Source organism: Petaurus breviceps, unplaced genomic scaffold, assembly GCF_028583685.1.
Source record: "Petaurus breviceps papuanus isolate PSGF00001 unplaced genomic scaffold, PetGlider_PUasm1.0 90919, whole genome shotgun sequence".
In the NCBI taxonomy this organism is placed as follows: domain Eukaryota; kingdom Metazoa; phylum Chordata; class Mammalia; order Diprotodontia; family Petauridae; genus Petaurus; species Petaurus breviceps.
Genome location: NW_027187378.1, coordinates 599,931 through 659,295, shown reverse-complemented (window position 1 = coordinate 659,295; position 59,365 = coordinate 599,931). Strand labels below are relative to the sequence as shown.

Here is a 59,365-nt window from a genome sequence, read left to right as displayed (position 1 = left end):
GAAGGAAGGAAGGAAGGAAGGAAGGAAGGAAGGAAGGAAGGAAGGAAGGAATATTAAGCTTCATTTTTAATGTAGATTTCATCAATTCTTTCACTGGAGGCAGATAACATTTTTCATCTTAAGTTATTTGAGATTGTCTTAGATTTTTGTAGTGCTGAGAATAGCTAAATAATTCACAGTTGTTTATCATATAGTATTGCTGTTACTGTGTACATTGCTCTTTAGGTTCTGCTCACTTCAATCTATATCAGTTCATGTCAGTCTTCCCAGGTTTTTCTGACATTATCCAGCTTGTCATTTCTTATACCACAATAATATTCTATTACAATCATATGCCACAGCCTCTTCAGCCATTCCTCAATTGATTGCCATCCTCTCAGTTTCCATTTCTTAGCCACCACAAAAAGAGCTGCTATAAATATTTTTTTCTTATAAATAGCTTCTTTCCCTCTCCCTTCCCCTGCCCCTTTTTAAAATCTCTTTGAGATACAGACCTAGTAGTGCTATTGCTGCATCAAAGGGTATGCACGATTTGATAGCCCTTTGGGCATAATTGCTAATTGCTCTCCCGAATGGTTGGATCAGTTCACAACTCCACCAGCAGTGTACTAGTGTCCCAGTTTTCCCACATCCCTCCAACATTTATTATTTTCCTTTGCTGTCATATTAGCCAATATGATAAGTGTGAGGTGGTACCTCAGAGTTGTTTTAATTTATACTTATCTAATCAATAGTAATTTAGAGCATTTTTTATATTCTCATAGACATCTTAAACTCAACATGCCCAAAATTGAATTCATCTTCCCCTTCACCTTGAATTCTCCCCTCTTCCTAACTTCTCAATTACTATGATTGGTATCTCCATTCTCTCAGCCACCAAAGCTCAAGCTGGTTTTATCCTCAACTCTACCTCCTTCTCAATGCTGATAGCCAGTTTGTTGCCAATCCTGCTGTTTCTAGCTTCATAACACCTCTAGAATATGCCTCCTTCTCTTTTCTGACATTACTACCAGCCTGGTTCAGGTCCTTATAACCTCATGCATAGTATATTGTAATACTCTGCTGGTGGATCTCCCTGACTCAAGTTTCTTCCAGTTCCAGCCCACCCTTCACTTAAATGTAAAATTGGTCTACCTAAAAGGGTAACTCTGATCCTATCACCCTCACCCCTCATTCAACAAACTCCAGTAACTCCTGTTATTTCTAGAATCAAATATAAAGCCCTCTGTTTGTCTTTTAACATCTTCTATAACCTGGCCCTTTCCTACTTTTCCAGTCTTCTTACTCTATAGACTTCCACCTCCATCCCTATCCCTCCTCCCCCAATACACACATGCTTTGTAATCCAGTGACATACTGGTGACCTTGATGTTCTTCAAATAAGACACTCCATTTCCCAATTACAGGCATTTTCCGTGGCTGTATTCCATAACTGTAATTCTCTCCCTCTTTTGTCTGACTCCTGACTCTCCTAGCTTCCTTCAAGTCTCAACTAAAATCTTCTACAAGTAGCCTTTGTGGATCCCTTTAAATGCTAGTGACTTCCCTCTGTTGCCTATCTCCAATTCATCCTGTCTATATCTTTGTTGTACATAGTTGTTTGCATGTTTTTCTCCTCATTAAACTGTCAGTTTATAGAGAATAAGGACTGGGTTTTGCCTTTACTTGTATCCTCAGTATTTAGTATAGTCCTGGCACATAGTAAATGCTTAATACATGCTTGTTGACTGATTTAGATGTCTATATAGCTATATATGCCTGTATATTTATACGTGTGTGTGTGTGTGTGTGTACCTAGAGAAGACAGACAGATTGATGGTCATGGAAAGGAAGAGCTTCCTGAATGTATCACCCTACATCAGAGTTGTTTTAATGTGCATTTCTCTAATTATTAGAAATTTAGGTAATTTTTTCATATAGCTTATTGAGAACTTGCATTTCTTTTGCTAAAAACTACCCATTTGACCATTTATTATTTGGGGAATGGCTCTGAATCTTATAAAATTGAACATTTCCTATTATCTTATAAATAAAAGTTTTATTAGAGAAACTTGTTGCAATTTTTCTGAGTTGCAGCTAATGTTAGCTGCATTGATTTTGCTTGTGCAAAAACTATTTAATTTTACATAACCAAAATTGTGGGTAGCTAGGTGGCACAGTGAAAAGTGTGACAGGCCTGGAGTCAGAAAGACCTGAGTTCAAATATTGATTCACATACTTACTAGATTTGTGACCCTGGACAAGCCACTTCATCCTCTGTGCCTCAGTATCCTCATCTGCAATATGAACTGGAGAAGGAAATGGCAAACCACTCTATTGTCTTTGCCAAGAAACCCCCAAATGGGGCCACAAAGGGTTGGGCACAACTGAAATGACTGAACAACAACAAATCAAAATCATAAATTTTACCTCCTTTGCAAATCTCAGTATCTCCTGTTTGGTCATGATATTTTCCCTTATCTATATATCTGGCAGGTAATTTGTTTATGTAATTCCTAATCTGAAATCAACCTTTATGTCTAAATCATGTACCCATTTGAGTTTATCTTCCTATACTGTGAGACATGTTGGTATATGTCTAATTTCCGCTAGACTTCTTTCTAGTTTTTCTGGTTTTGCATAATAATGAGTTCTTGCACAGGCAGCTGGGATCTTTGGATTTATCAAATACTAGGTTACAACACTTGCTTATATTTTTGACCTTTTGTTCCTCTAGATGAATTTTATTATTATTTTTTCTAGCTCTATAAAATAATTCTCTAATAGTTTGATTGGTGTATCATTTAATAAATAAGTTAGTTTAGGTAGTTTTGTCATTTTTAATATATTGCTCAGCCTACCCATGAGTATTTCCATTTCTCCGATTATGTACATTTGCCTTTATTTGTGCAAAGAATGCTTTGAAATTCTGTTTATATGCTTCCTATGTGTGCTTTGACAAATAGATTCCCAGCTACTTTACATTGTCTGTAGTTATTTTAAATTGAATTTCTTTTTCCATCAATCCCTGTTGGGTTTTATAGCTTATATATAGACACGCTGATGATTTGTATGGGCTTATTTTACATGCTGCCACTTGGCTGAAATGGTCATTGTTTCAATTAATTATTTAGCAGAGTTTTCTAAGTGAGCCATCAGATCATCTGCAGAAATGTGATAGATCTGTTTCCTCTTTGGCTATATGTATTCTTTCAATTTTCTTTTTTATTGCTACAGCTAGCATTCTAGCATAACATTGAATAGTAACGGTTATAATGGACATTTTTTTAAACCGCTGATCTAATTGGTAAGACTTCTAGTTTATTCCATTTACAGATATGTTTTTCTCAGCTCTTCAGGGCAGCTTCATAAAAAATTTGACCATGTATTAGGACATAAAACCTCACAAACTGTGGGGAGCCAAAGAGGCCTGGTTCAGGACTCAGATATTAAATCCTAATAGTGGACTTTAAAACAAGAGCTCTTTGAGACACAACTTCTTTGTTAAGTTAGCTCCTGAGTTCTTTATTATGGGTTAAACTTATAAGGATGTTACTTGAGTTCTGAGACCAATAGGCTATACCACAAGATTTTAGTTATTAAGAGCTAAAATATTTGATTCAGCACTCAGGTATCTTTGGGTAGTCAGCTCTAAACATGATTTCTTTTGAGGATTGCAGTATTGTCTTTGAAGTTTGCTCTCAACTGTATCCATTTTTCACTGCTGCTGCATTAGCAGATACCTGAGGAATAGATCAAAGGTTTTACCCTAAGACTTGTAGTCACCTAGATAACAAATCCTTATCAAATTGTGTATTCTGTGCTACTTCCAGGATACAACAGACTAAGGTAATGACAAGAAAACTCAAATCCTATTCCTTTGTTTCATTTGCTCTAGAAAAACCTTGTACTAAGAATCAATAAATGGAGTTCATCATTCTTCCTTGAATTACCCACATGGCCTGGTCATTTCTTATTCACATCTCTGGTCATGTTTAAGCGCTGGACACTGAGCAGCCCACAGCAACAAACAAATGCAGAAAAACAGAAATATCAAGCGCATAGTTTACCGACCATAATGCAATAAAATCACATTCAAAAAAGGGCCTTTAAGCAAAGATTAAAATTAATTGGAAACTAAATAAAGTAATTCTAAAGAATGATAGAAGCAATAATTTCAGTAATGAGAGTAACATCAAAGAGACAATGCACCAAAATTTGAGGGATGCAACCAAAAGAAGAACTTAGTAGAACATTTATTTCTCTAAATACTTTCATCAGTAAAAAAAAAAAAAAAAAGTAGATTAATGAATTGGGCATACAATTTTGAAAAAAATAGAAAACCAATAAATTAAAATTTTCCAATTAAGCACAAAAAATAGAAATCCTGAAAGTCAAAAAAGAAAATTGAAATAAAAAAAAAAAACACTGGGTTAATAAATAAAAGTAGGAGCTGTTTTTTATTTATTTTGAAATAGAATAGGATTATGAACTATTTCATTTCTTACCTGATTGTTTCTGGTCTTATGACTACAGCTCAGCAATGGTGATAATTAAAACATTTAATTGAACCATCTCCAGAAATCATAATGGGAAGACCTATGCACTAAAGTAATCCTTAAGCCCCCTCACAAACCAATCAACAACAATTCCCCTCTCCCTTCAGTGACAAATAAAGGAACACAGTTTAAGAGAGAAGAAAATCATGCTCTGAAGATGCAGGAGGGAACATAGTTCTCCCAATAGTTCTTTGCTTCCAGTACTGTCATTTGCTAGCAGTCTGCCTTTGTGCCTTTAAATTAAAGGTAGTTCTTGTTAACTGTCCATTTCTTTAGTTCTAACTCATTGAAATTCCCCAGTCATCTCTCCATTCAAGGCCGTCTCCACTCCATACCTCTGAAGCTGAAAATTACATTTTTTTTTTTTTGCTGGTGAAACTTTGTTCCTATTCCATGTAAGGGCTCTTTTAGGTTCAACTTCCTAGGATGAATCAATAGGGGCATCTGTTTAATAGGCTTTCAGCATTAGCCATTTCAGAGACCCTATGCCTGTTAAGTTTTCATCGCATGTTTTAGTCTGTATTTTTCACCTACTTCTCAGCTCTACCAGGCTAGGATTCTAATGGCCGCCTTGGCAATGCCACTCTTCTTTATAGAGACTTCCAACCTTGATCCCTATTTCAGTTTTCTCCTATATATTCTTTTAAAAATATTTTATTGATAGCTTTTGTTTTTATATCACGTAGGTTTCCCCAGGTATGCCTCCCCATTGCAGCTCCCAGAGAGCTATCCCTTTTAGCACATAACTTTTAATAAAATGGGAAAGAAGAGAAAAAATAATCACAACTCATTAGCACATTTTAAAAAATGCTATATATGATGTCTAACACCAGTAGACCCTGAGTTCTGCAAAGGGACAGGGAGAGATAGCTTCTCATATCTTTTCTTGGGGATCCAACTTGCTTTTTATAATTTCCCAATGTTCAGTTTTGATTGATTTGTAGATGTTCTCCATTTATTTATACTGTTGAGATCTCTGTGTACATTACACAATGCTTGTTTCACATTGTACCAGTTCACATAAGTCTGTCCATGCTTCTTTGAACAAATGTTTTTCATTTCTTACAACACAGTAATATTCTATTCTTCTTCATCTTTTCTGCCTCAGGGGCCAGCAGTGAACCTCCCTATATCATATAAGTTGCCCACTGCATTTTCTTTTTTGTCTTTTTGGAGGGAGGAAGGCAAGGCAATTGGGGTTAAGTGACTTGCCCAAGGTTACATATCTAGTAAGTGTGTCAAGTGCCTGAGGCCGGATTTGAACTCAAGTCCTCCTGGCTCCTGGGCTGGTGCTCTTTTCACTGTGACACCTAGCTGCCCCTACCCATTGCATTTTCATGAGGCTGTAGATAAACTTCTACATTCCTCATTTTCCAACCTTTTAATTTCCATGCATGCTAAAGGTTGGATAAGTCTCAAGGAAGTGCCAAAATATTCATGGAAGTAGGGGTACAAGCAGTGATTCTTCCACTGAAATTTCTGCTCTGTAAGCAAAACCCTTGATCCCACCTCATAGATAGATCCAGGTTTATTTAATTACCTTTCAGAATCACACCAGAGGAACTTGTCTTACAGGAATTGACCAACAACTCAAATATTCTGGGATCGGAGTGGAGGTGTCTGGCACCATCTAGAGGTTGTATATAGGAATATCAGGAACTCAATGCTGTTGGGTCCTAAGCCCTTTGTAAGGGATGCACACGGGAAAGCCGATGAATTTATATTCAATTGATCTATGGGTCAAAGATTAATATGCTTAATTCATAGCTATAAATTCATATATTTATAGCATATGAGATTTTCTTAATGTAAAATTATAGGTTGGCTAGTTTAATCAGATACCCATTAAAACAAAAATGCATTCATTGTAATGACAATGTGACTAAACCATGGTTAATGGTATATTGTTGTTAGTTATTACACATAAATTTCCAAATATCTTAAGTCTATTGAATACCAGTACATTTAGATGCTCCTCCAAAAGCTCAGTTATGGAAATTACACTAGCTACATAGTACAATAGTAGTAAGTCAATCAGTCAATAAATATGTATTAAGTTCCTACTATGTGACAGGCACTGCGCTAAGTGCTAGGTATACAAAAAAGATAGGAGCTCCCGGCCTAATGGGGGAAAAAACAAAATTTATTCAGGATAAACTGGAAGTAATCAAGAAAAGGAGGATATTAGCATTAAACATCAAGAAAGACTTTCTGTAAAAGGTGAAATTTTGACTGACACTTGAAGGTAGCCAGGGAAGGCAAGAGGTAGAGATGGGGAAGGAGAGAATTCCAAGCATGGAAGACAACCAGGGGAAATTCCCATAGTTGAGAGATAGAATGTTTTGTTTGAAGGACAGTAAGGAGGCCAGCATCACCAGAGGGCTGAGTACCTGGGCAGGAGTGTAAGATATAAGAAGACTGGAAAGATACAGAGGGGGAAGTGTGAGAACAGGGTATGAAGGAATTTAAACAGAAGAGGATAATATTTATTACTGTGAAATTTCACCACAACAATTACATTTATATAGTTGGTTGTAATGGGACTTGAGCTTTCTGTATAGGACCTATGATGATGCTAACAGCTGACATTTATATATACTGTTTTAATTTTTTTTAATTGATTGTTTATTTACTTTTAGTTTACAGCATTCAGTTCTACAGTCCCTTGAGTTTCTAATTTTCTCCCTTTCCCTCTCCTCATCCCCATCATGGCAGCATGCAATCAAGTATAGGATCTACAAATATCTTCACATTAATCATTAGTCAGGTTGTAAAGAAGAAATAACCTATGGAATGATTAGTGGGAAAGAGGAAACAAAACAAAACAAGAAAAAGAAACAGCAAGTAGTTTGTTTCGATCTCCATTCAGACTCCGCATCTCTTTCTCAGGATGTGGATATCTCTTTCAATCATGAGTCTTCTGGAGTGGTCTTATAACCTTACATTGCTGAGAGGAGCCCAGTCTATCAAAGTCAGTCGTCATACACACATTGTGTCTGTAATTGTGTACAGATTTCTCCTGGTTCTGCTTTTCTCGCCCAGCCCCAGCATCAGTTTATATAAGTCTCTCCAGGTTATTATGAAGTCTATCTTCTCCTCATTTCTTATAGCACAATAGTATTCCATTACATTCATATACCACACCTTGTTCAGCCATTCTCCAATTGATGGGCATCCTCTTGATTTCCAGTTCTTTGCTACCACAGAAAGCATTGCTATAAATATTTTTTTTCATATGGGTCTTCCTCCCACTTCTCTGATCTCTTTGGGATACAACCCTAGAAGTGGTATTGCTGGGTCAAAGGGTATGCACTTATTTATAGCTCTTTGGGCATAGTTCCATATTGCTCTCCACAATTTCTGGATCAGTTCGCAACTCTACCAACAATGTATTAGTGTTCCAATTTTTCCACATCCTCTCCAGCATTTATCATTTCCTGTTTTGTCATTTTAGCCAATCTGACCAGTGAGATGTAGTACCTCAGAGTTGTTTTGATTTGCATTTCTCTAATCACTAGTGATTTAGAGTATTTTTTCATACGCTTATAGATATCTTTAATTTCATCTTCTGAGAACTGCCTATTCATATCCTTTGACCATTTATCAACTGGGGAGTGGCTTATAGATTTGACTCAATTCTTTGTCTATTTTAAAAATGAGGCCTTTATCAGAGACATTAGTTGTAAAAATTCTTTCCCAATTTTCCACTTCCCTCTTGATCTTGGTAAAATTGACTTTATTTTTACAATTTTTACTATTGTTTCATCATGAAGTCTTCCCCTCTCCATAGATATGACAGATAAACTATCCCTTACTCTCCCAGATTGCTTAGAGTATCAGCCTTTATACCTAGATCATGCACCCATTTCGACTTGATTTTGGTGTATGGTGTTAGATATTGGTCTATGGACAATTTCTGCCATACTATGTTCCAGTTTTCCCAGCCGTTTTTGTCAAATAGTGCATTCTTATCCCCAAAACTGGGGTCTTTGGGTTTATCAAACAGTAGATTACTATAGTCATTGGCTGCTGAGTCTCGTGTACCCAATCTATTCCACTCATCCACTCACTACTCTATTCCTCAGCTAGTACCAAGTAGTTTTGATGACTGCTGCTTTATAATACAGATTAAAATTTGGAATGGCTAAGCCACCTTCCCTAGCATTTCTTTTCATTAGTTGCCTTGATATTCTGGACCTTTTGTTCTTCCAAATGAATTTTCTACTATTTTTTCTAGCTCTACAAAGTAGTGTTTTTTTGGTAGATTGATTGGTATGGCATTAAATATGTAATTTAATTTAGGTAAAATTGTCATTTTTATTATATTAGCTCCACCCAGCCATGAGAAATTGATGTTTTTCCAATTAGTTAGATCTGACTTTATTTGTGTGAAAAGTGTTTTGTAGTTGTGTTCATATGAGTTCTGGGTTTGTTTTGGCAGGTAGATTCCCAAGTATTTTATAATGTCTACAGTAACTTTAAATGGGATTTCTCTTTCTATCTCTTGCTGTTGGATTTCATTAGAAATATATAGAAATGCTGAGGATTTATGTGGGTTTATTTTATATCCTGCAAATTTGCCAAATTTATTTATTGTCTCGAGTAGTTTTTTACTTGATTATCTAGGTATATCATCACATCATCTACAAAGAGTAATAGCTTAGTCTCTTCTTTTCCTAATTTGATTCCTTTTAATTCTTTTTCTTCTCTAATTGTTACTGCTAACATTTCTAGTACCAGATTGAATAAGAGAAGTGATAGTGGACATCCTTGTTTTACACCTCATTTTATTGGACATACTTCTAGCTTATCCCCGTTACATGTAATACTTGCTGATGGTTTAAGAGAGATGCTACTTATTATTTTAAGAAAGACTCCATTTATTCCTGTCCTTTCTAGTGTTTTTAATAGGAATGGGTGTTGTATTTTGTCAAAAGTCTTTTCCAAGGGGCGGCCAGATGGCTCAGCGAGTAAGAGCACCAGCCCCAGTCTTGGGATGACCTGGGGATTGAATCCAGGCTCAGATACTTAGCACCACACCCAGAAATAACTGGCCATGTAACCTTGAGCAAGTTACTTAACCCCAATTGCTTAAAAAAAAAGTCTTTTCTGCGTTTATTGAGATAATCATATGGTTTCTGCTAGTTTTGTTGGTGGTGTGATCAATTATACTGATAATTTTCCTGATATTGAACCACCCTTCCATTCCTGGAATAAAGCCTACCTGATCAAAGTGTATTATTCTCATGATGAGTTGCTGTTGTCCTTTTGCTAATATTTTATTTAAAATTTTTGCATCTATATTCATGAAGGAAATTGGTCTGTGATTTCCTTTCTCTTTTTTGTCTCTTTCTGATTTAGGTATCAGCACCATATTTATGTTATAAAAAGAATTTGATAGGACTCATTCTTCTCCAATTTTCTTGAATAGTTTGTAAAGTATTGGAGTCAATTGTTCTTTAATGTTTGGTAGAATTAACTAGTAAAGCCATCTGGCCCTGGAGATTTTTTTCCTAGGGAGTTCATTGATGGCTTATTCAAGTTCCTTCTCTGAGATGGTGTTATTTACGTAGTTAACTTCCTCTTCAGTTAGGCTGGGCAACTTATATTTATCCATTTCACTAAGATCGTCAAATTTATGTGCATACAATTGGGCAAAATAGTTCCTAATTATTGCTTTAATTTCCTCTTCATTGGAGGTAGATTCACCCTTTTCATTCTTGATACTCATAATTTTGTTTTCTTTCTTTTTTTAATCATATTGACTAAGGGTCTATCAATTTTATTGTTTTTTTTTCATAATAACAGCTCTTAGTTTTATTTATTAATTCAATTGTTTTCTTAAATTCAATTTTATTAATGTCTCCTTTGGTTTTCATTATTTCTAATTTAGTATTTAATTTGGGATTTTCATTTTTTTCTTTTTTCTAGTTTTTTTCAGTTGCATAACCAATTTATTGACCTCCATTTTATTCATGTATGCATTCAGGGATATAAAACTTCCCCTAAGAACTGCTTTTGCTTCATTCCACAAGTTTGGGTATGTTGTCTCATCATTGTAATTCTCTTGAATGAAGTTCCTTATTATTTCTATAATTTCTTGTTTGAACCAATCATTCTTTAGGATTAAGTTAGTTTCCAATTAGTTTTTAGTCTATCCTTCCATGGCCCTTTATTACATATGATTTTTATTGCATTATCTGAGAAGGATGCAATTAATATTTCTGCCTTTTTACACTGAATTGTGAGGTTTTCATGCCCTAGTACATAGTCAATTTTTGTATATGTGCCATGTACTGCTGAGAAGAAGGTATATTCCTTTTTATCCTCATTCAATTTTCTCCAGAGGTCTACCATATCTATCTTCTCTAAGATTCTATTTACCTCCTTAACTTCTTTCTTGTTTATTTTGAGATTAGATTTATCAGGCTCAGAGAGGGGGAAATTGAAGTCCCCCACTAGTATAGTTTTGCTCTCTATTTCTTCCTCTAACATCCTTAACTTCTCTTTAAGGAATTTGTATGCTGTACCACTTGGTGCATAAATGTTTAGTAATGATATTTCTTCATTTTCGATGGTGCCTTTTTTTTTTTTTGCTTTAACATTTCCTTTTATTTAATTCAATTTAGTATACAATTAACATTTTCCACCAGCTTGGGGGTGCAGAAACTTTCACAGGCTTCACAATTTTTTTGCTTAGGTGCTGCCTTTGTAGGAGCCTTAGCAGCAGATGCAGCTGTCTTCTTAGTTGCTTGCTTAGCCTTTTTTGCTTCCTTGGTAGCCCTGATGGCTTGTTCTCATTGGGCCTTTCGAACTTCAGGTTTCTGGTTCCTCTTAGCCATTATATCAGCAAGAGAAGCCCCAGTGATGGCTCTTTGGAATTTAACAGCCTGGCGAGTTCTTTTCTTTTGAATCTCTTCTGACTGGCCCTTCTTGTGCTTTCTTCTATACAGGAAAGTCCAATTGATCTGCCTGAGGTTCCTCTTTGAAAGGAATGCAGAATAGCATTTTGCATTCAAAAACTGGAAAACCTTCCCGTCCATGTGGGCATAGCACCTCCCATGACCTGGGTAGATCTTGTACCCAGTGAAGCTGCACAGCTCGAACTTCATGGCTGCAAGCGTGAGGAAGATGGCAAAGAGAAAGTCGATGGTGCCTTTTAGCAGGATATAGTTTCTTCTCTATCTCTTTTAATTAGATCTATTTTTGCTTTTGCTTTGTCTGAGATAAGGATTGCTACCACTGCTTTTTTTTTTACTTTAGCTGAGGCATGATATATTTTACTCCAGCCTTTTACCTTTACTCTGTGTGTATCCCCCTGTTTCAGATGTGTTTCTTATAAACAGCATATTATAGGATTATGGTTTTTAATCCACTCTGATATCCACCTCCATTTTATGGGAGAGTTCATCCCATTCACATTCACAGTATTAGTTACAATTTGTATCTTTCTCTCCATCCTATTCCATCCCCTGTTTATGCTTTTATTTCCCCCTTCTTCCTTCCCTTCCTTAAGAATTTTCCTTTTGACAACTGCCTCCCTCAATATTCCCTCCTTATCAGCCCTCCTCCCTTTTCCTACCCTTCCCCCTTACTACTTCTTCCCTCCCTTCTAACCACCCCCCTTTCATAGCCCTTCCCCCCTCCTCCTGCTGAGAATAGATCTCATGCAATGCTCCTCTCCTTCCCTTCTTTCCCTCCATTATGATAAGTTTTATGTCTCTTCTTGATAAAGTCCTATACTTAACTGATTATGTTATTCTCTCCTTGCACCAGAATGAATGAGGGAAAAGCTCATATAATTCTCATTTCCCTCCCTTCTTTCCCTCTACTGTAATGTTTTTATGCCTCTTTGTGTGGCACAATTTACCCTTTTCTGCTTCATTCATTCCTCTTCTTCCATTGCAGTCCCTTTGTAGCCCTTAATAAGGTTTTTTTTTTATCATCATTTTGTGTAATTTATACCCACACCCTCTATTATCTATATCCCTTTTAGATGTCGCCATAGGTATATAATTCATGATATTAACAGGTATCAGCTTCCCATATAGGGATGTAAACAGTTTGCTCTTATTAAATATCAAGTTATGTGTGTGTGTGTGTGTGTGTGTGTGTGTGTGTGTGTGTGTGTGTTTCCCCTAGAGTCTTGTAATTGAGGTTGAATTTTCCACTGAGCTCTGGCTTTTTCATCAGGAAGGTCTGGAAGTCCATTACATCACTGAATGACCATCTCCTTGCCTGGAAGATTATGTTCAGTTTTGCTGGATAGGTGATCCTTGGTTGTAACCTGAGCTTTTTTGCCTTGTGAAAGATCATATTCCAGTCCCTCTAGTCTTTCAGTGTAGAAGTGGCCAGATCTTGTGAGATCCTCACTGTGGTTCCACAATATTTGAATTGTTTCTTTCTGGCTGTATTGTAGAATTTTCTCCTTTATCTGATATTTCTGGAATTTGGCCACAACATTTCATGGACTTTTCAATTTGGGATCTCTTTCAGGAGGTGTCCAGTGGATTCTCTCAATTTCCATTTTGCCTTCTGGTTCTAGGATCTCAGGGCAGTTTTCCTTGATGAGATCTTGAAAGACGTTATCCAGGCTCATTTTTTCATCCTGATTTTCTGGTAGGCAAATAATTTTCAGATTATCTCTCCTGGATATGTTTACCAGGTCAGTTATTTTTCCATTGAGATATTTTATCTCTTTTTCTAATTTTTCATTCTTGATGTTCTTTTTGACTGATTCTTGGTTCCTCATAGAGTCATTAGCTTTAATTTGATTGATTCTAATTTTTAGTGAATTATTTTCCTCAATTAGTTTTTTTAAAGCAATCAGGGTTAAGTAACTTGCTCAAGGCTACATGGCCATTTATTTCTGGGTGTTGTGCTAAGTATCTGAGCCCGGATTTGATCCCCAGGTCAGCCTGACACTGGAGCCGGTGCTCTTACTCGCTGTGCTACCTGGCTGCCCCTACTCAATTAGTTTTTGAAGCTCCTTTTCCATATGTTCAGATTTCATCTTTAGTTCACAAATTTTTCTTCTTAAGGAGCTCTTTTCTTCATTGTAATGTTTTTCTAATTTCACAATTTTGATTTTGACAGAATTATTGATTTTCTCCTCTTCTCTAATTTGGTTTTCAAAGTTCTTTTTGAGCTCATCAAGCACTTTCTGTGCTTGAGACCAGTTCATATTCCCTTTGAGTCTTCAGCTGTGGGTGTGGAGTCACTACTACCTCCTCCTGAATTTGGTTCCTCCCTCTCACAATAATAGGATTCTAGAGTCTTTGTCTTTGCAGTCTGTTTTTCACACATTTTGAGGCAGGGCCTTAGCTATGTCCTTTCTCCAGGGTTCCCAAGCCGTTACTGTTTAAATTTTTGCTCTGGGGCAATAATTATTTTGTTTTCAGGGTCAGAGGAGGGGATTGGAGCAGCTGGGGTTCACTCTGCCATCCTGGTCCCTGGAAGTTCAGATAGGGGTTTTTAAATTTCTAGGTTGTGTTGGTATTATCAGGAGTAGCTGCTGCCACTGCTGTGGGCCCTACATTTGTCTCTTACCCTGCTCCATCAGATACCAGCCCTGCAGCAATAGGCCTGGGAATGGCCCTTGTGGTTGGTGGATTAACTTGCCACCATGCTGACCAGGTGTCATCCGGGTCCCCGTGTGCTGCGTCATCTGGGCCTCTAGGTGTGCCGCCTATATACTGTTTTAAAGCTTGTAAAACACTTTACATATGTACCAACAAGAATTTATTAACCACCTTGATGTACCAAACAATTAGCTAGGTATTTGGCGTATAAAGACAACAATAAAACTACCGTTTACCTTAAGGAGCTTAAATTTCTTTGGGGGAGGGAGATACAATGTGAGCACAGCTAAATATAAAATCAATGTAAAGTAAACACAAACTAATGTCCCTGGGGGAGGACACTTGCAACTGGGGAAATCTTGTGTAGGAGGAAGCACTTGATCTGAATCTGGGAGGCAATGGTGAGTAGGGAATATATTCTTTTGCATGGAAGACAAAGTCATAGAGGCAGATTGAGTAATTAAGCAACTATTGGTAACTTTGGAGAGAGCAGCTTTAGTGATGAAATTAGAAGTCAGATTACAAGGCATTGAGAAGCAAGTAAAAGGAGAAGCAATGGATGATTGCCTAATCTTTATTTCTTCCAACCAGTATTAACATTTCCCCATAAATTATTTTTTGTATTCTTAACATCAAAATACTTTGTTATGTTTTTATATTTTAACTAGTAATAGTTTTGAGGGTTAATACTTTATAATATTCAATGAGAATAGCTGGAGTTATAATCCCCTAATTTCTAGATTTTTTTTTACTAAAAATGAATTTTATTATTTTGTCCAAATTATCACTTTGCATTTTGATCAGCATAAAATTGATATGCAAATCTGTTTAGAATGTATAATTAGTTAATTTTTTATTATATTTCTGTTGACTGCTCACAATAAATGAATATTTTTCCTTTTGTATAGATTTTCTACTATTACCGTAAAGATTATTTCTAGTTTGTGTAAGTCTTGAGTGTTTTGGTAAGTTAATAACCAGGTATTTTATGCATATTGTAGTTATTTAGAATGCAAGTTTCCCTTTTATAAATTATTGCTGTTTTTTGTAAGTATTGCATAGAAATGGTGATTTTGTACCATTCTATTTATTAAACCCATGTGTTTCAATTAGTTTGATTCTTTTTAGGGGATAGGGTTTCAAAGATGATCCTTTGTTGTCTGTAAAGGTTAATATTTTTTGTGTCTTCCAATGTTCAGATCTTTATTCCTCTCTTATATTGCTATAGCCAATGTTTCTAGAACTAAATCAAATGTTGGGAAAGAAGTATCCATGATTTAACCCTTAACTTATTGGAAGACCTTCTGGTGTTTTGTCATTGAAAATAATACTAGCTTTTATATTTCATTGTATTTGCTTTAAATATATTTATTCGATACCTTTTTATCTTTATATCACAGAAAATTCTGTAAGGAAATAATCCATGCCTATCCTTCCCCAAAGCTCCAGATTGAACCTTACTATGATAAGAAACAACACTTAAACTCAAAAATACCAGGGGAGGAACCAAGATGGTGGCATAGAAGGAGGAAAATTCCCTGACTTTCCCCCCCACCCATAACCACCTCAAATACCTATAAAAAATGACTCTGAACAAACTTTAGAGATATAGAACCCACAAAGCAACAGGAAAGGGTTAAAGGTTTCTGTCCACCTGCCAGTTAAAGGCAGCCTGGCAGGTGGACAGAAAGGGTCCATCGCAGCATGCTGAGAGCAGAGCCCAGTACCATGTGAGCCCTCAGTTTTAGCCTTGGGGTGGCCCCAGCCCTAGAGCATCCTTTGGGACAGTGGATCACCAGCATCTCTGGTGGTCTCCAGATTTATTAACCCATAAATGCCAAAGACAAAGGTCAGAGGACTTTGGGAACAGGGGGTCTGAAAGCATGGTCTGTCCTCTTCCCTGGAGGGAGAAGTGGCTGAGGCATAGCAGCCACCATGTGACTACTTCAGACCTCCTAGCCTGCAGATTATAGGGGGACCAAGCAACCAGTCTGAAGGATAATCACTCTTGCTTTAACCTGCTTGATCTAGATAGCTGTCTAGGGTAGAGGTCCTGGGGTGCATGACAAGGCACCACAGCCAGTGGAGGCTTCTGAGAGGACACACAACTAATAGCTCTAGCAACTGTGAAAACCCTAGCAATTTGGGACAAAGCTCTCTTCCTGGAAGCAGAGTTCTACTGTGGTCAAAAGCTCAAAAGTCAAGTAATTGAGTGGCAACATGAGTAAGCAAAGGATGCAAAGCAAACACAGTAGTCAAACCTTAGATTCTTTTTGTGGGAACAAAAAGGATCAAAGCATGGAATGGGAGAATGACCAGAACTCCTGTATCAAAAGCCTCCAAGGAAAATATGAACTGGTTACAGGCCATAGAGGATCTTAAGAAGGATTTTGAAAACCAAATAAGAGAAGTGGAGGAAACATTGGGAAGAGAAATGAGAATGATGCAAGAAAATCATGAAAAGAAAGTCAACAACCCGACTAAAGAAAATATCAACTTAAAAAATAGACTAACTCAAATGACAAAAGAGCCCCAAAAAGCCAATGAGGAGAAGAATGCCTTAAAAAGCGGAATTTGCCAGATGGAAAAAGAATCTCAAAAGCTCACTGAAGAAAATAATTCCTTCAGAATTAGATTGGAGCAAATGGAAGCTAGTGACTTTATGGGAAATCAAGATACTATTAAATAGATCCAAACAAATGAAAAAATAGAAGGCAATGTGAAATATCTTATTGGAAAAATCACTGACTTGGCAAATAGATCCAGGAGAGATAATTGAAAAATTATTGGACTACCTGAAAGGCATGATCAAAAAAAAAAGAACCTAGAAATCATCCTTCAAGAAATTCTCAAGGAAAATTGCCCTGATGTTTTAGAACCAGAAGGCAAAATAGAGGTTGAAAGAATCTACCAATCACCTCTTGAAAAAGATCCCAAAAAGAAAACTCCTACGAATGTTGTAGCCAGGTTCCAGAGTTCCCAGATCAAGGAGAAAATAGTACAAGCAGACAAAAAGAAACAATTTGAATATCGTGGAAACACAATCAGGATAACACAGGATCTGGCAGTTTCCTCATTGAGGTATCAAAGGGCTTGGAAGGTGATATTCTGGAGGTCAAAGGAGCTAGGATTAAAACCAAGAATCATCTACCCAGTTAAACTAAGTGTCATGTTTCAGGGGAAAATACAGTCATTCAGTGGAATAGAGGACTTTCAAGCATTCTTGATGAAAAAACCAGGGTTGAATAGAAAATCTGACATTCAGATACAAGAAGCAAGAGAAGCATGAGAAGGTAAACAGGGAAAAGAAATCATAAGAAATTTATCAAAGTTGAACTATTTACATTCCTGCATGGAAACATGATTATTGCAACTTATGAAACTTTTCTCAGTATGAGAATAATTGAAGGGAATATAAATATATACATGTTTATATGTATGTATGCATGCATATATATGTCTATATGGAAGGGTATATGTGTTTATGAATACATATGTGAGTGTGTGTATATATGTGTACAAGTATACATAGACAGAGAGCACAGGACCAATTAAATAGGAAGGGATTATACTTAAAAGGTGAAATTGAGTGGTGAGAGAGGAATATAATGACAGAAAATGGGGAGAGACAGAATGGGATAAACTATCTCATACAGAAGAGGCAAAGGAAAACTGTTACAATGAAGGGGAAGAACAGGAAAGCAAAAGGAATGGGTCAACCTTACTCTCATTGAATTTGGCTTAGGGAGGGAATGACATACACACCAAATAGGGTATATCACCCTACAGGAGAGTAGGGGAGAAGGGGAGGAGAGGGGGGATGATGGAGGGGAGGGCAGGTTGTGGGGGAGGGAAGTTGGAAGTGCACACTTTTGAAAAGTGACAAAGTCAAAGAAGAGAATAGAACAAGTGAGGGCAGGATAGGGTGGAGGGAAATATAATCAGTCTTTCACAATATATCTACTATGGAAATGTTTTGTGTAGCTAAACATGTACAACCTATATTGAACTTCCTATCTTGCCAGTAAAGATGGGTGACAAGGGAGGAAGGGAAAGAATATGGAATTCAAAATTTTAAAATCAAATGTTTAAAAAATATATTATTATTATTTCTTTTTTCATGCAACTGGGAAATGAGATATACAGGCACTGGGAAATGGAGATCCATTTGCCCTACTGGAGAGTCAGAGGGCGATGGGAGAGGATATACAAGAGGGCAGATTCGCATTGCTGTTTAGGGGTGATGGGTAGGGGAAAGATGGGGAGGAAATTTGTAACTCAAAATTTTGTGGAAATAAATGATGTAAATTAAAAATAAACATAAGATTTAATTAATTAAAAATACCACACAGTGAAAGATTTTTTTTTCTGCTTTTTGGAGGGCAATTAGGGTTAAGTGACTTCCCCAAAGTCACAAAGCTAGTGAGTGTGTCAAGTGTCTGAGGCCAGATTTGAGCTCAGGTCCTCCTGACTCCAAGACCAGTGCTCTATTCACTGCACCACCTAGCCACCCCAACACTGAAGGATTTTGATGCTGTATACATTTTCTTCTTGACATCTCCCTTTTTTCTACCATCATATAGTCTGTGAGGTCACCATTTACTTGTTTTTAGTTGCCTGGAGTTTCACTTCCTTTTAATAATCTTCTCATTTACATTGCTATGGTCACTGTATATTTTGTTCTTTTCATTTTTTAAATTTCATTGTATCAGTTCAAAGTATCTTTCCATGTTTCTCTGAATTCCTCATACTTATGATTTCTTGATTATATAATAATATTCTATTACCTTCTTAAACAATATTTTTTTGTTTTTAAAAAAATTATTCCAGATTGGATGGCATCCACTTTGTACTTAAGTACTTTAGTAGCACAGAGTGCTACTATAAATGTTTTTTATATGTTGGAATTTTGTTTCTGTCTTTGTTTTTTTCAGAATATAGGCCCAGTAGTTGGATTGCCAGTTCAAAGGGGATGGACAGTTTAGTCACTTTTCAGGTATAGCTCCAAATTGTAATCCAGAAGAGCAACTGGCCATTAACATATTATAACAACTATTTATTACTTTGCTTGTCTTCCAGTGATCTTTGTGCTATTTTCTTCTCAATTTTTATGTTCTTTGCCACTTTATAGGCATGTTTGCAGTTTGCAGAAATGAAGCATTTGAGTTGTTTTAATTTTCATTTCTGTTACTGTAAGTTATATGGAGCGTGTTTTCATAAGGACATTAGTAATTTGTAAATCTTTGAAAACTCTTTGTAAACATCTTTAGGCCACGTGAATATTGAGTAATGACTTATTGTTATATAGTTGATTCAATTCCCTATATAGCCTGAATATTAAAATAGCAAACTTTCTTTATTCTAATGGGTCTTTTTCTTGCAGTTCTCAAACAGGGAGTCTCCTTTGACATTTCCCCTAAATTTATTTTTTGTTTTATTATATATTTGACTATGTGTTAAAATTGCATTATATATCTATACACACATATGTATAATTTTATACATATATAAAATTAACAAGCATTAATTTCTCTTGCCCATCCCACCCAACAGGAGAGGGCAGGAAAATATTTGCTTCTTTTTCTTAGTTATGTGGTCTCTTCCATTGATTTCATTTTCAACCAATACTAAGTAGTTTTCACGATGGCTGCTTTATAATATAATTTTAGATGTGGTAATGCTATGTATGTCCCTTTCATTCATACTTTTCCTCATTACTCTCTGTGATATTCTAGAACTTTTGTTCCTTCAAATAAATTTTGTTATTGCTTTCTTTACCTCTATAAAATTATCCATTTCTTGGTTTAACACTGTATTTTTACATTGATCTAGTTAGCATGCTCATCTTAATAATATTGACATGGCCCAATGATGAGTAGCTTATCTTTCAACTTATATGTCTTTCTTTAAATAGTATTTTTTTAGTTGCATTTATACAAAACTTGTAGTTGTCCTGGTGGGTTAACTTAAGAATATTTTATGTGTTTTGCATTATTTTGAATGGAACTTATCTTTTTTCCTATTAATTTTGGTACTATATAGAAAATTTATTTTGTGAATTTATATTGTATCCTACTATTTACAGAAGCTATTAATAATCTTCATTTGTTTCTTCACAGAGTCTCTGCAGTTTTCTTAGCATATCCTCAGGTCATCTTCAAATAGTTTTTTGGTTTCATCTTTGTTTATATTTATATGTTTAATTTTGTTTTCTGGTCTTATTGATATAGCTGGTATGTATAGAACTACATAAAATAACAGTTGTAAGAGAAGGCTTGTCTTCTTATACTTTACATTTATTGGAAATGTTTCTAGTATTTTTCTATTGCATTAACTCTTGTTTATTTTTTTAAATGCTTTATTAACTTCCAGTTTACATCATTCATTTCCACCAGATTTTGAGTTACAAATTTTTTCCCCGATTTTCCCTTACCCACCACCCCAAAATGACTGTCCCACAAGGTATTCCCTCCTCCAATCTGTTTCCTCCCATATCTTCTTCCATACCCCCTTCGATTTTTCCAGTAGGGCATGATGGGTCTCTATGCCCCAAAGCCTGTATAACTAATTTCCCAATTACATATAAAATAGTATTAATAGTTGTATTTATATATTTTTAAACATTTTATTTTAAAACTTTAAATTCCAGATTCATTCACTTCCTCTCTTGTCACCCACCCTTATTGGGGAGATAAGCAATTCAGTATATGTTGTACATGTGTAGCTATACAAAACATTACCATAGTAGATATAGTGTAAAAGACTGACTATATTTTCCTCCCTCCTATCCCACCTCCCACTTGTTCTATTCCCTACTTTGATCCTTTCCATTTTCAAAAGTGGGTGCTTCCTATTTCCCTCCCCCCCCCAGCCTGCCCTCCCTTCCATCATTGCCCCTCTCATCCCCTTTCCCCCTACTCTCTTGTAGGGTGAGATAATCTATTTAGTGTGTATGTCATTCCATCTCTGAGCCAAATTCAATGAGAATAAGGTTTTGCCTTTTTGCCTTCCTGTTCTTCCCCTCCATTTTAACCATTTTCCCTTGCCTCTTCTATATGAGATAGTTTACCCCATTGTGTCTCTCCCCATCTCCTCTCATTATATTCCTCTCTCACCTCTTAATTTCACCTTTTAGGTATCATCCCTTCCTATTAAATTCATCCTGTGCCCTCTATCTATGTATACCTGTAAACATATATACACACATTCACGTATGTATTCATATGCCCATATACCCTCATATATATATATATTCCCTTCAACTATTTTCATACTGAGAAGAGTTTCATCAGTTACAATTATTGTTTTTCCATGTAGAAATGTAAATAGTTCAACTTAGATAAGTGGCTTCTGATTTCTTTTCCCTGTTTACCTTCTCAAGCTTCTCTTGCTTCTTGTATCTGAATGTCAAATTTTCTATTCAACTCTGGTTTTATCATCAAGAATGCTTGAAAGTCCTCTATTCCACTGAATGACCATATTTTCCCCTGAAACATGATACTCAGTTTTTCTGGGTAGGTGACTCTTGGTTTTAATCCCAGCTCCTTTGCCCTCTGGAATGTCATATCCCAAGCCCTTTGGTCCCTCATTGTAGAAGCTTCCAGATTCTGTGTTAGCCTGATTGTGTTTCCACAATATTCAAATTGTTTCTTCTTGGCTGCTTGTAATATTCTCTCCTTGAACTGGGAATGTCAGAACCTGGCTATAATATCTCTAGGAGTTTTCTTTTGGGGATCTTTTCCAGCAGGTGATCAGTGCATTCTTTCAACCTCTCTTTTTCCCTCTGGTTCTAAAACATAAGGGCAGTTTTCCTTGAGAATTTCTTGGAGGATGATTTCTAGGTTCTTTCTTTGATCATGCCTTTCAGGTAGTCCACTAATTTTTAAATTATCTCTCCTGGATCTATTTTCCAGGTCAGTGGTTTTTCCAATGAGATATTTCACATTGCCTTCTGTTCTTTCATTTGTTTGGATCTGTTTAACAGCATCTTGATTTCTCATAAAGTCACCAGCCTCAATTTGCTCCAATCTAATTCTGAAGGAATGATTCTCTTCAGTGAGCTTTTGAGATTCTTTTTCCATCTGGCAAATTCGGCTTTTTAAGGCATTCTTCTCCTTGTTGCCTTTTTGATCCTCTATTGCCATTTGAGTTAGTCTGTTTTTTTAGGTATTATTTTCCTCAGTCAGGCTGTTGACCTTCATCTCATAATTTTCTTGCATCATTCTCATTTTTCTTCCCAATTTTTCTTCTACTTCTCTTATTTGCTACTTAAAGTCCTCTATGGACCATAACCAGCTCGTATTTTTCTTGGAAGCTTTTGGTGCAGGAGTTCTGACTTCATTGTCTTCCTCCCATTCCATGCTTTGATCCTTTTTGTCCCCAAAATAGGAGTCTAATGTTGGATTCCTCTGTTTTCTTTGCTTCCCTCACTTACTCTTGTTGCTTCTCAATTACTTGACTTTTGGGCTTTTTGCCACAGTAGGATTCTGCTACCAGACAGGGGGGCTTCATACCAAACACTTGGGTTTTCTCAGCTGCCAGAGGTATTAACTGGGTGCCCTCTTTGAAGCCTCCACACACTCTGGCAAGCTGGTCACACACCCCAGGACCTCCACCCTAGACCACAATCCAGATCTAATCAGGTAAAAGCAAGAGTGATTACCCCTCAGACTGGTTGCTTGGTCCCCCTACACTCTGCAGGTCAGGAGCTGAAGCAGCCACGTGGCTGTGGCTGCACAGCTGCAGCTCCTCAGCGGCTTCTCACCACAGGGGAAGAGGCCGATGCACTCCCAACTACTGGATCCCAAAGTCCACACTGCACTGACCTCTCACTTTGTCCTTCGCATCTATGTGTTGATAATTCTGGAAACGGTCACAGCTGCTGGTGATTTGGAGTCCCTTCAGCCAGGGGTTGGTCAGGCCCACCCTGGTGCTAAAACCTCGGGCATGGGCTCGGCTCCCAGAGCACTGTGCTGGCCGATTCCTGCCAGCCTACCAGGCTGTCCTCCATGGGGGGTTAGCTTCTTTGTGTCATTTTGTAGGTTCTGTCAACTCTTGGTTTTAATGTATATGTTTTATCATATATCTTATGAGTTCTTCAATGTCTTTGCTCTTTAAGTTTTTTTCTTAAACATAAGCCAATCATATTTTGTCAAAGGCTTTCCTTCATCTGTTGAAATGATCATATGAATTTTGTTATTTTTTGTTTATATTATTATGCTAATCGTTTTCCTAATAGTAAACCATACTTTAATTCCTTGTACAAATCCAATTTGATCATCAGGAAGATACTATATTAAATTTTACATAGATATTCACTAGTGAGATTGGTCTATAATTATATTGTCAACACCTTATGTATCTTATAATATTACTTCTGTTTCTATTATGGATAATACTTTTTATGGCATAATTCTAATCCTTGGCTCAAAAGGCACATTGCATGGGACTCTCTTCTCATTGACAGGGATCAATGCCATGTGACTGCATGAGGTGAAGACAGAGTTGATTTGAGTAAGAGTGGAGAGAGATCCTTCTGGCTCTTCTGACTTCCAGCTTTGAAAATGAAGATAATGCACCATTCCAACCTTTCTTTAAGTTCACTGATGACAGACAGACTCTGGGAAAAAGAGGACATACAGAGAAGCTGAAAATATGTCCTTTCCTATCCCCAGCTAGTTATACTAGAGACATTTGGGAATTTATCCTTGAGTGAGATCTGGGACTCCTTCTCTCACTTGGTTCAGCTGTGTTACCTCATTTCCAAGGGGAGAGCTCATTCAATCTGTATAGTCTGGCATATATGCCATATATATATATTTTTTCCCTCTGATTTTTGTTTGATTATTGACTTGTGTTTTTATATGCTATTTTGATTATTTGTATTTGCTATGTGTGTTCATTGTGTAACTGGCATATGGCGAGAGGATATAAAACTCGAACCATTGCTTTCCCATTAGAAAAGTACAATCAGGAGTTTGGCTTGAACCTAAAATCTGCTTTTTCTCTACTAATAATATTTAAAGGAGTAAAGAGATGTAATTTTAACCCTCTCTCTGAGGAAAACAGGGGGTCCAGCCTCTAGCCCCTACCTCCTGCTTCCCCTCCTAGCAGGAATCAAAGTTCCCCCTGAAAAAGGACTGGAGTGGAGAGGCCAGGTGGCTCAGTGAGTAAGAGCACTGGCCCCAGTGTTGGGATGACCTGGGGATCGAATCTGGACTCAGATACTTAGCACCACACCCAGAAATAACTGGCCGTGTAACCTTGAGCAAGTTACTTAACCCCAATTGCTTAAAAAAAAAAAAAAAAGGACTGGGGGAGTTGATGCTAAAGATATCTATTTTTGCCTGCCTGTAAGCCACATCTAAACACTCCTCTGTAGACATATATAATCTATATGGGCCAAAACAATACCCTTCTACATGTGGGGGCTCAGTATTTTAATTACTTTTTAAATGCTTGATAGAATTCTCCTGTGAGTCCAATTGACTCAAGACATCCCCCCTTCCCCCGCCTTTGATAGTTTATTTATGACTTTCTTTTTCAGAGACTGAATTGTTTAAAATGTCTCATATTTTGTTAGTCTAATCTTATAGTTATAATTTTACTTTTAAATCTTAATTTTACTGCTATATACTTGCATTTAGTAGTTACTGATAATTTTCTTTATTTCCTTCCTGGTTTTTGTGAATTTACTGTCAGTTTTTTTCTCTTTCCTGTTCATTTTGTTAGTTTTTTTTTTAAGAAACAACTCAATGTTATCCATTCAAAAATCTTTTTTGCTTTTAATTTATATTATTTAACTTCTTACTCTTAAGATTATTTTTGTGCTTAGTTTGGTATTGCTAATTCGATTTATTTTAATCTTTTAAATTGAATGTTTAGTTTATTTTCTTTTTTCTATTTTGTCATTGTTTTCAGAAATGTCACTTTTCCTTCAAATACTGCTTTTTTTCCTTAAGTTTTGTCATTTTTATCTCATTATCATTATAGTTAATGTAATTTTTCATTGTTTAATATGATTTGTGCTTTGGCTAATTTTCATTCCTTAATTTCCTTCTAAATCTCTCTAATTATATTGAATAAAAGGTAAAAGGAATGATGAAGTTGCTATAGCTGAAGAGTTAAAATTACAAGAAAAAAGACAGATCTTTGAATAGCAAGTTACTTGCATACAAAGATAGGTCTCAGTTCTTCCTAAACCTCCCAAGATACTTAGAAAACTTTATTTTATCTTCAGAAATACCCAGCCTCATTTTTGTAACCACTTTATCTCAAGAAATACAAAATGATAAAGAAATGGTAGAATCTCAGTGGAATTCATTGGACATCAATCCGAGAAAGAGGTTATATCTCTTAAGAGGCCATAGGAATGCCAGGCTAACAGAGAAAAGGTCAAGGTAATAAGGGAATGATCTGATTATCTAAGGTACCAATGCATGGATGCAGTAAAAACATTGCCAGAATGACAGTGTTTACTCCCCAGGGCTCGGGCCAGGCTTTTGTAGGCCTGTATTTCTCTATGCCAGTGGGATTAGATTGAGGTTAAAAACAATAGAGACAGGGCATTCAGAATGATATCTAAATATTTGGGGCAGAGGGCAGGATAAAATATGTGTCGATATCATAGGAATGAGAAGGAAAAAAGTATCTTCCTGAATGTAAGTTCAAATTCATGAAGGAACTTGGAACTTGAGTTATATTTTGTACCACAACCTTATGCTCCATAGCTGCTAGTCAGAATTATGAGGGGGCACCAGAAAGAATTTAAATACATTTAGGTTTCCTCTATGGCCCCAAATGGCCATGAAGAAAGGAAGGCTGGTAAGCATGCATATGGTTACAAAGACTGTTTGATGATGCCAGAAAGACATCTGTTTGTAGCTGCTGAGAACATGAAGAAATTAGAAACTTCTCTTTAACATCTAAAAGGAGACTTGTACACCTCCCTTCTCCTCCCCCCTGCATGTACATTCTTTTTAAAGGCAGAAGAAAATGGTTATAGAATAACACACCCAATTCCATATCTTTAGATTTGTGGGTTAATTTGGCTGAACTGGTTTCTTTCCTTTTTTTATTCTTCTCATACACAATGACCAGGCTGATTTTATATCAGGAATATGGGGCTGCTTCAATATTAGGAAAATTATAAGCATAATTAGCCATATTAATAACAAAAACAACAAAATAACATGATTACTTCAATAGATACAGAAAAAAGCTTTTGACATAATACAATACTCATTCTCACTAAAATCACTAGAAAGCACAGGAATAAACTGAGTGTCCCTTCAAGTGATAAGTAGTATCTGCCAAAAACAAGTATTATCTCTAATGGGGATAAGTTGGATTCTTTCCAGTCTACCATCTGGTTCTAGAATATCAGGGCAGTTTTCCTTGATAATTTCTTAAAAGATGATGTCTAGGCTCTTTTTAAAAAAATTATTAAATTTTATGTTATTTTTAATTTACAAAATTCATTTCCAAAAGATTTTGATTTACAAATTTTCTCCATGTTTTTCCCCTACCCATCACCCCAGAACAACGATCCCACTGAATGCCTCCTCCCCCAATCTACTCTCTCCTATATCCTCCCCCATTCCCCATCCAATTTTCCAGTAGGGCAAGATGGATCTCCATACCCCAGTGCCTATATATCTTATTTCCCAGTGCATGTAAAAAATAAGAATAGTAATAATTTTTTTTAAACATTTGATTTTAAAACTTTGAATTCCAGGTTCTTTCCATTCTTCCCTCATCTCCGACCCTTACTGGGAAGATAAGCAGTTCAATATAGGTTGTACATGTGTAATAAATTAAAACATTTCCATAATGGATATATTGTGAAAGACTGACTGTATTTCCCTTCATCCTGTCCCACCACCCACTTATTCTATTTCCTATTTTGACCCTGTCCCTTTTGTGTGCTTCTAAATACCCTCCTGCCCATCTGCCCTCCCTTCTATCATCTTCCCTCTTATCCCCTTCCCCCCTACTTTCCTGTAGGGTAAGATACCCAATTTAGTGTGTATGTTATTCCCTTCTTAAGCCAAATTCAACGAGAATAAGGTTGACTCATTCCCTTTTGCCTCCATTGTAACAGTTTTTCCTTGCCTCTTTTATATGAGATAATTTACCCTATTCTGTCTCTCCCTGTCCCCTCTAATTATATTCCTCTCTCATTTCTTAATTTTTAAATATCATGCCTTCCAATTCAATTGATCCTGTGCCCTCTGTCTTTGTGTACCTGTACACACACACACACATACATATATGTATATATATATAAACTCACATATGCATTCATACACACATATAACCTCCTATATAGACATACACACACACACACACACACACACACACACACACATATATATATATATATATATATATTCCCTTCAACTATCCCCATGCTGAGAAAAATTTCATAAGTTACAATTATTGTTTTTCCATGCAGGAGTGTAAATAGTTCATCTTTGATAAGTTCCTTGTGATTTCTTTTCCCTGTTTACCTTCTCATGCTTCTCTTGTTTCATGTATTTGAATGTCATATTTTCTATTCAACTCTGGTTTTTTCATCAATAATGCTTGAAAGCCTTCTATTTCATTGAATGACCATATTTTCCCCTGAAACATGATGCTCAGTTTTGCTGGGTAGGCGATTCTTGGTTTTAATCCTAGCTCCTTTGACCTCTGGAATATCATATTCCAAGCCCTTTGATTCCTTAATGTAGAAGCTGCTAGATCTTGTGTTATCCTGATTGTGTTTCCACAATATTCACATTGTTTCTCCTTGGCTGCTTGTAATATTTTCTCCTTGATCTGGGAATTCTGGAACCTGGCTATAATATTCCTAGGAGTTTTCTTTTTGGGATCTTTTTCAAGAGGTGATTGGTGAATTCTTTTGATATCTATTTTTTCTTTCTGATTCTAAAATATCAGGGCAATTTTCCTTGAGAATTTCTTGAAGGATGATTTCTAGATTCTTTTTTTGATCATGGCTTTCAGGTAGTCCAATAATTTTCAAAATATCTCTCCTGGATCTATTTTCCAGGTCAGTGGTTTTTCCAATGAGATATTTCACATTGCTTTTTGTTTTTTCATTTGTTTGGATCTATTTAATAGTATCTTGATTTATCATAAAGTCACTAGCTTCCATTTGCTCCAATCTAATTTTGAAGGAATTATTCTGTTCAGTGAGCTTTTGAGATTCTTTTTCCATCTGGCAAATTTGGCTTTTTAAGGCATTCTTCTCCTCACTGGGGCTCTTTTGCCATTTGAGTTAGTCTATTTTTTAAGTTGATATTTTCTTCAGTCAGGTTGTCAACTTTCTTTTCATGATTTTCTTGCATCATTCTCATTTCTTTTCCCAATTTTTCCTCCACTTCTCTTATTTGATGTTCAAAATCCTTCTTGAGCTCCTCTGTGGCCTGTAAGCAGTTCATATTTTTCTTGGAAATTTTTGGTGCAGGAGTTCTGACTTCATTGTCTTCCTCCCATTCCATGCTTTGATCCTTATTGTCCCCAAAAAAGGAATCTAAGGTTTGACTGCTGTGTTTGCTTTGCTTCCTTTGATTGCTCATGTTGCCACTCAATTACTTGACTTTTGAGCTTTTTGACACAGTAGAACTCTGCTTCCAGAGAAGGGAGCTTTGTCCCAAATCACTGGGGTTTTCACAGATGCTGGACCTATTAGTTAGGTTCCCTCTCAGAAGCCTCTACTGGCTCTGGCACCTGGTCACACACCCCACGACCTCCATCCACAACAGTGATCCAGATCAAGCAGATTAAAACAAGAGTGATTACCCCTCATACTGTTTGCTTGGGCCCCCTTAGATATGCAGGACAGGAGCTCTTAAGCAACCATGAAGCAGCGGCTCCAGGGCCACCACACCTCCACCACTTCTTGCTCTGGGGACAGAGGCCAGAGCATGCCATTCCCCCCACCCCCAATTCCAACAGAGTTCTATACTGACCTCTCACTTTGTCTTTGTTATTTATGGGTTACTAAATCTGGAAACCACCACAGCTGCTTGTGATCCACTCTCTTGAAGTCCCTTGAGCCCCTGCTGGTCGGGACCACCCTGGAGCTAAAACCACAGCCTCATGGAGGGCTGGGCTCTGCTCCCAGCATGCTGTGATAAACCCTTCCAGTCTGCCTGCCAGGCTAACTTCAGTGGGAGATTTGTTTCTCTTTGTCACTTTGTGGGTTCTGTAGCTCTAAAATTTGTTTAGAGTCATATTTTATAGGTATTTGAGGTGGTTATGGGTGGAGGTCATGGAGTTTTCCTGCTTCTACACCACCATCTTGGCTCTGCTGCCCTAGGGATGTTTTTTGATCATGGCTTTCAGATAATCCAGTAATTTTAAAATTCTCTCTCCTGGTTCTGTTTTCCAGGTCAGTTGTTTTTCCAATGAGATATTTTACATCATATTCTGTCTTTTCATTCTTTTGGATTTGTTTTATAATATCTTGATTTCTCATATTAGCTTTCATTTGTTCCATTTTAATTTTGAAGGAATTATTTTCTTCAGTGACCTTTTCGACTTCCTTTTCTATTAGACCAATCTACTTTTTAAGGCATTCTTCTCCTAATTGGCTTTTTGGACCTCTTTTGCCATTTGAATTAGTCTATTTTTCAAGGTTTTGTTTTCTTCAGTATTTTTGGGGGTCTCCTTTAGTAAGCTGTTGACTTGTTTTTCATTATTTTCTTGTGTCACTCTCTTTTCTTTTCCCAATTTTTCCTCTATTTCTCTTACTTGATTTTCAAAATCCTTTTTGAGCTCTTCCATGGCCTGTGACCAATTCATATTTTACTTGGAGTCTTTTGATGCAGGAGTTTTGACTTTGTTGTTTTCTTCTCCTTCTATGTTTTGATCTTCTTTGTCACCAAAGAAAGATTCTATAGTCTGACTTCTTTTCCTCTGTTTGTTCATTTTCTGAGACAATTACTTGACTTTTAAGCTCTTTGCCATGGTAGAACTCTGCTTCCAGAGTGGAGAGTGTTGTGTCCCAAATTTCTGGGGTTTTGCACAGCTGTTATCAGATCTACTTCTGGGCACCTGCCTCAGAACTATGTGGGGAACTCCCTCTCCACAGCCTCAACAACCTCTGCCATGCCAGTGCTTCTTATCACCCCAGGACTACCACTGTGACTCAGATCCAAGCAGGGCAAAGCAAGAGAATCCTGCCTCAGCACCAGCAAAGGGATTCTTGCAAGTGCCCTCTGATCAGCTGCTTGGTCCCCCCCACCATCTGTGGGCCTGGAGCTCTGGAAGCAGTCACTGCTGCTGCTGTTGATGTTGCTATTGCTGCTGCCACAGTCACCTCCACATCCATCACCCCTCAGGCAAGGGCCAGACCTGCTCTTTTCTCACCCAGGTCCAACAGGGTTTCCCCACTGACCTTTTACTTTCTCTTTGACATTTGTGGAAGAAGTCTGGAGACTGTCACAGCTGCCAGTGATTCAGTCCCCTGAGGTCTGCTCTGGCCTGATCTGTGCTGCCAGTCTATGTCTGCACAGCCCACATCGGACTGTGCTCCATTCCCAGTCCAGTGTGATAGACCCTTCCTTTTGACTTGCCAGGTTGTCTTCAGCTGGAGATGTATTTCATTTTGTCATTTGGTGGGTTCTGTAGCTCTATAACTTCTTTGGAGTCATTTTTTTACAGGTATTAGAGGTGATTGGGGGATGAGCTCAAGCAAGTTCCTGCTTCCCTCCCCCCTGCAAGTTGGAAGCATTTCTAATAAGATCATTGGGAGCATGAATGTCTAATATCACCAGTACCAGAAATGCTAGTTGTAGCAATAAGGCAAGAAAAAAAATATACTGATGAAATTAGCATAGGCAGAGAAAAAGCAAAAACAATCACATTTTTTGCAGATGGTATGATAATAAGAGAACCCTAAAAAGGCAACTAGAAAAACTTCCTATTGCCTCGGTTTCTATTGTGTTGTTTTTTCCTGTTGTTAAGTGGAAGACACTGAAGATGGCTACAATCTTGTGAGCTTCAAAAGGTCATGGGAGTGAGTCACTTTCGAAGTCCAGGAGATGAAATCCATAGCAAGATTTTCTGAAAGGTAAATGGTGAAGTATGAATTTCAGAGTGATCTACTTGACTCATCTCAGCAGCAGCAAAGAAGAAAACTCAGCAATCCATAGGTCGTAACAATATTTGGAAATGAATTTGGTGAGGGAAGTATGCATGAAGTCTGAGCCCACTTTTCCCTGTGTTTCCCTGAGCTGCCATTGGACTTTGATGACTGGAAGAGAAAATGAGCCTGAAAACTTTGTGCAACTCTGTCTCACTTCATTCCAATTTACAAGCAAGTCAATGACATGACATTGATCCTCTTTGAAAAACAAAGGATGAACAAAATAACAGAGCAGAGAGTATGCCTGCAGATGTATTTGGGGTAGGGGTGGGGTGGGAAGGAGAGAAATATTTGCATTTCTATTCTTGCTATATGTTTGCAGTAAATATCCCTTTACAAAACTAATTGGTATTAATTGATGAAGGGAACCTGAACAGAGGTGCCGATCACTAGATGTTAACTGTAAGGAGAACACACCAGAATGAGAACTTAAGCCAGTAGTATTAGAGAAAATCCTTGCTTCTTCTTCAGGGGTTCCCTTTCCCCAAGAATTCTAAGTGGGTGATATAACTAAGGAGAATGAGTCCAGGGTCTTGTTCATATGAAATCACAGCAAAGTAATCTGGGGGAAAGAAGATAGCAGTAATACCTGGAGAAAAGAGGAAAGTCTTTTTGTAAGAGGTAACACTTGAACTGAGCCTTGAAGAGAGTTAAGGGTTCTAAGAATTAAAAGTGAGAAAGGCAAGTGCTTCCGTTATGAGGACCTGTCTGTGCAAAGGCATAGAGATAGCAGATAGAAGTGTGTGTGTGTGTGTGTGTGTGTGTGTGTGTGTATATTGCAAGTAGGCAATCCATCTTCTATTTAACTAGTTGTATGAAAATTCAGTTCCTAAAGCAAAAGACTGTCCGTGGCATTCTCCTGATCAACATATAATAATAATAATAATAGAATAGCTAGCATTTATGTAATGCCTACTGTGTACCTGGCACTGTGTTAAGCACATTACAAATGTCATCTCATTTGATTATCACAACAATCTTGCTGTTATTACCCCCATTTTAGAGTTGAGAAACTGGGGCACACATGTTTAATGACTTGCTGGAGGTCACACAGCTAGTCACTGTCTGAGGCTGGATTTGAATTCAGGTCTTTCTCATTCCAGGGCCAGCATCCTAGCCACTGAGCCACTGAGCTGCCTCTGTTATTTCTATACACACTGTCTCTCTAAAGGCATAATATTATCTGCATCCTTATGGAAATTTTCACATAAGGAAATTTCCCACACAAGAGAAATCATAGATTTATGGCAAGGGTTTTTAAACTGAACTCAGTGGACCTCTAGGGGTTCTGTGGATAAATTTCATGAGGTTCATGAATTTGGATGGGAAAATAGAAATTACATCTTCATTTTCATTAACAATTAACTCAGAGATTCTTAACCTTTACTATGTCTAGGATGACTTTGACAGTCTAATGTTGAAACCTATAGATCCCTTCTCAGATAGTATTTTAAATGCATAAAATAAAATACCTAGGATTATAAAGGAAACCAATTACATTAAAATATAGATATCAAATTTTTTTTAAAAACAAATTCACAATATGTTTTGCATGATTGCACATGTATTACCTATGTCAAATTATTTACCATATCAGGGAAGTAGGGAGAGAACTTTGGACTCATAATTTAAAAAAATGTTAAAAATAGTTTTTATGTGCACTTGGGAAAAATAAAATATTATCAAACACCATCCCCCATCCACATTAAAACCAAGTTCACAGCCCCCCAAGTTAAGAACTCCTCCTCTAACTAAAAATGAGCATTTCCAAATAGCAAACAAGTGTGGCTTCACAAGACTTCCAAAAAAGTCCAAAGTACAAAAAATGTTAAGAACTCCTGAGGTCTATACTGTGGTTAAAAAGGAAAAAAAAGACATAGTAAGCTCATATCAAAATGAGCAAGTCAGTTAACCTCTTTCAGGCTCAGTTTCCTCATCTGTTAATGAGGGTGGACTAGAAGGACTAAGGTCCTTTCCAGTTTCAAATCTGTGATCATATGATGGTAAAAGTCTAGAAAACTGTTAAATAAAGCATGAAGTTTAGTAGGGATAAAAATACTTGAGTTCAACAAAACAACTTCACAAGTCCTAGGGTCAGCTGGGGGAGGGGTGTAGAGTTAGCAGTTGTATAGGAAATATCTAGGGATTTGGGTGGACTGCCAGCTCCATGTGAGTACATATAGGGGTCCCAAAAGCTAATGCTATCATTGATCACACTAAGAAAAGCATACCTTCCAGAAATATTCCAGGTGATAATGTACCACTGCATTCTGTCCAAGTCAGACCAAATGTGAAGTCCTATGGTTGGTTCTGAGCACCATGGTTTTTTGTTATTGTTGTTTGCTTTTTGGAGGTGGAAGGGCAGGGCAATTAGGGCTAAGTGACTTGCACAAGGTCACATGGCTACTAAGTGTTAAGTGTCTGAGGCTGCATTTGAACTCAGGTCCTCCTGACTCCAGGGCCAGTGCTCTATTCACTGTGCCACCTAGCCACCCCAGAGCACCATGTTTTAAGAGAGCCAGTAGTAAGCTAGAAAAGGTCCAGAGAGAAGCAACCAGAATGGTAGACGAACAGTAATAATCCATGCCATACATTGATTGAAGTTACTTGACTTGTTTAGGCTGGATAAAAAGATCATGTGACTATATAACACAATGAAAATTCTTTTATTTTAATTAAATGTGTGGTCATAAGTTTGTTCATTTTTCAAAAGCTGGACAAAACTTCTGAGCTCTAAATAAACAGTATTTTCATATTCATGACTTTAACAATTTAAAAATATTTTTTCAGGTATAATATGATTTTTTTGGTGTTTTTCTATAATTGCCATGATATTTTTAAATATTTCTTATTCTTTAAGAATTATTTTTATACAGGAAAGAAAGAAATCTATTACAGATGCTGGTAAGTAGTAAAAAGCATAAACCAAACATTTTTCTTCAAAAGTAGCAACCAAATATCTTCTTTTTGGTTGTTGATTCAGTAATGCGTCAAGTATAGCATCAATAACTTCTTTTGAGTCATGCCTTCCCCTTTTTAGAACTTTATTCACGTTGTTAGCAAATAATTGTACATATTCTTTACTATAGCTTGTTTTAGTTTCTTCATCAAATTTATTCCAGTATTCTTCCACACTACATAGTTTCACAATATTAGTGGCAGGAGCATAGTTTCCTGGTTCAATAAGAGAAACCTGAAAGATAGAATTAGGAAATTCAAATTTTGTGAAGCTAATCAAGCACACAATCTTTCATCCCTATCCTCTCTTCTATATGAAGGGACTGGGCTCTTGTGAGAATAAACAAGAGTTTACTGCTTTTCTCAATACAATAGATTCTACTCTATGATACATTTTTTTTCAGACTTATTACTGGGCAATGTTCAAATGAAGGATATACTAAAACTATGCTAATGGTTTCAAATATTTACTCTGTTTGAGGCAAATGCATAGGAACTATTTTAAAGATTGGAAAAGTGACTCCAGAGAGGTAATTATTAGAATTTTCCGAAGACCACATTTTCACATATCTGGCCAAGATGGCTACCTTAATGGAAGATGACTCCCTCCCCCCACTTCATTATATCTACCCATTCAAAAGTTGAAATTCACACCAGATGAAGTAATTATTAAGAAATTAAATGAGAAACTATAATAAGTCACTTCTTCCAACTCATAATTGCATAAAAGACCCCTAGAACCAGAATATTTTATATCAAAATTATAAAATTGAAAAATTTTGAAACACTTAAGATTTCTGAACTTAATCATCATCAACTATGATTCTATAGGACCTCTGATAAAGTATATGACCCACTTCCTGACAGAGAATGGACTAAATATATAGATTTTGTTCAGTTTTTTAGTCATATCTGACTTGCGATGCAATTTGGGTTTTTCTCAGTGAAGATACTGAAGAAGTTTGACATTCCTTTCTCCAGCTCGTGTTTTAAATGAGGAACTGAGGCAAACAGGATCCAGTGACTTGCCTAGGGTCACACAGCTAAGTAAGTATCTGAAGCTGGATCTGAACTCAGGTCCTCCTGACTCCATGCTTGGCACTCTATCCACTGTGCCACTGTAATGGTAATGGGAATTTGATGATCTTCTTTGCCTCTTAATAAGCCTAGAGCAATTTGAAGACCTTCTCTGCTTTGAAAACAAACTCTGCCCCAAAATAGACTGAATGTAGTCACATGGAGCCTGTAGTGGGAGGAGTTTACTGAAGGGTGGAACAGAGCTCACAGGAAGCTGGGAGTCAGAGCCAGAGAGATGGTGGGAGAGAGAGGAGCTCAGGCAAGGAGATAGGTTTGTGAGTAAATATTGATCTTATATTGGTTTGCGGGAAGGCTAAAGGATGGTGTCACTCTCTGCTATATTGTGGTGCATTAACTTCTAAGTTGCTTTGTTGGATTTGGTTTCCTGATGTTGAGATTTGGCTTCCTGGTGTCTGAATAAATGCTTTGCTTCTGTCTTCTATTTGGAGAGTTTGTTATATTTTGTGATCAAGCACCATGCGAGAATATTTATAGTCATGGTTGGTATATTTATCATGGGCACTGTAAATATTGCATTAGCACTACAGCCACCTAGCTGCCCAAATATACAGAATTAGACACATTTTCTTACTTGTCAATATGAATATTTGTTTTGCTTAACTATACATGCATTTACTAAAATGATTATGTTTTCATTTTTTCCAGTGGGGTTAGTTGGTAGGGAGTTAGTTAGTTAGTTGGTAAGGGAGAAAAAAAATACATATGTAATCTTCTTTAGGAAAAAAAAAAACATACAAAATTTTAAAGCCAGCCTGAAGACCATGGCCAATAGGAAAGGGAAATGACAGAAGAGCCAATACCAGTGAAAACAACCAAGATGGCAGCCTCCCAAAGTAAATAGAGAAGGATGAGAGCCTCTCATAGCCTCCAAATTCTATGTCCAGAGGCATCAAAAGGAGAGGCCACCTTTAAGAAAGCCCGGTGTGATCACACAGCTCCAACATATTCAGAAGCCCAAGGTAGGGACCTTGCAAGTCCTAGGAGGCCTATGCTCAGATTTAGTTGTCTCAGGCATCAAGAGGCTCCAAAGCCCCTCGTACTCTATCTTGAAATGCCAAAGTGGACCATGAAGATGCCGCACTCTGAACCTCAAAAATTCTAACTACAGGAAGAAGAGATCAATGCGGCACCCAAGGCAACCTTGGGCAAGGCCAAACAAAGCCATAGCTATCACTCAAAATAATAACAGTAGATGAATTCTGACCCTATCACAAAGCCCCAGTCCAGGAATTAAAGATGGATAGATAAGTAAACCAAAGAAGACACAAACTAGTACCAAAAATATTATAGATGTAGACATACTCCTAAAAGGAATATAATTTCAAAACAAATGCAAACAGATACTTGACTGTCTCTAGAATGTCACAAGGACAATAAAGTGATGAAAAGGAAAATAAAATCTCTGCAGGAGAGAATAACTTAGAAGAAAAAGAGGTAAACTTTAACCAAGTAATGGGCTCCTTGAAAACTAGAATAGATTAAATAAATGAATGAATACATGAGATAGCAAGAGTAGTGATAATACACTATAAGCACTTAGATACTTACTAGTTGATTTGATGGAGATACAAAAAAAAAGGGAGAAAGAACATTAATAAAACACTAAAATAAAGACAAGAAAGCAAGTAGAAGTGTAGAATGGGAAAAACAATAGAATTTTGTTAGTGCTTTGTTAAATTTAATATATACTATTTTAAAGTAAACTCTCTATAAATTCTTATTTCATATACAAATTCTACACTGTTCTCTTCTCATTAGTTCCTTTCCCCTTATCATATCACCGATTGTGCCCTGCTAAGGCTTAGTCTTAGATCACTCTCACCCTTTACACCGCCTTTAATTACTACATAGGCGCAGCTGAACAAAGGTGGAGAAAATCAACCATTTTGAGTTCACTGCAAATTTATACTATCCAACCTACTTGGGCCTTCACTGCTGCTAGGCAATGCTTCTACACTTGCCTTATCACATCATTATCCCTACTCTACATAGCAGCTCTTCCAAGCATTTTCTTCCTCAAATCCTTTCATGAATCATCCCTCCCTCTCTTCTCAGCTGACAACCTTGCCTATTTTAAAGAAAAAATATGAGAACATTCACCACAAGCTCCCTTTTCTCCCCTCGTTCTCATCTCACATAATTCAGATGCCTAAAAAAGTTATCATTACTAGAACAGTTAGGAGGATTCTGCATAGAAAGAAGGTGTGGGAATGATTGGACTACATTGGGTGATATAAAAAAAAAAAGACAAGCAAGAAAGAGAAATCCCCTAAGAAAAGGGGGAAGGGATGAAGAATGGAAAAAGTCATCTCATATAAAAGGGGTGCACAAGGAAAAACTTTTACAGTGGAGGAAAAAATGGTGGGTCAGGATGGGCAAAGCTTCAATCACACTCACATCTAATTTTTTTTTAATTGGGAAGAAAGATAAATAGATACTCAACTGATAGTAGAAATAAAAAAGGATTAAGATATTGATCACAGGAAGATCCCTTTTGATTATTCTAAGAGTATGATTGAGATGAGTGATCAAAGGAGTTAAGTATTATGTAATTATTGTTTTATTTGTTGAAATAGAATGTCAAATCCTAATCTATAATTTAACATATTGTGGACTTTTTTTCTTCTTCAAAAGGACTATAAATCAAATTGTATTGGGTTTGTGAGATATGTGAGAGGACATTGATGGACTATGTCAATTTGAATATTTCTTTTTAAAAATTAGAGATGTTTAGATTTAGAATGATGTTAAGTTAATCAATATGTTTCTGGAAGACTTGTGACCAAAACACAGGGTATTCATATCTTTTCTTTAACATTGGTATCCTTTATGGATTATTTCTTCCATGTGAAAAATATCCAACTAGAAATTAATACAGAGCATAATTATTGATGTTAGCATTTTATATTAAATCACAATACATATGTTGATTAGGTTAATTTTGAGTTATAAGAAGTTACTCCTTTGCGACTCTCTTTTTTGGTGACATTCAGAAAGGGCATTGATGTGTTGTTTTTGTGTCTCAGAGGATTTTTCTGAAGCACTGAATAGCTAGGACTGATGGGATGATTCTTCATTATCCCCTCAAGATTTGACTGTGTTCCTTCCTAAAGAGTTCCAAAGAATCAGCCACCTGAACAAGTATGGAGCCAGAGAGGAGTCTGTTCTATGAACCAATGTGGGTTTACAATTTGTGGGGTAAAATGTTTCACATGTATAGACCCTAAACCCCTTAGTATAGGACCCTGAAACCTTAGAGGGGCAGCATCCAGTTGTTTCCTCTCTCTAATTTGCATTCCAGACTAATTTTCCTATGTAAATAGAAAAACTGTTGGGGAAGCTAAGTGGAGAAGTGAATAGAGCATCAGCTCTGGAGTCAGAAAGACCTAAGTTCAAATCTGACCTCAGACACTTAACACTTACTAGCCGTGTAACCTTAGAAACAAACCACTTAACCCTAATTGCCCTGCCTTCCACCCTGCAAAAAAAAAAAGGGAAAAAAATAGATGTCCATTTTTAAAGTAGAGGTGTTCAGGCATGCTGGAGAACATAATTTTAATTGTGAAATTATTTTATAAGTAGAAAAATCCAGGGAGGCAGAGCAAAGATGACAGAGTAAAAGCAGGAAGCTACTTAAATTCCCACTCCAATCACCTCCAACACCTGTAAAAATGACTCTAAACAAATTTTAGAGCTACAGAACCCACAAAGTGACAGAGAGAAACAAATCTCCCACTGAAGGCAGCCCAACCAGCCAACAGAAAAGGTCTATCACAGCATACTGGGAGTGAGTACAGCCCTGTGTGAACCACACAATCCTTGCCCCTGGGTGGCCCTGACCAGTGGCAGCTGGAAAAGACTTCAAGAGAGTGAATCTCAGCAGCTATGGTGGTTTCCAGACTTCTCAAACCATAAATGCCAAAGATAAAGTAAAAGGTCAGTGGGGAACTCTGTTGGAATGGGGATGGGGGGTGGGGGTGGGAGAGTGCTGTCTTGCCCCTGCCCTGGGGGTGAGAAATGGCAGAGGTGTGGAGGCTGTGCAGCTGCTGCATGGCTGCCTCAGGAGCTCCTAGCCTGCAGATCACAGGAGTACCAAGCAACCATTCAGAGGGTAATCATTCTTTCTTTAACCTGCTTGGATCTTGATCATGGATCACTTGACCATGGGTGGTGGTTCTGGGGTGTGTGGCCAGGTGCCAGAACTTGTGGGGGCTGTAGAAAAGGCACCCCCCTAATAGCTCTGGCAACTGCAAAAACCACAGCAATTTGGGACACAGCTCTCTCCATTCTGGAAGCAGAGTTCTACCGTGGCAAAGACCTCAAAAGTCAAGTAATTGGCTGGCAATGTGAGCAAGCAGAGGAAGCACAAACAGACCATAAAATCCTTTTTGGGGGACAAAAAGGATCAAGGCATGGAGAGGGAGGAAGACAGCAAAGTCAGAACCCCTGCATCAAAAGCCTCCAAGAAAAATATGAACTGCTTATAGGCCATGGAGGTACTTAAGAAGGATTTTGAAAATCAAGTAAGAGAAGTGGAGGAAAAACTGGTAAGAGAAATGAGAATGATGCAAGAAAATCATGAAAAGAAAGTCAACATCCTGCTAAAGGAAACCCAAAAATACACTGAAAAAATAACACCTTAAAAATAGATTAACTTAAATGGCAAAAGAGACCCAAAAAGCCAGTGAGGAGACTAATGCCTAAAAAGCCAAATTTGCCAGATGGAAAAGGAATTTCAAAAAGTCACTGAAGAGAATAACTCCTTCAAAATTAGACTGGAGCAATTAGAAGCTAATGACTTTATGAGAAATCAAGATACTATAAACAGATCCAAACAAATGAAAAAAAATAGAAGGCAATGTGAAATATCTCATTGGAAAAACTACTGACCTGGAAAATAGATCTAGGAGAGATAATTTAAAAATTATTGGACTACCTGAAAGCCATGATCAAAAACAAAACCTAGACACCATCTTTCAAGAAATTATCAAGCAAAATTGCCCTGATATTCTAGAACCAGAGGGCAAAATAGAAATTGAAATAATTCACTGACCTCCTCTTGAAAAAGATCCCCCCAAAAAAACTCCTGGGAATATTATAGACAAATTGCAGAGTTCCCAGGTCAAGTAGAAAATACTGTAAGTGTTCAGGAAGAAACAATTTGAGTACTGTGGAAACACAATCAGGATAACACAAGACCTAGTATCTTTTACATTAAGGGATCAAAGGGCTTGGAATATGATATTCCAGAGGGCAAAGGAGCTAGGACTAAAACCAAGAATCATCTACCCAGCAAAACTGAGTATGATGCTACAGGGAAAAATATGGTCATTCAATGAAATAGAGGATTTTCAAGCATTTTTTATGAAAAAACCAGAGCTGGACAGCAAATTTGACTTTCAAATACAAGTAGCAAGAGAAGCATGAGAAGGTAAACAGGAAAAAGAAATCATAAGAAACTTATTAAAGTCGAACTACTTACATTCCTACATGGAAAAATAATAATTATAACTCATAAGATTTTTCTCAGTAGGAGGATAGTTGAAGGGAATATATATGTATATATACATTTACATATATGTATACATACATTTACATGTATGTATAGGAGGTTATATGTGTATATAAATATATATGTAAGTGTGGGCATATGTATGTTCATGTATACATAGAGGGCACAGTATGAGTTGAATATGAAAGGATGATATCTAAAAAATAAAATTAAGATGTGAGAAAGGAATTTATTGGGAGAAGGAGAAAGGGAGAGATAGATTAGGGTAAATTATCTTATATAAAAGAGGTAAGAGAAAATTGTTAAAATGGAGGGGAAGAGCAGGAAGGTGAAAGGGAATGGGACAACCTTATTTTTATTGAATTTGGCTTAAGGAGGGAATATCATACACACTCAATTGGGTATCTTACCCTACAGGAAAATAAGGGGGTAGGGGATAAGAGGAGGGATGATAGAAGGGAGGGCAGATTGGAGGAGAGGGTAGTTAGAAGTAACATTTTTGAAAAGGGATAGTGTCAAAGTAGAAAATTAGAATAAGTGGGGAGCAGGATAGGATCATGGGAAATATAGTTAGTCTTTCACAATATAACAACTATGGAAATGATTTGGGTAACTATACATGTATAACCTATATTGAATTGCTTATCTTCCCAGTGGTGGTGGGTGAGGAGGGAAGAAGGGAAAAAATCTGGAACTCAGAGTTTTAAAAACAAATGTTTAAAAAAAATTGTTTTTTACATGCAACTGGAAATAAGATATATAGGCACTGGTATATAGAAATCCATCTTACCCTACTAGAAAGTTAGGGGTAGGATGGGGGAGGATATAAGAGAGAACAGATTGGGGAAAGGGGTACTTAGTAGGCTTGCTGTTTTGGGGTAGGGGTAGGGGAAGGACAAGGAGAAAAATTATAACTCAAAATCTTGTGGAAATGAATGTTGAAAACCAAAAATAACTAAATTGAAATAAAAAAAGAAAAATTCATAAAATAACTTACCTTAACTCCAAATTTCTTTAGTTCATGACTTAACATATCACCATATTTTTCTACTGCAATTTTTGATAAAGAATAGGTGGCATTTCTTAATCCTATGAATGCACCCGTACTAGATAGGAAGACTAAACGTCCTAAAAGAAAGAAAGATCACATGTATTATAAACAAGTCAAGAAATTTACCAAGTGCTTGTTATGGGCAGGCTACTACATTGCTCATTGTGAAGAACTTCAAAGAGATATACAGCATGTGCCAGCCTTTCAGAAAGCTTATAATACATCTAGAATAATAAGAATATTAATAAAAGTTATTTTCATATATTTTATTAAATAAACAAAAGATACAAATATATGATTCAAGTATAGAATAATTTAGAAAGGTATATAGTAAGGGTTAAAGTTTAAGACAGACAAATAAATATTCCTTATTTTTCTATCACTGTTATCACCGAAGATCAGCCAATCTTGGGACTCAGGGCCAATTCATTTTATCTTGGTGCAGAAAATTGTTCATATATTTGATTGATATTCATGAGTTATGCACTACACTATGGGAGATCTATTACTTAAGCATTCCTTATAAGAACTATAGCAGGACACCATATTTGGCCCTCTGTTACTTAAAGAAGATGATGTATAGGTGAGGCTACCTGTGTGTTTTTTTCTACACTATGCTGGTCCAAGCTGACATCTTGTGGACTGGCTGGTAGTAGCAAAATCAAATGAATAATAGGGCACAGGAAATTTCATAGCACAGTTGGGGTGCTATGAAAGTGTACCCAAATTCTTTCTGTGCTATGTTCAAGACCTAAATATTAGAGTCCTTCCAACAAAGAAATTCTAGGAAAGGGAATGTCCACTCTGGCATTTTTTTCAAGATTTATTCCCAATCACATTCATTAAAGTGCTCATTGGATTTGGAGACAGCAGCAGAATAAGGAAAAAAATATATATCTCCATGGTTTTATTAACACAAATGATTTGACTAGAAAGGTCAGAGGTGACAAATTGCCTATGCCTTGGCTGATAGTAATGTTATGTTTGGATTTCACATCACATTTGGATTATTTCACATAAAATAATCTCCTAAATAATTTATTTATTGTATGCTTTATTAACTTCCAAGGGGATTTGAAGCAATCTACAAGGTTACAAGTCTATAGTCTACAAGTCTACATAATAGGAAATAGCCTAATTATGGATTTACAAAAAAGAGCAGAAGGAATAAATACTCCTTGTTGTTCAGTCATTTCAGTCATGTCCAACTTTTCATGACCCCATTTGGGGTTTCCTTGGCAAAGATACTTGAATAGTTTGTCATTTTCTTCTCTAGCTAATTTTACAGATGAGGAAACGGAGGCAAGCAGGGTTAAATGACTTGCCTCAGGGTCACACAACTACTAAGTGTCTGAGGTCAGATCTGAACTCAGGAGGATGGGTCTTTCTGACTCTAGGTCTGGCGCTTTCCCCACTACACCATCCACATGCCCTATAGACATTACAAAGCATTGGAGATGAACTAATTAGAAGTAGGACCCATATTTGGACCTATGTTTCCTGAAAGGTAAGGAGCCCAACTGTTTATCTGGATTACTTTGAGTTAAAGAACAAAAACAACATCAAAATCCAGAAACCACAACCAGGAACAATGTTATCCTCTTAAAATAAGATGTTCATCTTCCTATTTCCTAGAGTAAGAAGACAAATCTAATTCTCTAAATAATTGTGTCAAAGGGTTTACTGCAGTAACAAATTAGGGAAAAAAAAGTTTTCCTGGAATGTTTTTGCTTCTTCCACAAAATCATTGCATAATTTTTCAATTACAATTTTAGCAGTGGTGTTTTTATGGCAGCATAAAAACATTAGCATCCCAGGAACAGATATTAAGGTGATGCAATTTGTGATAAATGGTCAAAGGATATGAACAGGCAGTTTTCAGAGGAAGAGATTAAAGCTATCCCCAGTCATATAAAAATGCTCTAAATCACAACTCTGAGGTCCCACATCACACCTATCAGACTAGTTAACAAGACAAAACAGGAAAACAATAAGTGTTGGAGATGTGGGGAAATTGAAACACTAATGCATTGTTGGTGGAGTTGTCAATTAAGCCAACCATTCTGGAGAGCACTTTGGAACTATGCCCAAAGGGATATAAAACTTTGCATACTCTTTGATCCAGCAATACCACTTTTAGGTCTCTATCCCAAAGGGATCATAAAAATGGGAAAAGGACCCACATGTACCAAAATATTTATAGCAGCTCTCTTTGTGGTGGCTAAGAATTGAAATTTAGGGGGTGTCCATCAATTGGTTCAAATGGTTTAACACGTTGTGGTATATGAATGAATTGGAATACTATTGTGCTATAAGAAATGATGAGCAGATAGATTTCAGAAAAACCTGGAAATATTTACATGAACTGATGTTGAGTGAAGTGAGCAGAGCCAGGAGAACATAGTACACAGTAACAGACTTAGCTCTTTTCAGCAATACAATAATCTAAGACAATTCCAAAAGACTCAGGATGGATAATGCTATCCACATTCAGAGAAAGAAATATGGAGTCTGAATGTATATCAAAGTATGTTATTTTCTCCTTTTTTTCTTTTCTTGTGGTACTCTTTTTTTATGATTCTTTTTTCACAACATGACTAATACAGAAATATGTTTAACATGATTGTATGTGTATAACCTAGATCAGATCACTTAACTTCTCAGGGAGGGAGAAGGTAGGAAGGAAGGGAGAAAAATTTGGAACTTAAAATTTAAAACTATCTTTAATGTAATTGGGGAAAAATAAAGTACTATTGAGGCAAAAAAAAATTAGAATAGAGTCCCACTTTCTCTCCCTCCTTTTCCCCTCCTTGGGAAGGCAAGCAATTTGATATAGGTTATACATGTGCAGTCATACAAAATATTTTTTTCACAATTAGGAAGAAAGGTCAATACAGCAGATGCTTTCTCTTCATATAAGAGGATTAATAACCAATGGATAGTTGTAGTTTAAAAACAATTCAAGTTACCAGACTTGCATTATCCAGCTGCCCATAACAGATTAGGAACTGTTAGTTTCAAATTGATTCTAAATATCTCCCTTCCTCCTATTATCTTTTTGAAAAAGTCCTGTAAAACTCAGTGCCATATTTGGTTTGTATACTGATTCAACTACTTTTCATGATGAGATCTGAAAATTCCAAAGGGAAATTGTCTCTTATGTAGTTGATGTTCCAGGGTAATAGCTGGAGGATCTTGATTCCTTGTTTTCTGACTGAACTGACATTTATGTGATACTTCAATATTTTTATAGAGCTTTTTGACCACCTGTTATGTTCCAGATCTCCAAGGAGTACTCAGAAATGGGATAGCCCAAAGTCAAAGACAATAGTTAAAAATCTAAATAATCAAATCTCAGATACTATAAAACAACGCAAGCACACATATACACAAAGTAACGAGCAAACAAACATAAAAAGGAAAAAAAAAAGACCAGCATTTTGTTTCTGGTGGGATCAGAGAAAGTCTTATGCTGTGATTTTATCCATTTAGTAAACTCCCAGTATATCTCCACTGTCTCCACTGATGCAGACCAGTAATAGTTTGGCAACTTATAATCTTAGGAGTTGTCTGGGACCTTGAGAGGTTAGGGAATCTGCCTATGGTCATAAAGCTAGTATATGTGTATGAGAAAGGTTTTGAACTCTTCAAAGCCTTAAGTTCACCACCATGCTATAGACCTGTAAATAACAACTTTGGCATCTAGGGAAAGTGACATTACTTAATACTGTAATTCATGATCAACTGATAAATTAACCAGCATTTATTGAGCACATGCACTGTGTTAGACATGGGATATAAAGACAAAATGAAGGAGTCATTGCTGTCAAGGTATTTTTATGTGAAAATAATACAAGAAATAATTTTTAAAAATTCAGTTCAGTAGACAAGAGAGTCCCTTAGTGAGTTCAGGGTTGTACTGGAGCCATCTCTAATCAGCTTGGGAAAGCCAAATGTTAAATTTTCAATGTGAGAAGTTCAGTAATTCAGAAATCAGCAATCTGCATAAATCAGCTCTTGATCTATTGCTCTATCTAGACTTGTGTTAATAATGCACATAAAAAGTGCCTCTATGATCTTTTGAAACTTTTACAGTAGTAGTATAGTAAATGACATTTAAAATATACTATTATCATAAAAGTATTAATATTAAATTAATATTAGCATTAATAATCAATTAGTAAATTAATATTAGTATTAATAGTTAATTAGTAAATTAATATTAAAATTTTTTATTAAAATATACTATTTTGTTGCAGTACTGGTTGGGCATTTTATTTCATGTTAATAAATCACAATTAAATATCTTTTAAAAAGTATGTGTCCATATACCCCTCTTTATCCTCCTGTATTACTCTATAAAAATTACTTGAGCTCAACAGGAATGTTCCAGAGAATGAAGTCAGAACCAGATTGTGGAGACCTGGTGACTATGGGCTAATAACACATAATGACAATAACAACAACAGGTATTTATATACCACTTTATCATTTGCAAAGTGCTTTCCACCAATTATCTCATTTGATCATGACAACTTTCCTAATGATGTTCATACATATATCAATATTTTTAATGACACGAGTGATCTGGTAGCTTCATTTTTTTTTTTTAAAGCAATTGGGGTTAAGAAACTCGCTCAAGGTTACACGGCTAGTTATTTCTGAATGTGGTGCTAAGTATCAGAGCTCAGATTCGATCCCAGGTCATCCTGACTCTGGGGCCGGTGCTCTTACTCACTGCGTCACCTGGCCACCTCTAAGCAATTGGGGTTAAGTAACTTACTCAAGGTTACACGGCCAGGTGTTTCTGGGTGGGCACTAAGTGTCTGAGACCAGATTCGATCTGTGAATGAACCCCAGGTCATCCCAACTCTGGGGCTAGTGCTCTTACTTGCTTTGCTACCTGGCCTCCCCATAGCTTCATGTTTTAATTACTTATTCTTTCTAAGGAGGTGCCAGATAGAACCAGTTTGGCATAATGTGTAGATGGCAAGTCTCAGCTGAGACATAATGGCCATGTAACCTTCAATAAGTCAACAATCCACCCAGAAACTCCATGTAAGTCTTTAGACCAGGAATTCCAAAATAATTATTGATTTGCATTGGAAGAATAACTCCCCCCTGCTTTCCCTCAGTGGTAGTTTCATAAACCAATGACATCTTAAGTCTAGGTCACAGAACTAACCAGGTGCTAAATTCCTAGCTAGTATTTTTATACCAGTTGAAGGGTTACATTTTTGGACCCTTAATTTTAATGCTCTGGGGCAGAGTTCCTATAGTGATGACCAGTCCCAGCAATGACTTCATATGCCAAAAAACCTAATCATCTTTCTACCTCAAAGATCTTGCTAGAGATGGAAGCAGCCGGGTCTACTGAAAACTGCCACTGCTTTACCTCTAATGTACATTCATTTTTTTTAAAGATCTAACTCAAGAATCACCTTTTAAAGCAACCATCTATTATCACCTCACTCCACATTAATAATTCTCATACTTGTTATTCCACAGAATATTTGCTTGACAATACTCTGATTTATTTTACTTGGTTTGCATTGATGTATCTTTTATGATTCTCTTCCTTTTACAATATACAGGGCATCCCAAAAATCTTAGTGCAGTTTTAGGCTATTAAAGTTTAAAGCTACACCAAGACTTTTGGGACACCTATTAAGTAAAAACTCTATGAAGCCAGGGATCATGTTTCCAACTCCTTTTATATCTTTGCAGCTTTTATTAGAATATAGTACAAACTAGAAGTCCTTATGCTTGCTGAATATATACTGTAGGGGAGGGGAACCTGCGACCTAGAGGCCACATGTGCCCTCTAGGTCCTCAAGGGTGACCCTTTGACTGAATCCAAACTTCACAGAACAGTAAATAAATAAATGAATAAAAATAAAAACCTCAAACTTCTTTGAAATTTGGGTTCAGTCAAAGGGCTGCATATGTGGCCTGGAAGCTGAAGGTTTCCCACCTCTGATACACCATGTGACTATAATTTTAACTTGTTCATGTAATCAGGGGATAAGAAGCCAGAATGGCTAGTTAATTCCTAACATTCATTAATACAGTTTGTCACATATTTTTATGAACAGAAGTTCATCCAGACTAAGCTGTGAAAGGAAGTATTTTGTTTTAATGATAAAATAATTGTTAATTTATCCTTTATGTTTCTTGGTCTAAAAGAGTAAAGTCAAACATGAAAAATTGGAGACTTAAATGATTGATAATTTGCTTTTCCTATAGCATGGAATGTAAATGTTTGAAATTAACTTCTATATCATCCAAAGCCCTGACTAAGATCCATTATTTGACAATAGGGAAAATATCAGACTCACCTTGACTCTTTTTTATAAGAGGAAGAAGTTTTAAAGTTGTCCTGATAGTCCCCAGAACATTGACATCTATAACTTTTTTTAATTCATCAAAAGGTATCCATTCCATCTCCCCACACAATCCTAGACCTGCATTGTTTACTAGACCCCAGAGACCTAGAAACAAATAATATATTTTTAAGAATATCAATTATTACAGGAATGATTGAAGAGATGACCATTGTCTATCAAAATAACACTATTAGTTATATTATGACACTCTTATAAAAAGTTATACTTTCCACCTTGTTTTTATTCAAGTTTTTGAAGGAAATGTCATATGACTGAGGAAATTAAAATTATTCTGTGTCATTTGATAATTGATTTTATTCTTTAATTAACCTAATTCTGTATTACTACACCATTTTGTATAATTGCTCAAACCAATTTCTTAGTCCCTGAGTTAAGCTCCAGAACACAGCTTTTTCTCTTGGCAAAGATAGTGGAGTGGTTTGCCATTTCCTTCTCCAGCTCATTTCACAGAGGAAACTTAAGCAAACAGGGTTAAGTGACACACAGCTTAAGTTAAGTTAGGGTCACACAGCTAGTTAGTGTCTGAGACCAGATTTGAACTTAGGTCTTCTTGACCCCAAGGCTGAGTATTCTATCTGCTGAGTTACCTAGCTGTCATCTAGGCATCAGGGAGTCTGCTAACTCAGGTCTACTAAAAAGGGCTGCAAGATGCTGATAGGTCCCATAAAATAATAAACATTCATGTTAAAGAAAGGTGGTCACTACCCCCACATGGGTATGATAACCTGCTTTCTTTAAAATAACCAGTTATATTGTCCCTACCCCCATGATGCTGTCTACCCTGGAAATAGAAAATAATCAGCAGGGGGAAGGCACTAGAAGTAAGAGGAATTGGGAAAGGCTTCCTGTAGAAGATGGGTTTTGTATTTTTCTTTTCTTTTTTTTAAGCATTTGGGGTTAAGTAACTTGCTCAAGGTTACATGGCCAGGTGTTTCTGGGTGGGTGCTAAGTGTCTGAGCCTGGGATTCGATCCCCAGGTCATCCTGACACTGGAGCCCATGCTCTTACTTGCTGTGCTACCTGGTCACCCCTAATATGATGGTTTTTTTTGGAGGGGGGAAGGTAGGGCAGTTGGGGTTAAGTGACTTGCCCAAGGTCACACGGCTAGTAAGTGTTAAGTGTCTGAGGTTGGATTTGAACTCAGGTCCTCCTGACTCCAGGGCCAGTGCTCTATCTACTGCACCACCTAGCCACTCCGGTTTTGTATTTTTCTGCAACCTAAAGGAAACCAGGGAAATCAGGAGGCAAAGATGAGAAGGGAAAGCATTCTATGCATAGGGGAGAGTCAGTGAAAATGCAGCGAGTAAGAGGATTTTATTAGACAAAAATTGATCAATCAAATAGCAAACATTTAATTAAGTCACTTAATCTCTCTGTGCCTCAGTTTCCCATCTGTAAAATAAAAGACTGGGATGTGGTGATCTTGTTTTAGAAATCTTTGAGCTCTAGCATCTACCAAATTGTCTAATGTTCTTCTCCATTCTATTTGGAACCATATTGGAGGTTCATGGGAGATAGGGGGGGAGCAGGAGTGAGAGCAGATGGGGGGGGGGAGAAGAGTGGAGACAGAACGGCTTTATTCTAATTAACTTTCACTCAAAACCATTTCTGGAAAAGTTCAGTTCCTTACAGGATTGTTGTGACAAAAGTGTTGTATGTGAGTCATTAGACAAAAACACATCAAACAAGAAACATTAGGTGCCTACTTTGTGTCAGACACTATGCTAGGCACTAGCATCAAAAATATGGAACTATCCCTCCTCTGCAGGGGAGATTTAAGAGGAATGAAAGAGAACTGATATGAAAGAGGCTGAGGGAGGGAAAGAAAATTTCTAACATGTTCCACTACTCTTTTTCCCCTAGGGATAGGATGTAACTCAAAACTTTAGATTGGGAGAATTCCCAGTGGACTGTATTGATACTAAGTTGCTGTCTTAGAAACTACTCCTTTCTCCTCCACACACTTTTCTCCCTGAAGCCTGGGATTCAGACAGTAGTCTTCACTCTTACCTATAGCAAACCCTGCTTGGGTACAGAGCTACTACTCACTTTGTGAGGGTGTGCTGGGGACATGGAATGGCTGGGTGTCTGCTCTAAAGGAAGGAAAATAGTTTACCCTTTTCAGGCAATCTCTTCAGGAGGAAGTCCTTGGCATCGGCCACATCTTGATCCTGAGTTACATCGAGTTTGAAAACATGCAGACGGCAGCTATCTCCTGCCTCTCGCCTCAGACGTTGTGCTCCTTCCCCATCTGGAAAGAGGCAAGTAGCAAAAACAGTGAAACCAAGGTGAAAAAGTCTCAAGGCCAGTGAATGCCCAAAGCCAGTATCACAGCCAGTGATGAGCACTGCTTTGCCAGTCACATCAATTCTTTTCTGATGAGAGGCTACAGAGAATGCAACTTTCCTCCAGACTAGCAGTAGTAATCCCAGAAGGAGAGTTACCCAGAAGAAAATCCAGCCAGGCATTACCCCTAATGCCATAGGGACAGCAAAGAGGAAGAGATAAGATATCCAAAGATAGCTAGACTTCTCTCCCTAAGATGGATGACAACATAGAGAAATGTAACTTCCCTATGTAGTTTGCTACTAATGCTCTATGCCAACTGAAAGAACAGAGTAAGCCGTTGGTGAGCTCCTCCCCCAAATGCTGAGAGTGGAGTTGTTGTTACACTCCTGTGTTAGGAGTGGAATAGTTACACAGTAAATAAATAGACTGTGGAGATAAATCAAAGTGAAATCAGCAGATTTTCTGCAGTCACAAATATTAAATAATTTGACTAGGTTTCTCTACACCTGGACCTGGAATTGTTTGTAACTTGGCCCAAACTAGGGAGAAGAATAAATTGAATCAGGAAACATGACAACAACAATAATGCTTGCAGAATGAACAAAGAAGAAAAAGCAACAGAACTCTAAAAATGAATGGAGGTAGTGTGGAAGAATGTTGGCTCTGGAATTAGATGAAATAGGCCCAAATCTTGACTGTGTAACCCATCTGATTTTGGACAGATGGCTTCAACTCTGTTCTTCAGTTATTTCATTTGTAAAATGAGGGGTTTGAACTAGTTAATGTTTAAGACCTCTTCCAAATTTAAATCTATAATACTAAATAATACTTCCCTCCCACAAGAGGGTAAATGCAGTCCATTTACTGACACTAAAAGTCTAACTCCACTTGTAAAATAACCCCATGGAATTTTGTCAAATATTTATATGGTATTAGAAAGTGACAGAGGAAATACATGGTGAATGGTTTTATAGGATCTTTCTTTTTTTTTTTGAACAATTTGTATAATATGAATAAGGCATAAGACAAGCAATTTGTTTCCATATGTAAAAGAAATGCTAAAAATAAGACACACATGTCAAAACAAACTTAAAATGAGATTCAGTAATTTACCCTATGCTAACTGTTACAATCTACTGGGGGGTAAATACTTAACCTCATCAGAATAATCAGTTTGTAAAACTGCTAATTAGGCATGTTACCTTAATTTGGCACTGTCCAAATAAATCTTGGTTTTTGTTGGTAAAATGGTCAGACTTGGACAATTCTCTTGTTGACAGTTATAACTTCCCCTACCATGAGTCTGACCCATGACTTCTGGACCTCTTGAATTCATAAGGTTGCCTCTAAGCTTGGTCAAATCTACCCTGAGAACCATGTTCAGTCATCTACTCTGTCATATACTCAGGAAAGGAATCATAAAGCAGAAAAAGTACCCGTGAATGTAGGTGCAAAATCACCTAGTTGAATCCATGCCCCATGTTGGAATGGCATGGGGGTGATGCAATGGGGAGGAGTGGTGAGAATGAGCAAAGTCCTCTTCCCACCCCATCAGGAAGCCTAGAGACAGAGGGTACAACATACATGCCACATAGAAGAGTCACAGCCAAGAAGAGTTCAAACTGGAATCGAACTTTTCTTCTAACTGATGTTACCCTGTGCCTGCAAGTAGACCCCATTATCCTTGTGGTAAATGGGAACCAGGAAAGAAAACTGCACATGCCAAATGGGATGTCCTTTTCTCCAGCAAAAGTGAGGTGGGAGTGGCGCCTCTCCCATACTAGAGAACCCAAGAAAAACCTCATGTTTCTTATCAGATGTTAGAAAATATCCCAATTTGCCTAACTGCCAAATAGTAAAATAAATTATGACTTATCTTAGCATCAGATTAGGAGTGACACTTTTATTTTTCACATGAATTCAATTGACTTACAGCTACATTCTAATACACAAATTTTTTCTCTGATAAGTGAGGCAGGAAATAATGGTTAAATGCTTGTTCATATGCCTCTTTGATCTGAGGGAAAAAAATTCCCTTATTATTTCTTATCACCTTCTCCTCACTCCACTTGGCCAGAGTGGAATGAAGAGGAGGAGATTTTCAAACCTTTAAAAATCTTAAAACTTCTGTTCACACTTTTCAATGCAAATAGTTTATGCCTGAGACTTCTTTCCATACCCTATGGCTTAACATATTACCATCCTATAATCTATAAAATAAAAATGCTTTTTCCCTCTCTTTCTCTCTCCTTCTGCCTGTGGAAGAAGAGAGAGGGAAAGAGATAACATCATTCCAAGGAAAGTCCAGCTGCATATTAAACCTTACTGGGTGTCAAATTACTCACTCTCATGCAGAGATGCAAAAACAAAACATACAGAGAAAATGACAGGAAGAGTGCACTCGGAAATTGTTAAAGATTGTTTGCAGAAATCAGACATTATGCTTGGTCCTAGGTAAAATTTACTTGATCATTTTCTTTTTCTTTTTCCAACAAAGACAGCTGTATCACAGTGAATGGTTTGAGCCACCATGCCCAGCACTTTCATTTCTGATGTTAAACATATCATTAATATATTCCATAGAAAAAAGGCAAAAATGGAGAAAGGCAGGAGTCTCTCCTCCATAAGTCTCTTACTCCTCTGTCTCCCTGCTGTATTCCCTATAACCAAATTTACTGTCCCCTTCAGCTCTGCACATTCAAAGAATTCTTGTAATTGACTATTGGTGATAAGTAATCCTCCTTTTACTACTCTTTTTTAAAGTCTTAGATAACATTCTTAGCCTCTACTTTCCCTTTGTACCTGTCCCATTTTTTCCTGAAAGTTTTTTTTTTTTTGAAACTGGGCTAATCTTTGCTTGTTTGTATTTTCTCTAATCCCTGTCACAGACTCATGTTAGCCTGGTGAGTTAACCTCTGTAAGTTTTCAACTTAAGAGATACGCCTCCTACCTTTAGTTATGTTCTCCAGAGTACAGGAGGCCACTACTCTACTGGGAACTTTTCTTAAGTCCCTGTTTGTGGCACCATTGATGCCTACATCAAAATGGGTATAGGTTGAACCCAGAAGTGTGCAAAGATGGACACGAGCCAGGTGGGATCTATTCTGATTTATTGATCAGAGGGCAGGGTTTATATAAATAATGTAAAACAATTATCTCTTAGGTTCCTATGAGAAAATGTTTAATGTCCTTGTTCATTTATGCACATTTGTATGTTTTAATGTCCTTGTTCCCTTGCATGCATCTATGTCTGGTTCACTGCTTGGTTATCATGTTCTAAACTCCTACAAGTCAGGAAGAGATGGTGAGACAATCTTAAGACATAATATAGCCTTCATGGGGATCTGGCTTGGGAGAAATCCTGGACCAAGGTCTTCTCATATATGGACTGACTGGCCAGAAACTGGCCCTCAACACAGTTTTCCAGTGCTAAGGGCCCAGCAATCAATCTGTGCCCTGAGTTTGGCATTACAACAATCCTTTGCATTCTTTCTTGGGATGAACTCAGCCATAGCAAAATTCAAGAATTGTTTCACATAATTATTGTATTGCTTTGAACACCACCTGGTCTTCTCTGAGCTTGGACAAGCAACTGCAGGACCCATGTTCTGGTCATGAAGTCCTGTTATGAACCAAACTCACTGTTGCTGTTGCCCTTCATTGTCAGGGCTACAGTTCGCTGAGTAGTCATTGGTATATGTATTGAAATTTGCCCACACTAAAGCAGATCCCCTACTAGCAGGCACCCAGACATATGTGTCTAGTTCCCATTCTATAGAAAATAAACTCTGTCTTAGTCTCTGCACAGTTGTTCTTGCCTGATCTGTCTGTTTAGCTCTGACAGTATACAGGCCAAGAGGTTCGGTCCAGTTGACAGACCCTTGGCAGCAGAGAAGAGAAATTTCTATGAACACAAGAGAATGCAAGCCCTAGCAATTGAGAGTCAATCCATGGAGAAGAACAGAACCTGGGTGCCCAAATTAACAAAATTTCCAGAAGAGATATTTTTCTCAGAGGGAACTCTGTAAGGATTACAATAGAAAAGAAAGAAATTTTAGGCTCTGCTTTATTGGATTAATAAGAAGCCATGGCCATTTATGTCCATTACATGTATGTTTCATCATTATTATACCCTAAATTTGTGCCTACTTTTCCCACAGATTGTGGGTGTATTTGTGGGAAAGTATGCCATAATTTATGGGTAAAATATTTTGTAGCTATTCTTACTATAAACAACTTTAATACCTTTGCTAAGAGAGAACTGTGTTTGCTGACTGATATTAGTAGAAAACATACTTATGGGGGCTTATCAATTCTAGTTTTAATAATACAGATGCACAGGGTACTTTAGAGTCACTGGGAATAGTAACCCTCTGATGCCCCAACTCACAAGTTCAAGCATAAAACATAGATGTAGTCCAGAGACAGTGCTATAGAAAGAATAGAACAAAACAAAGATAAATTGATTAGATTAAGATGCAGAAACAAACAAAACCTATTAAGCATAACAAGTTGGAGAAAAGATTTTGAACTAATCATGTTACTGGGAGAGGAACAAGAAGAGACAAATGAAGAAAGAAAAAAGATAATCAAATATATACAAAAAGAAAAAAATAAATTTAAGTATAAAAGCCAATCTAGGGGGAAAGTTGACAAAAAGAAGCAGTGGGCATGGGAGGAAAAATTTACCATGGAAATGGAGTTACACTTCAGTAGCTCATGCAAAACTAATCATAGGGACAGAACATTGACTTAAAAGAGGAATGGAACTTTTTTTTAATACTGAAGAAACAAATGGGAAAATAATAAACTCAACTCCTATTACTTTATAATATAGAATATTAATATAATAAAATAGAATATAGAAAAATAGAATGAGAGAGTGGCAGAATGAATACAAAAATAGTCCCCAAAAGGGCAGCTAGGTGGCCCAAAGAATAGAGTACTAAGAATAAAGTATAAAGAATAAAGTACTCAGTAATGTTTGATGGTTAAACTCCTATACACAATGACCAGCACAGTGTCTTTCTTATAGTAGGCATGAAACAAAATTTTCATTGAATGTAAGTAATTAATATTTTTTCTTCTTGGTATATTTACTTCTTATTTACTTCCTTTCTTATTTACTTATTTCTTATTTACTTCCTTTCACTAGAAAAGAACCTTGTGGACTTCAAAGGATCAGAAAGATTTGGGACTTTCCATCTTCCCATTGGTGTCCCAACAATGTTAACAGATATATTTTCTCACCCCATATCTGAGTCCAGTTTTATTCATTAAGAGTCCATCTTCATTCCTTCCCCCCATGAGAATTAAAGGTTGTTTTATCTTTATTGAGCAACTGTAATAAAATCATTAGAGTAGAAATGGCACAAGGATATCTTGTGTCCTGACTTCATTTTGGAGTTTTAAAATCTTCCTGATACCAGGAATATCGAAAAAAAATTACATAGAAACTGGAGGGCTTTGGAGCAATTACCACTATACAGAATGAAAAACAACCTTTAGAAAAACTCACCTTTATAGCAGGGACATTTGTTTTTAAAATGAAGGAAATTTATTATATTTTAAAATGAATGTTTAATCCAAAAAGAGTTTTATTATAATACTCCCACTTTAAAGAATTGTTCCAGTTCTTGAATGAAGGATTTAAGTGTATGAGTCTTATTAGAACATAAATTGTACCATATGATTCAGCCAAAATAATTTTCCTTGTTTTCTCCCCTATCATTACAAAGACACGCTCCATCTAAATTAATTAATTATAGAGCAGAACTCTTTAAGATAGAGGCTTCTTTACAAAATGACTTCTTTTCCTTTCTTGGGTGCTCCTTTAGAAAGCATAATTTCTTTCTGTAACATTTAGGACTTTACTGTGTGGAACAGTCAAATCAGATGGCTATACACAGACTCAAAATGGTGCCTAGACATAGGAGTTAAACATATAATTAGTGAGGTGGGAAGAAATATAATCCTAGAAAACATGTCAGTCATTTCTCTTTATCATAAAGTGTACTCATCAACTTAGAGTGAAAGGGTGAATTGACATAAATTATAGAAGGATTCAAGCAAAAATAAAAATTTGACTTTTTTGCTGAATTACGTAGATACTTTGAACCACAACATCCAACTATATTAAATTATCAGGATATTTTGGTGTCCAAATAGTTGTTTCATTTTTCCATTTCCCATTATGTATATTGCCCCTACCTTCTTTTCTTTTCTTTTTTTTTTTTTTTTTGCTGTTTGGAGGGGGGAGGACGGGGCAATTGGGGTTAAGTGACTTGCCTATGGTCACACAGCCAGTAAGTGTTAAGTGTCTGAGGCCAAATTTGAACTCAGGTCCTCCTGACTCCAGGGCTGGTGCTCTATTCACTGCACCATGTAGCTGGCCCCCCACCTTCTTTTCAAATAAGAAATTAAGAATATGTATACCTTCTCATTCTGTATGGACCCATAAGAACACAAGAAGAAACATAAATTCATGATAGAAATAACTGGACTGTATTTATAACTTCAGAACTTCTATTTTCATTTTGTTCAATTGATGTTAGATAGTGTGATCACAGACACTTAAAATGTAGCAATTATAGGGCAATCATCTTCAATTTATGACTTATTGGTAATTCATCTCTACTTTTTCCATAGCCTGCCTCAGTCAATTAATTAATTAAGCACTGAAAGTAATTCTAGTATCCATTTATCCTGAATTAATGTCAAGTCAATGGGAAAAATTTTGTCTGTTCCAACTAACCATGAGAGAAGAGTAATATTATCCTTTATCCCATTGATTAATTCTTAATTCAAAATAGATAGTATATTTGCTAAAAATGAATAAGGCATACAACCCATCTATTTGACCCTCTCCATACTCAAGAATTGAAATAAGTAAGAAGAGTAAAGCAGAAGGACTAGAAGAATTGTGGCACAATAAATCTCAACATAGATTATGATTTCACAGGGGTAGGGACCATGTCTTATTTAAACTGTGTATATCCCTGAGCACCAAGCACAGTGTTCTGAACAAGTACTTAAATATTTCCTGAATGGACAAATATTAGGCAGTGCTAAATGCTCAGTGAGAGTGTCAACAGAAAGGGTAAAACTGTTGTATTCATTCCAGAAAAGTAGACTCCCTAACTTCTATCTATGGTTAGTTTTATGGGAGGTTAAAGGCTTCCAAGATCATAACTTTCAAATATTATATTCAAACAGTACTCAGGAAAAGCACCAGTGTACCCCTCTGATGCCTCACAATGGTGTGGATATGGCCCTGTTTTCTTGAGTGGTTGCCCGTGGAGCACAAGATCAAATTGGTCAACCCAAATTGAAAAATATGGGTCCAGTGACAGACCAAGTATCTGCTGGCACAAAGAGTGCACTCAATCAGTATTTAGGGTCAAAGAACTGTCTGACAAACAAAAGAGATATCAGAGAGTGTTCAGTTCAATTACCTCATTTCACAAATAAGGAAAACAAGTCCAGAAGTACAAAAAATACACAGCTATTTGGACATGACCTGGTCCTTGTAGAAGTAAGGGTGTCTAAGAGATAAATTCTAGTCCTGGGAAAAAGTTTATGCACATGTTTATAAATATATATGCACATATATACATCTACATTAATATATGTATATTTATTTATATTAATATGTACACACACGTATATGCCAGTTGATTTCATGCAATATACATATTATATCATGTTATGTTATAACATATACAATATATAATAATCATTAACATATTGACTAGCTTTATAAGTTTTCTATCCAACTGCATACCTTTTACAGGGATAGGCCTGTCTGCTTTATGTTTTGCTTAATATTAATAACATGGTTTCACTGAACATGGCTATCTCTCTTACTTATTTTGACATATACACAAGACACAGTGGAGGGAGACAAAATTGCCAAATTCCAGAAATGGCAAGTAAGCCAGTTTGACTGGAATATTAAATGAATGGAGGAGAATAATATGGAAATAAATTGCTAAAATGAAAATGGAGGCAAATTTTAATAGGCTTCAAATATCAGGCTGTGGAATTTGTGTTTTGTTTTAGAGGCCTACACAAATATTCTATTCTAATGCCTCTTCAGGTCATGAATGACCCCTGGTTTCTCAAAGGCTGTAACATCAGAGCTTTAGTTCTGTCAGGTTCCACTATGACAGAACCTACTAAAACAGGTTCTACTATGGTCCTTTCTGAGAACAAGCTCTGCTCAATAAAGAGAAAATCTTCCCAAGAGATTAACCACTAAGTGATTGATTTTTTGGCCATGAAACAAATAAAAATATAAGTGTCTTGTAGCCTCTTTCCACTTTAAAAGTCACCATGGCAGAGTAGCAGAAAGGAGACATAGGACATTAAGACTTTTTAAAGCAGTTGTTCTTAACCTTTTTTGGGGGGGTATCATGGACCCATTTGGCAAAATAATGTATTTATATACATAAAATAAAATCCACAGGAATAAAAAGGGAATTGGTCATAATGAAATACTAATTTTTTTTTAAAAGTACACAAACCGTAGGTTGAGAACCCTTAATCCATTCTGACTCTAAAATCACAGTCAAAATGGCACTGAAGAAGACAATGATGAGAAAGGCAGTTAAACTAGACCAAATAAATACAGAGGAAGTCCATATTGGAGGTATCGCAGTTCGGGAGATTGTAAAGGATCAATTTTCAAGGTATCTAAAGAAGGAGAAGATACTGAAGGGGTGTGTGTGTGTGTGTGTGTGTGTGTGTGTGTGTGTGTGTGTGTGTGTGTTGGAGG

At 36.7% G+C, this 59,365-nt stretch overlaps 1 protein-coding gene and 1 pseudogene across 1 annotated transcript; both read right to left on the bottom strand.

The window, feature by feature from the left end:
* Positions 1 to 11,163: 11,163 nt before the first annotated feature.
* LOC138152165 (large ribosomal subunit protein eL24-like) lies at positions 11,164 to 11,650 on the bottom strand (annotated as a pseudogene).
* Positions 11,651 to 33,921: 22,271 nt separating this feature from the next.
* On the bottom strand, positions 33,922 to 50,901 carry LOC138151745 (short-chain dehydrogenase/reductase family 9C member 7-like). The gene is made up of 4 exons (XM_069075358.1): positions 50,417 to 50,901; positions 48,232 to 48,384; positions 41,840 to 41,970; positions 33,922 to 34,467 (listed from the first exon to the last, which is right to left on the bottom strand). Exons 1-4 carry the CDS (start codon positions 50,781 to 50,783, stop codon positions 34,123 to 34,125), a joined length of 996 nt encoding a protein of 331 aa, XP_068931459.1. The 5' UTR covers positions 50,784 to 50,901; the 3' UTR covers positions 33,922 to 34,122.
* Between the last annotated feature and the right edge of the window lie 8,464 nt (positions 50,902 to 59,365).

Coding starts and splice junctions, on each gene's coding strand:
- LOC138151745 (XM_069075358.1), bottom strand. CDS start 50,783: ATGGCATTAGGGGTAATGCCTGGCTGGATTTTCTTCTGGGTAACTCTC. Junction 48,385..50,416: donor GAAGAGATTGCCTGAAAAGG/GTAAACTATTTT, acceptor ATTTGTTTCTAG/GTCTCTGGGGTCTAGTAAAC. Junction 34,468..41,839: donor TAAAGAAATTTGGAGTTAAG/GTAAGTTATTTT, acceptor TCTATCTTTCAG/GTTTCTCTTATTGAACCAGG.